Source organism: Oratosquilla oratoria, chromosome 40 (assembly GCF_046742065.1).
Source record: "Oratosquilla oratoria isolate Oo_2021 chromosome 40, ASM4674206v1, whole genome shotgun sequence".
In the NCBI taxonomy this organism is placed as follows: Eukaryota; Metazoa; Arthropoda; class Malacostraca; order Stomatopoda; family Squillidae; genus Oratosquilla; species Oratosquilla oratoria.
Genome location: NC_134816.1, coordinates 26688712 through 26749659, shown reverse-complemented (window position 1 = coordinate 26749659; position 60948 = coordinate 26688712). Strand labels below are relative to the sequence as shown.

The following is a 60948-nucleotide window of genomic DNA, read 5'->3' as shown; positions in this document are numbered from 1 at the left end:
GTTGGATTGATTTCTGGGGGGTCTTGTGAAATATAGAATTTGGTAGTCTATTAAAATGTTAAGTTTTGAGATCTGTGTTTATGTATTCGCTTAACTGTAATGTACAAGAAAGGAGCTATAACTGTCCATGTTTCTTTTTCTCCGCTGATCAAACTTAGTCTTCGATTTATTTGCAGATTTAGATTATTCCCCTCTTCAAGGTTAATCTATAAATTGACACACCAGTACGGTAAAACGAGTTTCTATACACATCCTTCAGGCGTGCAGTCACTTTTCTTTTTTTCTCCGACTTAATGATGCTCCCTCATCCCAAGCTAAGAGATTTCCAGTCAATTTGATCCATTCCTATAACTGAATATGACCACCACAATCGTGTCATCATTTCCTTTTCTTTCTTTTTATGAGGTAGACCCAATCTTGCCTTACACAGTTTGTGTCCTAACACACACTGGAAATCAATTTGACTGCTGTCCTTTGTATTCTCTCAATCTCGTTTATATTTTCATTTTGTATAGGGACATCGCTGCTGCACTTTACATTTTCAATACTATTTTTCAATAGTTTTCCATCCAAGTTATGAAAACAAACCCTTATGTTCATCAACAGCCTGTATGTTTTGCCCACATTCATTATGTGCTAGTTAAGTAACCAATTATTCATGATCCTTAATATCAGATCTTTCTCTTCTTCCATTTTCGTAAATGTTCTACTTCCCATTGAACAAGTCATTGACAATCTCTTCGTATTTTTGCCTACCTCTGGTCTTTTGTAGTTCGGTGTTAAAAGTTCACTTTCCACAACTGCCTTTAGACATACTTTCTATCTAGGCTTTTTTTTTTTTTGTAGAGTAATGAGGTATTTGAAGCTTTCCAAGAAATCAACATTTCTCTCCAAATGTATATATGATCTGAACTATTTCATAAATTCAGTAAATAAGAGCCTGGATGTCGGTCCTGGTCCACAATATTGAGTCCATGCAATCTCACTTCCTTATGCAGTGATGCAAGGGAGAAAACCATGACCTCAACCGACTCCACAAGAAGTAAGGCATCATCAGCCACGACAAGGTCAGAGACTGTAGTGTTCCTAATGGATGCTACACAATGACTATGATTGAGAACTCTTCAAGTACACATTGAAAAGTGTCAAGAATGAGGATGCAACCTTGTTCCACTCCTGAATTATCAGAAAAGAAGTACTCTGTCCCAGAGTAAAATCCAGATCAGTAATCCTTGCAAGATGCCCAAGGATCTGCAAAAGATCCCAGAGCACCCAATCATGTGCAGTCAAAAGTCTTCTTGAAATCAACATAGGATGCAAGCAACCCCTGATGAAACTCATGTCCATGCTCCACAAGAACACGAGCTAAGGTCCAATCACTTGTTGGCTTGCCGGTTGTAAACCATAGATCAGGCTTCTGAAACTTTAGCAGATATGATGAGAGTATCTTTAGGGCTTGATAAGCAAGTCTAAGGTCATTTGAGTAAAAGCAGCAACAACTGCAACAGCACTATAGGTGAGAGGCCAAACTCTGTGTTTGGCCTCTCTACTAAGGTCATTTGGATTGAAATGGCCCTGGACATCTTCAGTGACTCCTCTGACATACCTCTCCCTGTCCATCCTCATGATATCACTAGTCTTCTGTTTTACTCCTGTATATATCCAGATCCCAAGCCAATCTGGCAGCAAAGTTCATTTCTATATTCTTCAGTGTCTCGCAAGACACCACACCACTCCTCCACTTTAAATGCACTCCTTGCTGGCTTTCAGAAGATTTTCATGTTTGCAGGCATCCTATAGTTTCTCAGTCTTCAATGGTCCCAATCATTTCAAATTTATTAGAGATGGCTACAATATACTCCTGGTTACACGCATCATCACCTAAACTTCTCCTGATGAAATCCATGTGAATTTCATCTCAGGATTCTCCTGAACTTTATATGCAGTCTGAGTGCAGTAACCACAAGTCTAGGATCAGTCCCTAAGTAATCAGCCCTCTGGTAAATCCTGCAGTTCTGTATGATCCTCCAATTAGTGCAAACAAGTGTGTCATTGATCTCCTTTAACACTTCCAGAATTGCTGTACAAAGTCCATTTGGGTGTTTTTTGTTATCTCAACCAAGGAACCAACAATCCTCAACCTCATGGCCTTTGCAAAATTCAAGAGAGAACTGTTTTTGTTCCTGGTTTTTAAGCCATGGAAACCAATACATATTTCACAGCTAACTTTGTTCTGCATATATCTACAGATGTTAACTAATTGTTGCCTTAAGCTTCATCAACCAGAAACCTGCAGCCTTAGAGTGGCTGGCATTGGTCCTCAGTCTGTATTGTATCAATGTGGGATTGTTGCTACGTCACTGGCTGGAAGTAGTGGGAGGGTCATTGGTTGTCAGCTCTCTGGATATGAAATGGTAGAAGATATATGAATGAAGTTGACATATCTTCCTGTCTGGAGACTAAATGTCAGACCCTGTACGTACAGGTACCCATCATTGGTCCCCTGCAGTGATGTCAGCCTCTATGGGTTGTACTTCTAAATGATGGTAAGAATTCGACAACTCCCTGATGTCCATCTTGTAGATCCCTGTAGTGACCCCCAAGAGCTAAGCATGATCAACGAAAAAAAAGAAACATGACCTTACATAAACATCTTCTATCTTGTACATCACATATAAGTTTAATTAAATACAAACCTTTACAAAGAATAAGCTCCAAACTTTGTATCATAATGAGTGACTGATTAAGCTTGGGGGAAAAAATGAGTAAAACTAACTTGTCTTCAAAGAAACAATGAAACACTAGCACTACTGAAGCAACTAGTCTGTCATTAATCAATATACAAGAAAAGGTCTACAGTAACTATATATCAATTAATATCAAGGAAACTTTCTGTACAATAACTCGTTCCAGTATTAGTTTAGTTGCTCCCTTTCTACCGAGAAAACAAAATAACCATTTAAACTTTTCCCTTGAGTACCAAATGCACAAAATATATGAATAAGCAACATTGATTGTGAAGAGCTTGTACCAGCCAAGCAGGTAAAACTACTTCAACTCCATCTACTGGCACCTACAACTTCACATGATAAAATAAATAAAACTCTAGACTCTAGAGGAACTAAGTTCCACACAGAACAAACAGTAAAACAGCCAAGAGCAAAAAAAGGCACAGATTACGTGGATGTGTAACCTTACATCCTCACACCGTACATCTCTGACTCAGCAAAGATGACTTGCATGTGAGAGCAAAACACTACACAGTATATCATAAGAACTCTATGTGTATTTTCTACAGAAGCCTCACCTCACCATAACTATACAATACTGAAGACAGCATCTATACTGTACATGAATAACCATATTTCCACTTCTTTGTGGCTTTGCTAATAGCTATACAGTAAATATTGACTACAAAAATGAAAGCAGAGTATGCTAAAACAGATCTTCCACCTGGAGAGTAACATCATTTATAGACAAATATTATCAATATATTCTAGCATCCCTGTCCATACTTAAATATATCTTTCCACTATAAAGAGATATAAAGTATAAAGGAGAATCTAGCATATAAAAATTACAAAAAAAGTTTCATGAGCATTATGGGTATCTAATAATTCAAATTTATATGTGATAAAGTATGATAATCTTAAAAATGACTTACCATTGTAGTTGATACTTCATATCATAGTATTACAGCAACATTTTTCGTCCACAACAAACAATACTGTCAAGCTCACTCAGTATTACAAGATATATCCAAACCAGTCCCACCCCCTACCCTTTTGAGTCACGTGGAAGCTCTTACAGATCGATGTCCAGTAACATACGAGGAACAGTCAGGAATCACCTGTTGTGTTTTGATTGGAGGTGATACAGCCTCAATTTGACATACGGGGTCACGATTCATCTTTGGTCTAAATCAGAAGGCAGCTTTTACAAAGAATATCACTTGATAGCACATGGAAATGCTTCTTTGTGCAATGTAGTCAAAGTTCTCCTTTTCTACAAACCCCATCTGCATCTACCAAACCCATGGGCAACTTTAAACCAAAATAAATGAGCATATAAATGCTTGTGTAATCATAAAATGGTTTACTGCTGCATTAGCATCAGATCAGGGTTTGGTGTCATATGTACACTCCATATATTGCAGGTAAATTAAGAATTTTGTCCGCTTTTTCCAAGACCTAACAGGAAACCCTGATTTCAGTGGAAAGTTCTGAACGAGCTCGCCCTTCTTCCGCTGAACAATCTTTCAGCACATTAGCACAAAAATAGCAATTGACATTTCCTTGTTGCTTCCATTGCCTCCAAATAATCCCAAGTTAACCTATCCCTTGTAAAAATAATTTCAATACAATGAAGTGCAACTTAAGTGTTGCACACGACACAGATGTATTTCCCTAGATGTATTTACTTAATTGCAGCGAATGTGCAGCATAAGATCGGTTGGGTATGATAAAGGCACTACACAAACTATATGAAAGACAGCAAATTTTTATATTGGGAAAAGACTAGCCTAAGACTTTTATACTGATCAGATTTCTTCACGAAACAATAGATCATCCGTCAGCAAATAAATTAAAAAATAAAGTCTAAAAGTATACATGCTCTTCTCAGTAGGAATTACCTAATGTTCAGAATCATAAACCTTCATTAGGACCAACTCAAAATAATCCCTGATCAGGGATCTGACTGCAGATCTGTTCTCCAGACTCCACCATCACCCATAGAATAATGGGATTACACTCTATAAAATGCATATTCTCATACAAATGAGATACCATACATTTCAATGGGCAAGTACTTCAGCGATGACTACATAAAGTAGAAGTAGCCATCAAAGTAGCTGTCAGCAAGCTTGTACAACATAAATTTAAGTACATAACCTCTGAATACTTTTTTCTAACGTGTGCATGTAATAATAACCATATACACTATTTTCCGACCATTTCTTCCCCTGTAAAGAGGATGCCTTAAAAATATTTACTGTCAAACCTCCCAAAAGTCTATAAATGCAATACATTTGACAGGATATAACATTCTCCTAGATACTAAGAAATTGAGAGGATGGGGGTTACTGGGTATCTGGTGCAGCCAAACTATCCTGCCTATATGGTCAACTACCCTTACAAACATTAAAACTCGAGTTTGGAATCTGTATGTGATTTAGTAACCATGCTTCCTTTTAAGCACAAGTTACTATGCATGGAGTAACGAAATATGTCAAAGTAAGGAAAGAGAGGACTCACAAACAGAGAGGTACACATGAGACTGGGAGAAAGAGAAGAACAGGTCAACCTGAGTGGATGGGGCAATCAATCAATCCAGTGTCCCTGGTCTCTCTTGTTGAAGACCTGCATGAAATATTATGACAATGGATTAAAGTAGCTATCCTTGAAGAGTGCCTGAATAAATGCTAGGAGTGGGATCATCAAGGGATAGAAAAAATTAAAGACAAGTGGATGGCATGAATAAAATTGTAATTAAAAGTTTGTGGTCAGGACATTAAACATGCAAAAAATGTATGCAGGTGACAGATCAAGTCTGAATACTGACCGACTATGGTGGTGACCTATGAGGGGTGCAGCTGAATGATATGGCAGAACTGGTGGAGAAACGAGGTGACTGGAGCGAAAGTGGTAATAATGCTTTTTCTAACGAGGTTATCCACTTTATTTTGCAGGTGCCAGCAAACTACACAAGGTGAGAGAGTCATAATCCATGTATCCGATTTTTACTCGCTTCTTCACATAGCTTCCTCCTGACCCCAGGGAGTGGATGGAAGACCAATTCTTGCTATGGCCAAGTTAGCTAAATGATACAAGCTGTTGCTCCCTTGGTCAATGCTCGAGTATGAACCTCCATTGAACCTTAGCACCACAATCATATTATGCCTAAATTAAGTCTATGTATATGAAATACACAAGGTGCAGGAAATCAAATTAGTCAAGGGGGAGGCAAACGTTTGGATCATCTGGAAATGAAAGGAAAACATTGATTACAATAGGACCGAGTCTTAGGAAGAGGAAGCTGAGAGAGGGAGACGAAAGGCAAAAGAAAATGATGAACTACCTTGAGAGATTGACAAAAAGTCAACAGGTACAAAGGTGCAAGAACAACTGCACATTGGTGAAAGATGACAATGTGTGTGGTGGTGGTGAGGATGCTCTATGTCCTTGGGCTATTGTTTACGAACCTTTTCAGAAAGGCACTTTCGTTGGATGCATGACATGCACCACATCTGAGAAAGGCTGGAATAGAAATAGTGCAGAGGGAAAGTGAGATTGTTCAATGTGTACCTATAGGAAACAAGTATCCCATGTATAGTCCCGCTATACAAGGGAAAGGAAGACAAGTATGAATGTAGTAGTTTTAGAGGGATCGATCTATTAAGTGCAGCTTTGCAGTGTGCACTTGATGAAATTCTTAGTAAAGAAAAAGTGAATGGTACATTCGCTTACGTGGACAACATAACTGTGTGCAGTGAAACAGAAGAGGAGCGTGACCAGAATTTATCGACGTTCTTGAAGGTGGCTGAGAAGACTCTAAACCGCAGCATGTTCGACTTCAAAGTCAGAGCCATAAACTTCCTCGGGTATTCAGTAAAAGATGGAGAGATTAAACCTGACCCAGAACACTTACAGTCCCTGTGGAATCTCCCACCTCCTAAGGATATGGCTTCCTTACGCAAAGCAATGGGATTGGTTGCACATTACTCATGATGGATGCCTAACTTTTCAAGAAAAATACTCCTTCACATGCTGAGGGTTTTCCATAACCCTCCCTCCTTGTCCCCTCATGCAGAAAATAAAGAAGATGGGGGCCACATCAAAATATCATCCATACAAAACCACTCTCCACTCAACCACAGAAATAGAAACAGTCCTACATGTATGTATGACAACAAAACAATGTTTCTTCCTAGATAGATCTATGGGAGGACCCAAGTACTTTTCTTTAGATATTTTGTTGAGACCCACAGGAACCAGAGTCATGGAACATTTTTTTATGATCGAGGATTAATCTTCACTTAACGAGGATTCCTTAGTCACTTTAAATTCCTACTATCCCACTCTTCTGTTATCCTTGTTCCTTCATGACCCCATGATTCTACTTCATTATTCCTTGGCACCCTGTCATGTCGGAAAAGAATACTGCTAATGTGCTCTATGTGTTACTAAAGATGATGAAACTTGGCAGATCACAGAGACGAGGGACCTATCATTTCGTATCTTTCTCTATCAAAACGTCGACAGAAGTACACATTGACTAGGTCACCCTCGAATAAGGATGACTGAGGCCCCAGTATGTGTTGTATATAAATTACTATGCAATTTTTTTGCAATTGAAATGTATGGTTCTCGAGTACACATTCAGAAATTTGCCCCTTGATCAGATCTTCTAATGTATCTCATTTGCACTGATAATATGTAAGATTTTATGCATCTTTGTTGCGTTTATGGTTACAGCTATGAACAAACTTAGCTTCCATGTCCCTGATGACTGCATTTAGCATACTCTCCTCTCCACTGTCTGGGATGTGTTCGCTCAAGCTGGCCACACGGAGTCTGGGAAAAAAAATCTCTATTAAAGCATATGCTTATTAATGAACATATACATACATACATAAACATACATAAATACAACTAGATAAATACATATACCAAAGGCTCTTTTCCCCCTTACACGAGAGGTAGCCAAAAGACAAAGGCATAGAAACCACTCCCACCCATTCCATCCCCTACATACTCCACTCCACTCCCCTCTACCCCCTTCCCTCCCTCTTATCTTGGCACCTCCTGGATGACAGGTCATCCCTGCATCCTGTCCACTGCCCTGGGTCAGAAGCAGTGTTGAAAGGCTGTTTCATTAATTTGGCAACCCCCACTCTCCATCCCCTCATGCAGAAATTTTTCTTCCAACTCTAGATAATTCGTTTTGCACCAAAATGGTTAAATAAATATAAACAAACAGGAAGAAAATAATGGATAATTAGTCAATCCATCATCCTTGGTCTCTCTTGCAGAAGACCTACAGCCTACAGGAAACTGGCAACAGCCCTCGGGTGGGACTACAAGTCACTTTGGGAAGATATTTCGTGAACTGGGGGCAACGGACAATGCAACAAGATATTTTAAGGTACGACTGGTTAATGCAAACATAAATCTAAACTTTTCTTCAGGTTTTTCAATGGTAAATTGAGCCTCTTGGCTGACAGTGGATGAAAGATTTTATGCATGGGCAACCAACACAGGTTGAAGTAATGAAGAGAAGTTTCCAATAGTTTTCACTACATAAAATCGTTTAGTACAGGGAAGCTAAGTACTACAGTCAGTAATGTCAAACTGTATGCAACATAACACGAAACACTATATAGAATAGCCCTGGCCACAGATTCAAACTGCCCATGCTGAAACTACACCACACAGAGGTCACAGAATACTTCATACATTAATGCCCCACATGAACAATCACCAGACAACAACACAGTACATCTTTCCTCAGTGAATTATGCACTGGTCTTCAGCAAGAGAGACTAGGAGCATAGGACAGATGGACTGACTGACAGGTTTTCTTAACCATGGGTGCTGAAATAAATCTGAGAGGGTGCTCGAAAACTCTGCTCCTTGTAGTAATGTGACAAATATAGCCCTTGTAATCAGGTATTAGTGGGTGCCAGACTGCTTCAACCTTACTACAGGAGGTGCAGATGTTGGAAAAGGTCAAGTTACACTCCCCGATAAAATGACACAATGCTATTCTTCTTTTTATTGTATATTAAAACAGGGCAATGGACAGACTATTAAAACATTTCTAATACTTAACATAAACATTAACTGCTCCCCTTACCTGTAGATGCAGTAACTAAATGTTAACAAGACAAAATACATATATACACAAAAGGCTTTTTCCCCCTTACAAGGGAGGTAGCCCAAAAACAAAGGCATAAAAACCACTCCCATCCCCACATACTCCACTCCCATCCATCCCTTTCCCTCCCTCTTATCTTGGCTCCTCCTGGATGATGCATCATCCCTGCATCTCGTCCACTGCCCTGGATCAGAAGCAGTGTCACAAGACACATGACATCTACATTCACAAATAACTAATAATTAACACTATCTAAACAAAGAACTAATTTCTAAACTCACATTGTAACAACATCAGGTTCATTACTCTCGACTGCAAGGTCCACTGCCTTCCGCCCGTGTCGGTCTTCCAGATTGGAGTCAACACGATGTTTCAGCAATAGACACACCTAATAATAATGAAAATGCAAACAATACACTATAAAACAGAGCATTATTGTTTCTATCATATCACTTATGTACATTTACGCTAATAAGAACACGGGTACGTGTGTTCACCTATGCAAAGTAGACCACTTGGAAAAAGAAACTAATGAAGCAGAGCGCTTTCGTATATTACATCTTCAGTACAAAGATGCATGTACATATATACATGTACATATATACTTACATGTATACATACACATGTACATATACACTTGCACAGTTTGGTTTCAGATCTGGAAGGTCGTGTTTGTCAAACCTTTTAAGCTTTTACTCGAGAGTGATGCTAGAGAGAGGGGTTGGGTGGACTGCCTGTACCTGGACCTAGAGAAGTCATTTGATAAAGTACCTCACAATCGACTTACGTGGAAATTGGAGCATGTTGGAGGACTGAGAGGCAAACTATTAGAATGGGTTAAAGACTTTTCGAAGGAGAGATACATGCAGACAGTAGTAAAGGAAAAGATGTCAAACTGGAGAGCAGAAAAGAGTGGAGTTCCACAAGGTTCAGTGCTTGCACCAAAAATGTTTCTTGTCTATGTTAATGACATGATAAAAGGAACAACAAGCTATGCCAACATGTTTGCAGATGATGCAAAAATTATGGGAAAACTGAAAAATGAGGACAGTAGAATACTGCAAAAATATCTAGATACTATTTTTTGCATGGAGCCAAGAATGGGAAATGAAGTTCAATACCAAAAAATACAAAGTACTGGAAATGGGCAATAGCAGCAGAAGGCCATCCTAAAACTATTTCTCAGGAAATGAACATATTACGAAAGCAAACAAGAAGAAAGACTTGGGAGTCTTGATAAAAGACAACCTGTCACCTGACAGACATATCAGCAGGATTGTAGGAGAGACATATGGACTACGACAGAAGATTAAAGTGGCTTTCCATTACACAGATGAGGAAATGATGAAAAAACTCATCGAAACCCTGATACATCCAAGACTGGAATATGCATCAGTAGTATGGTCTTCACACAGAGTGAAGGATATAAGCAAGATTGAGAGAATACAATGGGCAGCAACCAAACTGGTCCCCAGCCTGGCAAATAAACCATACGAGTCTAGACTAAAGGTGCTGGGTCTACCAATTGAAAGGTTGAAAAGAAAGAGGCAACATGATTACAGTTTCCAGGTCACTAAAGGGGATAGATTGCACTGATAGATCTCCTGATGGGAGGGCTTTAAGAGGCCATGGGAGTAAATTAAGACACACATGTCAAAAGTATGTGAAAAAATACATTTTCCACACAGATGTATAAATATGTGCAATTGCTTAGGGGGTGATATAGCCCAAGCTCAAACAATACACGAGTTCAAATCTAAATATGATTATTGGAAATCAAAGATATGGATTAAGTTGAAAATTGTACACAAATTTGAGTCTAGTTATGTTAAAAAAAATTAGGAGAATTGGAGACAGGACCCAAAGAGCATTGCTTCTTTCCTGTATACTACAATTAGGTAAATACATACATATACCAACAGCTTTTTCCCCCTTACAAGGGAGGTAGCCAAATACAAAGGCATAAAATCCACCTCCACCCATTCCATCCCCACATATTCCACTCCCATTCACCCCTCTCCCTCCCTCTTATCTTGGCTCCTCCCGGATGAGATACCCCTGCAATTAGGTAAATACACACACATACATATATACTTACACATACCAATATTTTGATCCATCTTATTTGCATCTCTTTCCATACCGACCCTCCATCTATCCAACCTCACAACCTCCACCATAATTCTTAAATTCGTCATCTCAAACAAGTTTAGGTTCTTCCTTTCTGCCTCCTTTCAATTTCAAGTCTGCTCCACACAGTGCCACAGACATAATCACTTTCATTCAGTCTTCTCTATGTTCACACAATAGATAACTATGCTGATAAAAATGAAGCATCTTCATCTTCAAGAGTATCTAGAAACCAGTGTCTTCACGTGTCATCTGCTCTCCATACCTGTGCAACGTGAGCTCGTTTAGTTGCTAAGTGAAGTGGGGTCTGTCCTGCCGTATCCTGCACATTAGGTCGACAACCATTGATGAGTAAGTATTCCACGGCCATCTGAGAACCCTGTATAATGAAAAATCAGGTCACTGTAAAATAAATCAAAATAATAATGATTGAGGATTCAGTTGAGCACCACAAATTCCCTCTATTGGCTAGGACGGTGCCCCTTACAGAAGACTTGGTAGTATGGAATTTAATATTACGATTATAATTTAAAAAAAAAATTAATTACAAATTGAAAATAATAATTATAATTCTTTGTAAATTTTCCAATAATACTAGAGAAACTTCATATCATGACATTGATCAATCTTACTTAACCTGTATGCTAATTCAATTGCACCTACTCATGCTTAGCTAATTGTAGACAATTCTGGACATCCCCTGAACTTTTTCAACAGCAAAAGCTGGAGAAGGCCGATATTTTCCCAAGAAGGACAAGATTAGGAGCACAATGTGGGGAAAAGAAACACAAGGAACACGGTGTAAAAACTTACACTGATGACTGCCTGGTGTATGGCAGTACGTCCACCCCCGTTAGGATTCTGCCAGTTCTTGTCTGCGCCGAGAGCCAAGGCATGTGCCATGACAGGTATGTTGTGTTGCTCAGCTGCTCGGAACAGAAGCAACTCGGGGCTTAAGACTTCAAGAGGTTCTTTGACTGTAAGATGCAATTGAAGCTTACAATTACATGTTATTTGGAAATTCATTAACAAAAGTGGATGGTGAAAAGGATCTCTGTGTAATTATTAGTAATGATCTCAAATCATTTACATTTCTGCCTAAGAGAAAACAAACAAGATTCTAGGACCAATTGCATGATCTTTTGATTTTAAAAGTCCATCTGTCATTAATAAGCTAAATCACTAGTTTGTCCATATTTGGAATATGATGTTTCCATATGGTCATTGAATCTCATTAAAGACATTGACAGATTGGAAAAAGTACAACGGCAAGCCACAAAAGAGGTTCTAAATATCTGAAATAAATCATATGAAAATTGACTAAAACATATGAATCTATTTTCCCTAAAAAAAAAAAAAGAAAAAAAAAAACTCAGGGGTGATTCGATACAGGTCTTTAAGATTTTAGAGGGAACTGATAACATCAAAAGTGACTAGACTTTTACAATTAATGCGAATCAGACAAGAAATAATGGTCTCAAACTGTCAGGAAGTTTATCTAATTTGGAAGTGGGTAGAAACAACTTCACCAACCATGTAGTAAATGAATGGAATAAACTTCCTGCAGAAGCAATGCAATGTAGTAGAGTTTGAAGTTTTAAAATTCATTTAGATAAACACCTAAGCAAAATGCAGTAATGCCTGCCATCTATTTAATTTTATTCATCTCATTGCTAGGGTAGGAGACAAACCAATAGAAGCAGTTGGGAAGTGTGGAGTTTCAGGAAAAAATTGTAGTGGAGAAATGATGGAGATGTATCTAGAGAGTTGATGATAACAAATAGTGTTTAGGAAGAAAGTCAAGCATAAGTACACATGGGAGAGGATGGTGGATGGAAGGGTGGTAGATAGGGCTTTAATGGACTATATAGTGGTAACCAGGAGAAGAGTAGGAAGAGTTTTGGATGTACATGTTCTAAGGAGAAAGAGTGGGGGAATATCAGATCATTTTTTGGTAAAAGGTAAGTTTAGAGTGGAGGAGAGGTGGAGAAAGAAGGTAGGGAGGTACTTAGAGTAAACTGCTTAAATGAGAAAAAAAAGGTGGAGTGCAAGGAGAAGCTGAGAGAAGAGTGGAAGGGAGTGAAGGATAGAGTAGAACTAGAAGTGGAGGTGGAATGAGGATGTTTCAAGGAGGGAGTCACAAGGTGCGCAAAGATGGTGTGTGGAACAAGGAGGACGTGACAAAATAGAAGGAAGGGTAGTGAGTGGTGGAGCAAAGAAAGTTACAGAAGAGAAGAAACAAGCATTCACAGATTGGTTGCAAAATAGGACAAGAGAATCATATAAGAGGTACAAAGAAAAGAGTAGTGCAAGATACAGGAGTCAAAAAGGAGAGTAGATGTGAAATGGGGGGAAAATATGACAAAAAATTTAAAGTAATAAAAAGATGTTTTGGAATGAAATTAAGAGAGGAAGAGGCAAATCAAGAAGAGAAGAAAAGGTAAACGGTGCAGACAGTGAGATGATAATGAACGAGATGGCAGTAAGAGGAAGGTAGGCAGAATATTTTAGGGAGTTGCTAAATGTGAAGGAGAATAGGGAGGGAAAGATAGTTGCAGTGGGAAGCCTAAGAAAATGACCGTGATGAGTGAGGAAAATGAAGGAGAAATAAGGAAAGATGAGGTGAAAGCAGTTATTAAAATGATGACAGCAGGTAAGGTACCTGGGTTAGATGGGTGTCATTAGGAGTTTCTAAAAAGGGGAGGTACAGTGATGGTGAACTGGCTGGTGAGGTTGTTTAATGTCTGTTAAAAGAAAGTAGAGTGCCAGAGGACTGGAGGAGTGCCTGTATAGTTCCACTTTACAAGGGAAAAGGGGACAAGAGTGAGTGTACTATTTTCACAGGGATCAGTTTGTTGAGTGTAGTTGGGAAGGCTTATGGGAGAGTTTTGACTGAGAGAATTAGGAGAGCAGAGGGAGTAATTGGTGAGGAACAGTGTGGATTTAGGACAGGTAGGGGTTTTGTGGATCAGATTTTTGTGGTAAGGCATATATGTGGGAATGCTTTGGGAAAAGGCAAGGATATTTTTGGACCTTTCTGGATTTTGAAAAAGGTTTATGACAGTAGACAAGAAGGCACTGTGGGAGGTAATGCAGGTACATGAGATAGGAGGAAAGATGTTAAGAGCAGTCAAGAGTTTTGACAACAGTAGTAGAGCCTGAGTTTGAATTAGAAATGGAGTGAGTAGTTTGAGGTAAAGACAGGACTTTGCAAGGGATGCATCATGTCACCATAGCTGTTCAACTTGTACATGGATAGGGTGGTGGTAAATGCAAGGGTAATGGGCCCGGGATTGGAGATAGTTAAAGAAAATGGAGAAAAGTTGGAGATAAGCCAATCATTGTTAGCTGGTGACACTGCAGTTGTAGCAGCATCAGAGGAGGGATTAAAGAAGTTGGTAACAGAGTTTGGGAAGGTGTGCAAAAGAAGTTGTTAAAGATGAATGTGGGTAAAAATAAAGTGATGAGATGTACAAGGGGAGGGGAGTTGATGACAGCAAATTGGGAGTATTAAGAGAGAGTAATTGGAGGAAGTGGATAGCTTTAGATAATTAGGGGTGAATGTGGTGAGACGGGGAGGAGTAGAGATGGAGGTAGAATGTAAATTGAGAGAAGTAAATGCCTTGGGGCATTAAAAAGTGTCATGAGAAATAGGCACTTGAGAATGAATGCTAAGAGGAGATTGTATGAAGGGGTGATTGTGCTGACAGCACTGTATAGGGCAGACATGGAACATAAGAGAGAAAGGAAGAGCTTAAATGTGTTTGAGATGAAATGCCTGAGAGGTATGGTAGGGGTTACTAGGCTGGACAGAGTGAGAAATGAGGTGAGGAGGAGAGCAGAGGTGGAAAGGGAGTCGGGAGATAAGGCCGATGAAGGAATATTGGGATGGTTTGGACATATGGAAACAGTGAGTGAAGATTAGTAAAAGAGGTGTGGATGGCAGAGCTGAAGGGAGTCTTAATATGATGACCTTGTCTGCATCACCCTTGTTAAAACCCTTGATCCACTTGAACACCTCTACTATATCACCCCACACTCTACATCTTTCCAGAGTGCTGTTGTTGTTGTCGTTCCCTAGACTGTCTGTCCGAGCAGTCCCGTCTCCCCAAGGAATGCCACAGTCAAAACTGGGTTTTCCCACAAATCCTTTATAGAGTGTATGTTGTGTTGTTTGCATGCATGATTGTGTATAATGCAGTCTTCCATTATGTGTTGTATGGTATGGGGTGAAGTGTTACATCCTGGGCAGCTGTTCACAATGTGGTCATCCAGCCTCTTCTGGTAGCTTAGAAGTGCTGGGTGGTGGCCGCACCGCAGTCTGGCCAGTTGGACTCTGTCCTTTCGTGAGAGAGAGGATTCAGAAGGGTGGATATCAGGGGGTCTGGCATGCAGCAGTGTGGTCTTTCAGTGTGTTCATGGAGCGGTGAGTGATATGTTTATGAATATGTTTCCGGAGGCTGATATTTGGTGCTAAAGCCTGACCTCGTATGGTAAATTCTGAGCCCATGTTTCATTTTGGACATTCTCCTCTGTAATGATTCTAGTGAATTGATATCCATTCAATAAGATGGTGACCAAAAGTGTACTGCATAGTCAAGCATGGGCCTAATGTCAGATAGAGTTTGATACATCCACACTTTTATTCATAATGGTCCTGGCAATAAAACCTAATGCTCTGTTAGCTCTATTTCTGGTGCTAATACACCATTTACTGAATTTAAAGTCAGGACTCACTAGAACTCCCAAATCTCTCTCGCATTCAGTTTTCTTATGACTACAAGACTGTCTGCTCAGCCATTTTATTCATAACAGCCCTAACAATGAAACCTAATATTCTGTTAGCTCTATTTCTGGCACTAATACACTGTTTCCTGAATTTAAGGTCAGGACTCACTAGAACTCCCAAATTTCTCTCACACTTAGTTTTCTTAAGACTACAAGACTGTCTGCTAGGCCAGGTATTATAGGGAATAACAACAACAATAACATCAACTCAAGACATCATCATCATCAGTATTCTACAGCCATATGTAAAAAATTCTCAACCTTATGGTGCTCTATGAACATGTATCAGAAGTGAGAGATGAAGAACTTACCAGGTTCTTCCTCTTCCTCTTCTCCTTCAGTAGAATTATCATCACTTATGAGCTGAATTTCAGATGCAACTTTTTCTGTATCTTTACTGGTTAAGTCTTCTCCCATCAGCAGTACACTATCTTCACCAGAACTATCACAAACTTCCATATTCTCCTGGCTAAACACAGAAAAAGTAAATAGATAAATAAATAAATTAAAATAACAAACAACACAGCAGTACAGTCAGACCTCGCCCAACACAAGTGCCAGGTTCCTTAGCCCACTGTGCAGGACAAAATTAATGTTGGGCAAATAACAGGTCTTATGGGAAAAAATAGGTTCAGTTCCCAAACCCTCTCCAGACACTGGCGCATAACACGACCCAGTAGGCTATTCAAATCGTGCTATCATGAAGCATGGTCATGTTCAGCAAATGCCGAGATATTTTACCTTTTCACTTAAACGTGAATTTCGGGCATGATAAAGTTGTGTTAGGAGAGGTCTGACAGTGTATATACCTTACTTGATCTATCTGTCTATATACCAAGAGCTTTTTCCCCCTTATAAGGAAGGTAGCCAAGTCAAAGTCATGTGCCCATTCCCACCCATTCCACTCCCCTCCACCACCCTTTCCACCCCATCCCCCATCTCAACTCCTCATGGATGATGGGCCCTACATCCACCACATTCTGCCCTGGGTCAAACACAATACAGCAAGACACAGTATATCCACAACAAGGCTGATTCACTTAATAGGCAACCCCCCTCCGTCCCCTCAAGCAGAAAAAAAGATGGGGAGAAATCCATTTGGGCTGCATCAAAATATCATTCACACATAAGCACCCCCTACCCACTTCCTCCCCTTCCTTCCTTTCCTTGCATAACAGTATCATCCATATTCAGCCATTCTCCACTCATCCCTATCTCTTGCCTTCTCCCTTCTTTGCTCAGCAGACATTCCCCTCTTGCTCAATGCCACCTTCACCCCATCCATCCATCTCATTCTCAGTTGTCCCTTAAAGTTCACTCCCGCCACCTCTCCCTTCCACACCTCTTTTACTTATCTTTCATCACTCATTCTTTCCATGTGTCCAAACCATCCCAATAATCTTTCATTAGCTCTATCTGCCACCTTTTCCACTCCAGTTCTCCTCCTCACCTCATTTCTCACTCTATTCAACTTAGTAACCCCTACCATACTTCTCAGGCATTTCACCTCAAACACATTTAAATTTTTCATCTCTGCTTTTTTTAAATTCCAAGTCTCTGTCCCCATACAATGCCGTTGGCACAATCGCCCCTTCAAACAATCTCCTCTTTGCATCCATTCCCAATTGCCTATTCATCATAACATTTTTCAATCCCCTAAGCCTTTTACTTGCTTCTCTCAATCTACAATTTACCTCCACCTCCATTCCTCCCTTTCCAGCCACATGCGACCCCAAATACCTAAAGCTATCCACTTCCTCCAGCCTCTCTCCTTTTAGACTTACTTCCACCTCACTACCATCCTCCACCTTTGTAAATCTCATCACTTTGCTTTTATCCACACTTCAACTTTCTCCTATTGCTTTCAACCCATCAACTTTCTCCTACCTTATTAGAGAACATGTATATAGTACTTGCAATATTATTAGGAACAATTAAAAATCTGTGGGAAATAATAAAAAATAATTACAGAGCTTCTTTTTCTTTTTCTTTATTTTTTTTTTACCTCTGACTTGAAGATGGTGTTGAGGATTTCCTTGCATTGCGAATTCTTTCATGGCTCTGTGGCCGTCTGCGTCTCCGTGGTACACTCCAAGTACGATGAAAGACATGTCGAGTCTGTGAAAACCAAAACCTTCACTGCATCTTCTAGAACGCAATACTTCAATACAGAATGTCAACATGGTTTAGAATTCTATTTTATCTAAAGACAGAAGTCTATCTTGCTGAGATAGTTTTCTCCCTGTCACCCATTGTCAAAGCCCATCAACACCCTCACCTCCACCTGGATATACAGCACATTTGAGGAAGCTCAAAAGGGAACGCTTAGGAAAAGACCTGAAAAAAGAACAGCTTTCCGCACAGAGTGGTGGATGTATGGAAGAAACTAGACGAAAGTATGCAAAAACCATACACAAATTTAACCCCTTCCATACGGTGCCGCACACGTAGGCGTCATGGGGAGCGAGTGTATTCGCGAGGCTGCCATATCGGCGTCTTGATTATATTTATTGTAGTCGCCCCTACATAATGACATTCTTTCTAATTCTTTTGTAATCGCATTTTCTATGGTTATCAAAATTCACGGGTGAAGAGAGAACGATCGATATAAGCGGTGACTATATTTTATGATGCGAGTATTATTACGACACGTCGTACGGCTGGCATTGGTTGCTGCCACCGAGATCTAAGTCCATGACGCCTACGTGTGCGGCACCGTATGGAAGGGGTTAAGATCAATTTAGACACTGCGAGATACAGAGATGGGACACAATGAGCATAGCTCCCCTTCCTGTAAGATACTAGGTAAACAAACACACACACACACATCGAACACGTGATTCAATACCACGGTGAATCACACACACACACACACACACACACATGCAAACACATTTTGATAAACAAAATTTATTACACGTACATCAGATTCTTCACTTGGTTCTTTGGCAGAAATGCAATTCAAATCACTAGAACCCTTTGGTAGTTTCTTCACAAAAAGTCTTTTGACATATTTGCTCTTGATCCATTCCTCTCGTACTGACCTAATCAGAGAAAAGTAAATTCAAATTACACAACAGCAGTTAAAGGCATTTTGTTTACCATTACTGATACTGACATCTTATATGCCAGAATCCTAAAGTTATTCTACCTATAATCACAAAAAGAAAAAGAGCAACAATTTTAAAAGTCAACTATTGCTTTTCTTTCAAAATACTCTTAAACACAAATACATCATAAAATCTAGGACCCAAAATATAATGTCTAGATAGTCAAAAATGTGTAAAGTACCTTTCACAATCAGGTGTTGCTTTCTTAATAGTGAGCTGCTTTTCTGTGTTCTGATCAAGGCTGGCCAAGTACACTTTGTTGATGGTGCTGTTCCCCAGCTCAATCATGACCTTAATCACCTCCTTCTCCCAGGCATCAAGGGTGAGTGACCGTACTTTGGAGTAGTGCACGCCCAAGCTTCTATGAATTCCAGAACATTCTGAAAAATACGAAAAAATGTACATATATATCCAGGATAGTGACCATAATGAGATCCCCCCCACACAGGCAAAAGAAAAGATACATACATAAACCAAAGTCAGAAGGCAAAATTCCATTCCCATCCATTCCACCCCAATTCACCGCCCATCCCTCACTCCCTCCTATCTTGGCTCCTCCTGGATGACGGGTCATCCCTGCATCTTGCTCATTGCTCTGGGTCAGAAGCAATGCAGCAAGACACAACACATCCACAGCAAGGCCCCTTCATTTAACCGGAAACCCCCCATCTCCCTCCCCTCATGTAGTAACATTAAAGATGGGGAGAAATCCCTTTTGGCCGTGTCAAAATATCATTCACACATACCAGTCCCTGACCTCCCCTATCCCCTACCCACTCCCTTCCTTGCATCACAGCATTATCCATACACAATCACTCTATTCAACCTAGTAACCCCTACCATAATTTTCAGGCATCTTCCTACCTTATGTTCCACGTCTCTGCCCTAACAGTACTGTCGGCACAATCACTCCTTTATACGAATTCCTCTTAGCATTAATTCCCAAATATCTATTTCTCATTACACTTTAATCCCCCTAGGCACTTTCTTGGTTTGGATACATGGAAAGAACAAGTGAAGAAAGATTAATAAAAGAGGTGTGGAAGGCAGAGGTGGAGGGAGTAAACTTGAAGGGATGTCCAAGGATGAGATGGATGGATGCAGGAGGGGAATGTCTGTTGAACAAGGAAGGGAGAAGGCAGGGATAGGGGCAAGTGGAGGATAGCTGTGTATGGATGATACTACGATGCAAGGAAGGAAGTGGGTGCAGGATGGGGGGCTGAGTAGAATGTGATTATGTATGATATTTTGATACAGCCCGAAGGGATTTCTCCCTGTCTTCTCTTTTTCTGCATAAGGAGACTGAGAGAAGGGGTCACGGACTAAGTGAAGCTGCCTTGCTGTGGATGTGCTGTGTTTTGATGTATTGCTTCTGACCTAGGGCAGTGGGTAGGACACAGGGATGACCTATTATCCATGAGGAGCTAAGATGAGAGGGAGGAAAGGATGGTGGATGGGAATGGAATGGGTGGGAGTGGGTACTTGGCTTTTGACTTTGCTACCTCACTTATGAGTAGGAAAAAAGCCCTTGGTATACAGACAGAAAATTACAGATAAATTTCTATCCTGTAAAAGTAACTATAATTAGGGTTATAACATTGCAAACCACATGATCTAACAATTCCTCTGACAAGAGACAAAGTTAAATACAACGTATATTTACCAATGCAGAGAGTTATTCCTAAGTTGATGGAAGCCCAGCGGGGATCAGGAGAACTACAATCACAACATTTCTCGTTGCCAGGGATCTTCAGGATCTCCTGCCATAATCTGTCAACAAACAATACACAAATAAACAAATAAATACATACATATACCAATGGTTTTTTTCCCCTTTGCATGGGAGGTAGCCAAAAACAAAGGCATAAAATCCATTCCCATCCACCCCCACCCTCTCTCTTTTCTTGGCTCCTCCTGGATGATGGGTCATCCCTGGGTCACAAGATATGCAGCAAGATACAGTACATTCACAGCAAGTCAGCTTCATTTAACCAGCAACCCCCTTCTCCGTCCCCTTGTAAATAAAAAGAGAAGATGTGGAGAAATCACTTTGGGCTGCATCAAAATACCATTCACACACCCCATCCCCCACCCACTCCCTTCCATGCATCACACCATTATCCATACACAATCATTCTCCACTCACCCATGTCTTCTGTCTTCTCCCTTCCTTCCTTCCTTCCTCTTTCCCAATACCCATTTTACCCCATCCATCCATCTCATCCTTGGTTGCCCCATCATGCTTACTCCTCTCACCTCTGCCTTCCACACCTCTTTTACTAGTCTTTATTCACTCATTCTTTCCATGTGTCCAAACCATCCCAAGACTCTTTCATCAACCCTATCTCCCAGCTCCCTTTCCACCCCTGCTCTCCTCCTCACCTCCTCATTTCTCACTCTATCCAGCCTAGTAACCTCTACCATACTACTCAGGCATTTCATCTTAAAATACATTTAAACTCTTCTCTTATGTTCCATGTTTCTGCCCCATACGGTGTTGTCGGAAGTTAGTGATGGAGTTTGAGGTGTGCAAAATAAGGAAGCTGAAGATAAATACGAGTAAAAGGTGATGATATATATACAAGGGGTGAGGATGGCAGCAAATTGGAAGTATCAAGGGAGAGAGACTGGAGCAAGTGGATAACTTAAGATACTTGGGAGGTAAATGTGGGGGGAAAGAGTTGAATGAAGGTTGAGGTAGAATGTAAATTGAGAGGAGCAAGTAAATGCCTTGGTGGATTAAAAAGTGTAATGAGAAATAGACATTTGGGAATGAATGTTAAGAGGAGATTGTATGAAGGGGTGATTGTGCCTACAGTACAGTATGGGGCAGAAACAAACAAGTAAACAAATAAATACCCTGTTTAATTCTTTTAGAATCTTTGTTCTATTAGACTACAACACTACACTTACTGCATTCTGCAATTGCTCTTGTTGGCCTCTGGTGTAGAGATGGGAGTGAGAGATGGCGATTGGCTGCTGGGAGAGCCTTTGATAACTGTGAGCATGTTGTTGTCTGAGTCGTGCTGGTTGAGGTCCGGAGGGTCATGGAAGGAACTCTGCAGTGCTGCTCCAATGCCCCGCTGGAGGGCATCAATCCAAGCATGATACATCTCCTCACTGTCCGCCTGTAACATGTGGCATCTGGACGACACCAAAACAAGGACTTTAATTAGAAGAAAAAAAAGTCCTACAAAATAATAATCATAAAATAAAATAAAACACATAAAGAGAGAGAGAGAGAGAGAGAGAGAGAGAGAGAGAGAGAGAGAGAGAGAGAGAGAGAATGTGTGTGTGTAGGGGAGGAGGAAGAGGAGGAAGAGGAAGAAGAAGAGGAGGCAGAGGAGGAGGAGGAAGAGGAGAAGGAAGAGGAGGAGGAAGAGGAGGAGGAGGAGAAATAGAAGAGGGAGGAGGAGGAGGAGGAGGAGGAGGAGGAGGAGAAAAATAAGAAAAAGAGGAAGAAGAATAGCAACAACAATAACAAATTACTTTAATTCAGAATGACCACTCACTTCATCGGTGAAACGACCTCAAAGCAGAAACGTCGGTCAATCTCAAAGGCCTCCTTGACGGTGCAGAGCCTCAAGTCCTCTTCCATGATCGTCACCTCTTTGCCTGCGAGCAGAAACAAAGTCATAACCCTAAATTCCTGCCGTCAACACTACCGTCTCCTTAACCCTTTTACCCTGAAACAATGGGGGTTTCCCTAGTCTGAATAAAAATGTTTGACAAAAGCCGAAATGAATACACAAGAATAATCTCCGTCATCCTGTGGATTTCCGAGGCATTATCCACTTTCATACCATTCCCCTCGTCATTTTCTTTACCTCTGACGGCACCTCCTCCCTATGGATGGACTGATCCGTCATAAAATATAATAACCGTTTGGACCAATGATGAGGACCTGAGTGTGGTGATCCTGCACTACCATCACTTGTTGGTCCCCATTTTTGGTCCCTCGGAGAGTGATAGTAGCAGGTTGAGTGAAGAGTGAGAGGCTACAGGATTAGTATTTTATTGGCAATAACCAACACTTTTATCCTTAAACACAACATCACACTTGAGGTGGAGTCATAGAGGTGGTCAAGGAGTGATTCAAAGAGAGTGGCAGAACGGATGGATATTAAAAGTTGAAAGCCGTCAGCAATATCTTTTATTATTATTATCATTATTATTATTATTATTATTATTATTATTATTATTATAATTTTTTTTTTTTTTTTGAGTCAGGGAGGATCAGTCAGTCGAGTGTGGTCGGCAAGGCATATAGTGTGGACGTTAGAGGAGATGGAGAGGGGACAAACAGAATTAATGGAAAAGAGCATTAGGAGAGGAGACCATGCATAGATCAAGTGTTCATATCAAGACAGGTATGGGGGAAATATTTGGCAAAAGCTGTATTTTAGAATTCCATGGATTTGAAGAAGGCATATGATCATAAGGCTGATGGAGAGGGTATGTGGACTGTGTAGGAGATGTATGGAAGAGAGGGAAGTCTGCTGACTGTGGTCAACAGTTTTAACTTTAGTGGAACATATACGAGGGTCAGGAACGGAAGGAATGAATAGCCTAAGGTGACCGTGTGGCTACATCTACTTCATGTGATGTCGCCTTGGTTGTCCAATGTGTAGGTGGATGGGATGGCAAAGGAAATTAACGCTAAAGTGTTTTGCAGAACTCTGGAGATGTGGGAAGTGAACAAGTTGCTGTCTCAGGACAATACTATGATTGTTGCCAATCCTGAGGTGAGTCAAGCAGTTTGTGACTGAGTCTGGAGGGGCAGGTGGGAGGAGAAACTGGAGAATGAATGTGGGCAAAGTCAAAATAATGAAATGTACAAAATTTTATGCAGCCCGAAGGGATTTCTCCCAGTCTTCTCCTTTTATGCATGAGGGGGACGAAGAGGGGGGTTACCGAATTTATGAAGCGGCCTTGTGCTGTGTCTTGCAACACTGCTTCTGACCCAGGGCAGTGGACAGGATGCAGGGATGACCCGTCATCCAGGAGGTGCCAAGATAGGAGGGAGGGAGGAGGGTGGAGGGGAGTGGAATATATGGGAAATGAAATGGGTGGGAGTGGTTTCTATGCCTTTTTCTTTTTGGCTACCCCCCATGTAAGGGGGAAAAAGCCTTTGGTATATATATGTATATACAACAACAAGAAGACATGATGACAGTGGCATCTTGAATGTGAAGGGTTAAAGACTGGAGGAAGTCAAGAGTTAGTTTCTGTGACCATATGTGGCACTGAATGGAGAATTGGTTGTGGAATTAATTATTGAGTAAAGGAAGCAAGTAAGTGTCTGGATGGAATGAAGTGTTATGAGAAACAGGTATTCAGAAATGAATGGAGAAAAAAAAATTGTATGGAGTGATTGTATATATGGCACTATACACAGCAGAGACTTGGAATGTAAGGGAGGTAGAAAGGATTTTTTTTTATGTTTTTAAATTGATAAGCAATTTGGAAGTGAGTGTAGGAGAGAGACTGGAGGAAGTGGATAGCTTTAGATACTTCGAGGCACATGTGGCAGGAAAGGGAGGAGTGGAGGTAGAGGTAGATTGTAGATTGAGAGAAGCAAGTAAATGCCTTGAGGGATTAAAAAGTGTCATGCAAAATAGACATTTGGGAATGGATGCTAAGAGGAGATTGCATGAAGAGGTGATTGTGCCAACAGTACTGTATAGGGCAGAAACATGGAACATAAGAGAGGAAGAGAGGAAGAGAGGAAAAGTTTCAATGTGTCTGCAATGAAATGTCTGAGAAGTATAGTAGGGGTTATTAGGCTGGATAGAGTGAGAAACAAGGTGAGGAGGAGAGCAGGAATGGAAAAGGAATTGGGAGATAGGGTTCATGAAAGAGTATTGGGGTGGTTTGGACATGTGGAAAGAATGAAGAAATATTAGTAAAAGAAGTGTGGAAGGCAGAGATGGATGGAGTGAACAGGAGGGGGCATTGAGAAAGAGGGGGTGTCTGTTGAGGAAGTAAGGGAGAAGACAGGGGTGAGTGGAGAATGGTTGTGTATGGATGATGCTGTGATGCATGGAAGGGAGTGGGTGGGGGATGGGGAATTTAGGGAGTGGTTACATGCGAATAATATTTGACGCAGCCTGGAGGGATTTTTCACCATTTCTTTTTCTCCATGAGGGGACGAAGAGGGGGGTGCCAATTAAATGAAGTGGCCTTGCTGTGGATGTGCTGTGTCTCACTGCATTGCTTCTGACCCAAGGCAATGGGCAAGATACAAGGATAACTTGTCATCCAGGAGGAGCCAAGAAAAGAGAAAGGGAGGATGGGTGATGAATGGGAGTGGAATGGGTGGGGATGAAATGGGTGGGAGTGGAATTATGCCTTTTGACTTTGGCTACCTCACTTGCAAGGGGGAAAAAACCCTTGGTATATGTATGTATGAGATGATTTGTTTGAGAAGAATGTGGGGCCATCACCCCACCCCCACCCTCACTGCCCAGGACAGAAGCATTGCACCAAGACAGTACATTCACAAAGACCTAAGATAAATGGGAAACAAATTGGTGATGGATGGGTATTAGTAAGAAGCTGGTAAAGGTAGAAAAGGTAGATGGAGGGGTAGATGATGAGAATTTCATTTTACGAATTGGATGTTTGGTAAATAATAGCCGCAAAGGAGTTGCACAATCTTGCTCCTTGTCTAAAGTTTATAAACAACTGATAGGGACTAGATTTTATTGCTGTATAATGCTGATGTAACAATATGTAAACTAAGCCAGTCATGCATCGATATTGTGATTGCTTGAGTAAGCAGTATTGCTTAACCTCTTCAGTACGGGCCTTAAATCTCGCGGGCAGCAGCCGATGCCAGCCGTACGACGTTAAGACATTTGTAACAGTCTTTCTGATCGGAGAAAGGGTGGAGGAGAAAATTTTATTGGTTCACAGGAGAAAAGTCACATCCATAGGGGAGGCACTTAGATGTAAGAATAAAGATCATTGGACTGAGGAAGCTGTGATGTTGGTGCAAAGTGGCTTAGTGAGTAAATTGAGGATTCCTGTGGGGAGTCCCATGGTGTAAATTGACATTTTAAGTGTAATATTATTTGGGAAGAAAAGGAAACTTTTACCTCTGTTTAATCAACCCTCATAAAGAAACATTACCTACTTCCTAAAGAAAGATATGGTGAATGACATTCTTACATAAGACAGTGATGAAAAGAAAGTTGAAAGCGAAAAAAGAAATACAAAACCATAGAAGAGAACAGTAACAATGGAATTAAACTGTAGTTACTACAGTGGTAACAGAGGTGATGGTAGTAACAGTATTAGATAGATGCATGCCTTAGCTGGCTACTCCGTTATAACAATTAAGCCTTGGTGTGTAGACAGCTGGTGTTTGAGAAATGCATCACAAGAATGTGCATGAAGAGAAATATGGTGGCAAGGCAGACAATTTGGGTGCAAAGAGAGCCACTGGATAAGGTAAATCAACAGGTGAAGTGATTTGAGAGAATAAGTGTGGAAAGCTCAGGTGGATGGAGTGAGCTCAAGAGGAAGACCAAGAATGAGGTGGAAGGACACAGTGAACAAGACTTTAGAATGTCTTTTGAGCAAGGAAGAGAGGGTGCAAATGACAGGATTGAAAGGAGGAGATTGTGAATGAATGAAAAGATGATGCAGTAAGAATGGATATTCCTCTCATCTGCTTCATGAATTATCTTGAATGGATGAGGATGAGGGAATGGGTTATTGTGTGATGAAGCAGTGGGGGTAAACCAGCTCCAGCTATCAAGCCCTACTGTGCCTTCCTGCACTGCCCTTGACCCCCAAGTATGTAGCAGGGGACAGAGTAACCCTTCATCCACAAGATGCTGAGATGAGAGGGTCATTATACAGGTTTCATTTGTGTATGAAATGAGTGTTTTGACTTGGCCATACCCCATATATGAGAGAAAAGGGCCTCTGGTATTGATCTCTATATACCAAAATGGCTTTTTCCCCTTAATAAGGGAGGTAGCCAGACAAGGCATGCAACCACTCCAATCCATCACCCATTTGCTTCTTCTCATCTCAGCTCCTTGTGGATGAAAGTCCATCCCTGCCCTCCACCAACCGCCCAGGTCAGTAGCAATGCAGTTCTGTGTGCGCTCATTCATCTGGTACTGACACATAAGCAAATACAAAATCCAAGAAAGACTTCGCATATATAAGCCAAACGGAGACGGTTCCATCATCTCACCTAGTCTAAAGAAACCAGCAATTGAAAAAAAAAAGTAAAATTGATTATTCACATGCATCATGATACACTGATACTGCTTTACAATTACCCAATTTGGCAGTGTTAATTTTATGCACATACAGTGTCGTGAAATATTCACAATTTATTCATCAATGACTGCTCTCAATAAAAAAAAAATGTGATCCAACAATAATTACTGAAATAAAAAGACCAAAGAGTTAGAAATAAAAATCTAACAATTTATTTCTAAATTATAAATTCGGGTGTGAATCAGTGAAGGGAGTTGAACCCTAATAAATATGCATTACATCAAGCAAAGCAATTAATAAAAACTTGCCAATGCAAATGAGCTCAGACTACCATTGAAGTGATGAAAAGAAAACAATTTAGGTGGTAATGAGCTGTGACCATCATCTGGGTGCTGACTGAGCACGAGACTTCCGCTCAGGTTGTGTTTTGACAGGCACAGGAAAGAAGGTAGCTCGCACAAGTGGGAAAAAATTCGACCAATGAGCATAAACATGACCAAAAGACCTATTAGCCCTCATGTGGGCTCTATTGCCAAGCAAAGGTGATGAGCAAAAGCTTCTACTTCTAGAAATGCTTGACATAGTTCATCGATACCTCTTGGATTATTTCTGTTAGTCTTTCCATTTCCTTTGTAAGCAGCAAAGGAAATAAGAAACTGCAAGTGAAAATAGTTTTCAAGGCAATCATAATTTTTTTTTCAATATTTCAAAAGAAATGCAATCATACAAGCCAAAAAAAAAAAAAAATTCAGTACTGAACAAATCATAATTACAATCATACTGTTTCCATATGCTTAAAAACTAATTACATGAACGTATCTAAATACAAAGGAACCAACAACGAATACCTGCACATGGTGGTCCTGCAAGATGGATGTCAAATCATTTCCTTGCCACCTATCTTTAACCCCTTCTTTACCGACCCGTCAACCTTACGTAAACAAACGTTTCAAACCGTCCCACGAATGGCTGGAGCCTTATGTTTGTAAACACAGACCCAGAAACCGAGGCCTTGAGAGCCCTCAATACACACAGCTTATACCTGTGACATGTGCGTGTCACGGGGAGCACGCTCGGTTCCTGGCGGGTGCACTCAGCCGTGAAACGCAGGTGTCACAAAACACACATCTGGTACTCAAGGGGTTAATACCTACCAACATTCTCATATCTGGAGGTGCAGCCCTGAGGAACTAATATTCAGTCTCCAAACTAAGCCCAAGACCTCTAACAAATATTTTTCCTCCATCTTTTCACATCCCGAAACCTAGCAATGACTAGCTGCTCCCTTTCTACCACTACTGTAACCCAGTGATACTGAAATAGTTCCACATTAATACATATATATATATATACATATATACATATACAAACAGCTTTCCCCCCTCTTACAAGGGAGGTAGCCAAAGTCAAAGGCATAAATCCACCCCCACCCATTTCATCCCCACATACTCCATTCCCATCCACTACCCTTCCCTCCCTCTTTTCTTGGCTCCTCCTGGATGATGGGTCATCCCTGCATCTTGCCCACTGCCCTGGGTCAGAAGCAATGCAGCAAGACACGGCACATTCACAACAAGGCCACTTCATTTAATTGGCAGACCCCCTCCCTTCCATACAAGAATTCTTGCCTCAAGTTTCAATGACTGGAAAGCCATAGTGGCTGGCAATGGCCCCCTAGCCCTTCCATAGATTTGTCTGTAAAGAAACTTTGGACTGTTGTTTGTGTGGAATTAGTATCACACTATTTCTAGGTCACCAGATAAAAGAAGGAGGGGGGCAAATGCTGGCTGTCAGCTCTATGTGAAAAGGTGCAAGAAATACATCTAAGAGTTGACACTTGGTCCAAATACAAAGCATCAGCCCCTTCGAGCTGCACCTCCACTGAGGTGAGGAGGTTCAAGGTTTTCGCAAATGGGCAGCAGGAAGACAACTGTTGTCCCCCTTGCAAGACAACCACTAGCACTGGTCCCTCCCATGCTAGTACAATACAAACAACAGCCCAGGTTTTTTTTTCCCCAAAGTGATCTATAGTAGGACCCAAAGAGCACGGTCAGTCACCAAGAAGCTATAGGCTTCTAGTCAGTCAAATGCAAGGCAATAATTATTATGTGAGGGTTGGGAATAAGGCTACATCATGGTTGTTCAATGTACATGTTGCAAGAGACCTACAGTTCCCCAGTAACTGGCACCACCTACATCTTTTTAATACAAATAGATCTCTCCAGGATGAAATGTCAACCTACTGTTTATGTTATACAAGTCTGTACATTTCCTAATTCACCAGCTGGGAGGAGGAGGAGGAGGAGGAGGAGGAGGAGGAGGAGGAGGAGGAGGAGGAGGAGGAGGAGGAGGAGGAGGAGGAGGAAGAGGAAGAGGAGGAGGAAGAGGAGGAGGATGGGAGCAAGTGGAGGCAAGACTGCTCTGGTATAGACACCAAATGTCCCCACAATGGAGCAGCCTCAAGACAGAAGCAAGGTTATTGATGGAATCCGAAGACAAGTGAGAGAGAGCTGACCCTCTCCAACGTCCCTCTCGTAGAACTGCCACAAGCAGGCTCCTAATGTTGTTCCCGATGAAAGATAACATAATGCCGTTCTAGTCTTTTATCTAATATGTATCCTGAATATTTGCATGATCACTATGTCAACAAGCAAGAACAAAGGTATCAATTCCACGAGTAAATATGTAACACGTAAACACTAAGCACACACATACATAAGAAATAAAACAAAATTTTTAAAAATATATATATAGTATTGGGATGAAAATAGGTAATCTTACCTGATCTCTTTCTGTAGACAAGCTGATTATTCTGTAGTGTGAAGTAACGTCTGTTCCATGTCTTAAACGCATTTGCAGACCGCTTGAAGAGATAGCCGTGCATGGTGACCTGGGTGTGCGGAAAGCCATCTTGGGACACGAGAGAATCATGGGTGGAGTCCTGGTTACTCACGGGAATGATATCTTTGTCTGTTACTCCAGCATGACGATTTTCAAGACTTTTTTCTAATTCTGACGTTGCTGTTCGCATTTGTTCAACCTGTGAAGTACGAACATTTGAACATAATAATTGGGGAGACTGCAAGACACCATAAGGCCTACACTAGGCAGTTCCGTGTACCTTACCACCTTTCATCCCAATCCATAAATTTATCTAATCTTCTTTTAAAACAACCAATTGTTTCAGTGCTCACATTGTTACCAAGTCGTTTTTGTCTTTTGTAATAGTCTTTTGTAATATCCACTTATCAATAAAGATTACGAAACATAAAAACAAATATAGAAGTATAGGGATGACCCTTCCTCCACCGAGAGCTCAGATAGATGGAATCTCTTAAGGAGGGATAAGGAAACATTACAGTACTCATTGAAGATGCCCTTCAAGAAAAAACGTCAAACTCAATACACAAACAACCCGCAGAGAAAAGATCCACAAAAAAAAATAAAATAAAATAAAATAAAATCACACCCAACAAGAAATACACTGGTTGACCTACGCTGAGGACACCATCCAGCATCAAGACAGTACGATGACAGAATAGGTCTGGCCACAGATTCAAGCCACCCCAGACGCAACCACACACAGATCACCTTGTACTACGTTCCCACATACTAACAATCACCGTACAAAAATAGAATATCCCTCTTTTCAAATACGAATCAACTTTTACGACATACCTCCTGACTAATTGATTTGAGTGATGGGTCCAGTTCTGTGCACAAGTCTGTTCCTTGGTGGTAAAAGGTGCTGTAAGCATTCATGTAGGACAGAAGCTGCAAAGATAAAAAGAGACGTTTTTATAAAAATAATTGCATACTAAAGACTGAATGATAGAAAAGATGGAAAAGGTGGAGCTGGAGGAAGAGGAAGAGGAGGAAGAGGAGAAGGAGGAGGAGGAGGAGGCAGAGGAGGAGGAGGCAGAGGAGGAGGAGGCAGAGGAGGAGGAGGCAGAGGAGGAGGAGGCAGAGGAGGAGGCAGAGGAGGAGGCAGAGGAGGAGGAGGCAGAGGAGGAGGCAAAGGAGGAGGAGGAGGCAAAGGAGGAGGAGGCAAAGGAGGAGGAGGCAAAGGAGGAGGCAGAGGAGGAGGAGGAGGAGGCAAAGGAGGAGGAGGAGGAGGAGGAGGCAAAGGAGGAGGAGGAGGCAAAGGAGGAGGAGGAGGCAAAGGAGGAGGAGGCGAAGGAGGAGGAGGAGGCAAAGGAGGAGGAGGCAAAGGAGGAGGAGGAGGCAGAGGAGGCAAAGGAGGAGGAGGAGGAGGAGGCAGAGGAGGCAAAGGAGGAGGAGGAGGAGGAGGAGGCAGAGGAGGAGGAGGAGGAGGAGGAGGAGGAGGAGGAGGAGGAGGCAGAGGAGGAGGAGGCAGAGGAGGAGGAGGAGGAGGCAGAGGAGGAGGCAGAGACGGAGGCAAAGGAGGAGGCAGAGGAGGAGGAGGAAAGGGAGGAGAAAAAAAAGAAGACGATGAAGAAAAAGAAAATGAAAAAGAAAACAAAGAAAAAAAAGAAGAAGGCTCAAATCCCCATACATAGGTGGAACAACAAGAACAATGCTCCTATCCTGTATATTACAATTAGATAAATACATATTTCTGACAAAAACACATACAGACCACACTAATGTTAATATAAAGCAATATATCACTTACATATATTCTGACGTTAATAAAAAAGAATCCACATAAACTAGTTAAAACGGCAAAACAATGCCAAGGGAACGACCATCCTAACACAAAAAGTATAACAAATTATGCCCCACTTTGACTGAACTAGCTAAAAGCTGCACAAAACCAAATCTTATCTTTGATAAAGATAAGAAAATAAGTTTGGAGTGGGAGTTCTCAATCAATACTCAAGGCATTTTTTTTTTTTATGTCATGGTTATGGTCCTTATCAGTTTTATTTATGACAGAGAAAAAAGAAGACAGAAAATGATGAAGAAAAAATAACAGAGAGAGAAAGAGAGAGGAGGGAAGGGGAGAGGAGGGAGAGGGGAGAGGGGAGAGGAGGGAGAGGAGAGTGAGGAGATGAGGGGGAGGGGAGAGGAGGGAGTGGGAGAGGGGGAGGGAGAGAGGCAGTGGGAGGAAAAGGATGGGGAAAGGATGGGGAGAGGAGGGGAAAGGATGGGGAGAGGAGAGGGGGATGGGAGAGGAGAGGGGGATGGGGAGAGGAGAGGGGGATGGGAGAGGAGAGGGGGATGGGAGAGGAGAGGGGGATGGGAGAGGAGAGGGGGATGGGAGAGGAGAGGGGGATGGGAGAGGAGAGGGGGATGGGAGAGGAGAGGGGGATGGGAGAGGAGAGGGGGATGGGAGAGGAGAGGGGGATGGGAGAGGAGAGGGGGATGGGAGAGGAGAGGGGGATGGGAGAGGAGAGGGGGAGGGGAGAGGAGAGGGGGAGGGGAGAGGAGAGGGAGAGGGGAGAGGAGGGAGAGAAGGGGAGGGGAGAGGGGGAGGGGAGAGGAGGAGAGAGGGGGAGGGGAGAGGAGGAAGAGAGGAGAGAGGGGGAGGGGAGGGGAGATGGGAGGGGAGAGGGGGATGGGAGGGGAGATGGGAGGGGAGAGGGGGATGGGAGAGGGTGAGGGGGATGGGAGGGGGAGAGGGGGATGGGAGGGGGAGAGGGGGATGGGAGGGGGAGAGGGGGATGGGAGGGGAGAGGGGGATGGGAGGAGAGAGGGGGAGGGGAGAGGGGGATGGGAGGGGAGAGGCGGGGGATGGGAGAGGCGGGGGATGGGAGAGGCGGGGGATGGGAGAGGCGGGGGATGGGAGAGGCGGGGGAGTGAGAGGAGAAGGGGAGTGAGAATGGAGGGGGAGTGAGAGGAGAAGGGGAGTGAGAATGGAGGGGGAGTGAGAATGGAGGGGGAGTGAGAGGGGAGGGGGAGTGAGAGGGGAGGGGGAGTGAGAGGGGAGGGGGAGTGAGAGGGGAGGGGGAGTGAGAGGGGAGGGGGAGTGAGAGGGGAGGGGGAGTGAGAGGGGAGGGGGAGTGAGAGGGGAGGGGGAGGGGGAGGGGGGAGGGGGAGGATGAGGAGAGGGGGAGGATGAGGAGAGGGACAGGAGAGGAGGGGTGAAAGAGGAGGGGTGGAAGAGGAGGGGTGGAAGAGGAGGGGAGGGAGGGAAGGAGAGGGTGAGGAGGGGAGGGGGAAGGGGAGGTGAGGGGGAAGGGGAGGTGAGGGGGAAGGGGAGGGGAGGGAGAGAAGGAGAGGGAGAGGAGGGGAGGGAGAGAAGGAGAGGGAGAGGAGGGGAGGGGAGGTGGGAGGAGGGGGAGGGGAGGTGGGAGGAGGGGGGGAGGAGGGGAAGGGGAGGGGAGGTGAGGGGAAGGGGAGGGGAGGTGAGAGGAGGGGGAGGGGAGGTGAGAGGAGGGGGAGAGGAGAGGATGGGAGGGGAGGGGAGAGGAGAGGATGGGAGGGGAGGTGAGAGGAGGGGGAGAGGGGAGGTGAGAGGAGGGGGAGAGGGGAGGTGAGAGGAGGGGGAGAGGAGAGGAGGGGGAGGAGAGGAGAGGAGGGGGAGAGGAGAGGAGGGGGAGAGGAGAGGAGGGGGAGAGGAGAGGAGGGGGAGAGGGGAGGGAGAGGAGAGGAGGGGAGAGGATGGGGGAGGGAGGGGGAGGGGAGGGAGGGGAGGGGGAGAGGGGAGGGGAAAGTAGGGAGGGGGAGGGGGAGGGGAGGGGAGGGAGGGGGAGGGGAGAGGAGGGGAGATGGAGGGGAGAGGAGGGGAGGGGGAGGGGAGGGGAGGGGAGAGGAGGGGAGGTGGGGAGAGAGGGGTGGGAGAGGGAGTGAGGAAGTGGGGGGGAGAGAGGGAGGGGAGGGGAGAGGAGGGGTGGGAGAGGGAGTGAGGAAGTGGGGGGAGAGAGATGGTGAGAGAGGGAGAGAGAGGGAGGGAGAGAGAGGGAGAGAGAGAGAGAGAGAGAGAGAGAGAGAGAGAGAGAGAGAGAGAGAGAGAGAGAGAGAGAGAGAGAGAGAGCAGTAGAGAGAGAGCAGTAGAGAGAGAGCAGTAGAGAGAGAGCAGTAGAGAGAGAGCAGTAGAGAGAGAGCAGTAGAGAGAGAGAGAGAGAGAGAGAGAGAGAGAGAGAGAGAGAGAGAGAGAGAGAGAGAGAGAGAGAGAGAGAGAGAGAGAGAGAGAGAGAGCAGTAGAGAGAGAGAGAGCAGTAGAGAGAGAGAGAGCAGTAGAGAGAGAGAGAGCAGTAGAGAGAGAGAGAGCAGTAGAGAGAGAGAGAGCAGTAGAGAGAGAGAGAGAGGAGTAGAGAGAGAGAGAGAGAGGAGTAGAGAGAGAGAGAGAGAGAGATTTAGAGAGAGAGAGAGAGAGAAGTAGAGAGAGAGAGAGAGAGAAGTAGAGAGAGAAGTAGACAGAGAGAGATAGAGAAGTAGAGAGAGAGAGAGAGAGAAGTAGAGAGAGAGAGAGAGCAGTAGAGAGAGAGAGAGAGCAGTAGAGAGAGAGAGAGAGCAGTAGAGAGAGAGAGAGAGCAGTAGAGAGAGAGAGAGAGCAGTAGAGAGAGAGAGAGAGCAGTAGAGAGAGAGAGAGAGCAGTAGAGAGAGAGAGAGAGAGCAGTAGAGAGAGAGAGAGAGAGCAGTAGAGAGAGAGAGAGAGAGAGCAGTAGAGAGAGAGAGAGAGCAGTAGAGAGAGAGAGAGAGCAGTAGAGAGAGAGAGAGAGCAGTAGAGAGAGAGAGAGAGAGAGAGAGAGAGAGAGAGAGAGAGAGAGAGAGAGAGAGAGAGAGAGAGAGAGAGAGAGAGAGAGAGAGAGAGAGAGAGAGAGAGAGAGAGAGAGAGAGAGAGAGAGAGAGAGAGAGAGAGAGAGAGAGAGCAGTAGAGAGAGAGAGAGAGAGAGGGTGTGTATTTACCTAGCTGTATTATATGGGAAGGGAGCTATGCTTGTGGTGACCCATCTTTGTATGTCTCAGGATCAAGTTTTTTCTTAAAATCTTGAATAGTGTTTGCACACGCTGTTTCTTTGTCTAATTTGTTCCCAGTATCTATCACTCAGTGTGGGAAGCTATTTTTCTTTTCCCAGATCTCTTCTGTAATTATCTTTTTTTACTTTCTTTTCGTGTCCTCTTGTTTTTTCCCATTGTCCCATTTCAATAAATCATTCTTATCTAAGATTTCCATTCCCTTCATAATTCTATAGAGAGTTAGTAGGTCCCCTCTTTCCCTTCTTTGTTCCAGAGTTGGTAATTCTAATTTGGACAGTCTTTGTTCATATGTCATTTTGGAAAGAGTTGGTGCCAGTTTTGTTGTTGCTCTTTGTATTCTTTCTAAAAAAAATTATATTCTTTTCGGTACTGGGTGTCAATAGTGTTGCTGTGTACTCAAGTTTTGGTCTTATTAGTGTAGTTTTTTTTTTCTATCATTTCCTCATCCAAATAGGCAAATGCCACTTTTATTGACCTCAATAAATTGTAAGTCTGTGCATGTGTATGTGCAAGAGAGTGGATTTGGAGAGGACATGTGAGAGGATAGTTGATAGAAAAGCACTGTGGGATGTGTCACAGATGTACGAGATGGTGGGGGGGGGAGGTTAAGGAGCAGTCAGGAAGGTCTGGCATGAAGGTAGGGACTGAAGGGAATGAGTGGCATGAGGACGAGGAGAAGGGACTGTACCAGAGTGGTATGACATGTCTATGATTCTTCGGCATGTGTGTATTTACCCAACTTGAAATACACAGGAGAGGAGCAATGCTTGTTGTTTCCCATCTCCTAATCTCCACTTTATCATACCTAGCCTCAAATTCCTGATAGGAGGTGAGCGAGTCATTGTTTGTGAATGACACGGTGCTTGTGGTACTGGGGTGGACCAGGGCAATTGGTGGTGGAGCAGTTTTTTTTTTTTTTCAGAGGTAAATTGGGGGAGTGGGAGGCAAGAGGAAATTGAGAGCTTTAAATATTTGAGGTCACATGCAGCAGGGAATGGAGAGGTACAGTGGCGTGTGTGTGCTTGAGGGGGGGTTAGCTTGTAAAATCTCCAAGGGAAATGGAAAATGTCATAAGAAATAGATATATAGGTATGACGGCAGAGAGAAAACTATACAATGGAGTGATTGTGCCCACAGTACAGCATAAAACAGGGCATGCCAACAACAGAACACTTACCGCCTCAATAATTTCGTGACGTTTCTTCCCTTGTGCCATTGAAATGCCGTGAACGTAATCAATGGCAGTGTGTCGAAAGGCTCTCCGTGTAGCAATGAGTAAATTGTTCATCTCCTCAGTCTCTGGCACTCTCGATTTTGAGACGTTCGAGGCCCGCTGCAGCGAATTGTCCAGCTCTCCACTAACACGTTCAAAATATTGCCGCAGGTCCTTTGTGTTCCTGATTTCACTGTAGGAAAAATAGGCCGTATTCAAACATAAGTTCATATTGCTAGGAATAATAATAAAAAACACTCACTTCTTCACCCTTATAAGGGAGGTAGCTAGCCAAGACATGCACCCACTCCCATAGTTAGTTGAGCAGTGGGATTTTGTAGAAGATAACTCCTACAAAATCCCACTGCTCAACTAACTCAAATTGTACACTTTCATCCACAACTAATTCTATTCATCCTTTACAGCCAGCCAAGGCACACACCTACATCCATCCATCCATCCCACTTCTACAACATCATCCTTTGTTTCCCTTTTGTCTCAGCCTCTTGTGGATGAAGGGCATTCCTGTCCCCTGCCCAATGCCCAAATCAGCGGCAATGCAATGAGACGCAGCAGAACCACAACAGGACCAGTTGTTTCATTCAAACAGCAACCTTTCTTCCTCCTCCCTTTGTGCAAAAATAGACGAGGAGAGATTCCTTCAGGCCAGATCAATTTATATTCCATTCACAACTCTATATTCCACCCACAACCATTCTCCACTCACACCTATCACTTGCCTTTTCCCTGTCTCCAAAATCTCTAAATAAAATTTCTCTAAAAAATCTATAACTAACAATTCATACTGTATATTCAAGGGCTGAATAGAAAAATAAAAAACACTACACATCAAAACAACCTTTATAACTTACTTGTTGATAAAATTGGAGAGATTCTTGGTTATGCATCTAGCGGCTTGGTCAACAATAATGGCCTGGTACTTTATGCATTCTGCCAGAGCATGCAGCAGCTTATTCATGGACGACTGCACAGCTGTGTCCTCCCGGAAATAACCCGAGATGTCCCAAAGCACATTCAGAAACTGTCTGAAGAAAATAAGAAAACCTTAGCACACATTTTTCAAAAAATTGAGTTCCCCTCTTCAGCATGGAAATCTTCATGTTTTCTTGTTGCAACCAAAATTCAGTGCTGTGCTTTGCTGTGCTGTGGATGTACTGTATCTTGATACATTGTTTCTGATCCAGGATGGTGGACAGGATACAGGGATGACTCACCATCCATGAGGAGCTAAGATGAGAGGAAGGAAAGGGTGACGGAGGGAACTAGAATGAGTGGGAGTAGGTATGTGCCTCTGACTTCGCTACCTCCCTTATCAGGGGGAAAAGGCTCTTGATATAAAGACAGATAAATAGACCAAAATTCACACCCTATGCTGTGTGGTCTTCCCATTCATTAAGACCCCTTTCTACGTATATAGTTAAAAGCCAGGTAAAAACAAATTTGCTCAGATTTAACCAATACTATAGCATAAAAATAAACTGTCGAGACATTACAAAATGGAAGATGAAATAACCACACAAGCAAAAGAGGAACGGGATTTAAGAACATCAGAGACGATCAGCTGTCACAAAATCATATAAAAGGAGTCACAAGGAAGACTTTTACATTGCCTGTAAAAAAAAATCCACTTCATACTAACAGAAACAATGCAACTCATTAGCACCACCACCATCTATTATTACACACCAAAAAGCTCCTGGTCATACTGTAACCATTACTAACCTCCACCTACCATGCACGTGATCCACACGCATGCGACATGGCACATGTGTTGAGCAACTCCCCTCTTGCTGATTTCGCTTTCCCAGAACAAAGCGCCTAACCCCCGCACTACCTAAAGACAACAGGATGTCGCCACAAGAAGATGCCTAATGTCACCAGAGAAACCCATTAAACCCCCATTATCATACCTGCCCCAATTACATTACCCGTAAGCTAACATATATATATATATACCATGCCTAACCACACCCACCAACCATACGACTAACCCCTATCTATAGAACTAACACCAATAACTAACAATAGAGCGACTAACACTTTCACTTACCACAACCCACTAATCCCCTTTACTAGTGACACCTATGACACCAAGACAGCGGAGCTGGTTAAGTCAAGAGCCTGCCAGAGGCCAGAGCTGGTTTGGTCAAGAACCTACCAGACGGCCAGAGGTGGCCAGGTTAAGTGCCTGCCAGACGCAGATGTGCCGGAGGTTAAGGCCCAGCACTTACTGTATTTTGCCCAAACGGCCCATATATAGTCTGTTATATTTTGCCCCAGAATGTTTTTATTAAATAGAAGAAACTCCAGTTTGGAGTTTATTTCGCCTGCATTAAGTCCATCTTATGTCACCACAACCATTAACGGTTACAATGCTCACTACCCATAGTTATCTTGTGTATTTGGTATCTTTCATATTAAAGTATAATGTACATAATCACAAAAAAATATTCCATGCAGTAAGAGTGGGGGGAGGGGGGTTTATATGTATTAAATATGGTACATACATATACCAAGGCTTTTTCCCCCTTACAAGGGAGGTAGCCAAAAAGAAAAAAGCATAAAATCATTCCCACCCATTCCATCCCTAAATACACTCCACTCCCCTCTTTCACAACTTAATGAAAGATTAAATATGGTCATACAAAAAAATTATTAAAAATATATATATATATATATACTATTATCATTACATATAAACCAAAACTATTAAATTGACCAATTTGTGCAACTGTACAAATTTACATCAAAATGTTTTCAAAATGAGAGGCACAACAGACTAGGAGAATCACATTACAGAGGGCTCATGATGGTGGTCTAACCTTTTAAGTTACAAAGAGTAACACATACGAAGGTAAAGATAACTGTAATAGTGACTCACTCTTGTTCATGGTTGAACTGTTTGCCAGCTGTGACCATCTGCTTACACTGCCTCACCACCTGCAAATAAGCATCCACACTTCAAGTCTGTATTCACCAATGAAATTTATCTAAAATTGACATGCCATACAAGGAAGAACAAGTGAGGGTACATCATTTTACACCTACCAATTGATAACCATGCAAACTATCAATACAAATCCAATAATCCCTTTACAATAATATTTTCAAATATTAACAAATGCTAATGACACATCACCATACATAAACAAATAGGCCCTTTCCACCCAATTACTGAATTACACAAATGTCAAAGTACATTTAAACTATTCTGACTAAATATCCACTGATACTTCAAAGACACTTATTACCATTGATAGTCTTACCTTATCCAGCTTCCCTTCCAGAGTATCTAGATCTTTCTCGTTCAACTCTAGCAACTGCCTGTGAATACACAAAAAAAAGGTTAATGATGCTTTCAGGTTTCTTATACATACATATACCAAAGGCTTTTTCCCCCTTATAAGGGAGGTAGCCAGAAAACAATGACATAAAAACCACTCCCACCCATTCTGTCCCTATCACACTCCACTCCCCTCCACCTTCTTCCCTCCCTCATATCTTGGCACCTCTTGGATGACAGGTCATCCCTGCATCTTGTCCACTGCCCTGGGTCAGAAGCAGTGTCACAAGACACAGCACATCCACAGCAAGACCGTTTCATATAAATAAAGCAAAAAATATATCTGGCCTGTGGCATGTACAAGTTGAAACAAGTTTTGATACCATACAAGAGATCAGAATCTGTGGTTAAGCACTCTTGACTTGTATGATCCATATGCACACAAGAAATTTTCATACCTCCTTGCAACTATTTTTTGGTACAAGCTGAGCTTTGATTTTACACGAGGGATCAATGACAGGTACCTGCAAGTAGTAATCCTACAAGACTAACCCCACCTGTTTTCAAAATCTGTCAATAGTATCACCTCTGTGTAGTGGTGCAGTCTCCGAATTTAACCCAAAATCTCCTTCTATCAACTCTGACTGTACTTCTTCCAACTTTTCACATCATTAGAGACAACCTCCCTTGTACTATAAGCTGGTGACAGTTCCAAAATAAATCAACACACACAGCAGTCCAACATCCCTTGCTTGAGAGATCTATGGGAGAGCTTGAGGACCACTGCCATCCACTGTGGGTCTTCCACTTGGTAGAACTTGAAACAACAGCGAATTAATCAATATTATTTATGACAAGCTATCAGCACCACCTCATAGTACATGTACCTATTACTACCCTTTTTTCTATATTCTAATTTAATGAAAATACAGATTTATTGAGATGTCTTTGGTCCTCAGGACAGAGGATGAGATGGATGGATGGAATACAAGGGGCTTTCTGCAAGAGAAGAATGTCTATTGAGCAAGGAAGGGAGAAGATAGGGTTGAGTGGAGAATAGTTGTGTATGGATGATATTTTGATGCATCCCAAGGGAATTTCTCCCCGTTTTCTCATTTTCCGCATGAGCCATGCAAGTGAAGCAGCCCTGCTGCATATGTGCTGTGTCTTGCTGCATATGTGCTGTGTCTTGCTGCATATGTGCTGTGTCTTGCTGCACTGCTTCCAACCTGAGCAGTGAACAGGTGACATGGATGACCTTTCATCCATGAGGAGCTACGATAAGCGGGGAGCAAGGGTGGTGGACAGGAGTAAAATGGGTGGGAGTGGGTGCATGCCTTTGATTTGGCTACCTCCCTAAAGGGGGGAAGAAGCCTTAGTGTATATATATATATACATACATACACCAAAGGCTTTTTCCCTATTACATGGGAGGTAGCCAAAAAAAAATTAAGGCATAGAAACTACTCTATGCCTTTATATATATATATATATATATATATATATATACATATATATATATATATATATATATATATATATATATATATATGTACATATATATATATATATATATATATGTACATATATATGTACATTTATATATATATATATATATACATATATATATACACACACACATATATATATATACACACATATATATATATATACACATATATATATATATATACATACAGATTCTTATCTCATGGAAATACAGATTTAATGAGATGACTTTGGTCTCAGGTTGTCATCTAATAAAATTTCATTGTTACATGTGAGCAGAAAGTTGTTCATTACAGTTATATATTATGGAGTGAATAAGGTAACTTTTAGACCATGTTATTATACTTGAACCTTAGTCTTTGGAAACTAAACCCACCTGAAATATGGCGTGTCCCTCTGACACTCATCCATGTCTACAAACGGCTGCATTTCTCTCCAGCTTCCTAGAAACATACGATAACATTATGCAAAAGAAATTAAAATATATATATATATATGTGTGTGTGTGTGTGTGTGTTCTTGTCTGAGTATGGCTTAAGTGGTAAGTGGTGTAGAATAGGATGTTAAGTGTTAGAGTTTTTTTTTCTTTTTTTCTTTTTTTCTTTTTACAGTACTGACAGTGGAAAATTTTCCCTCCTTAGACAGGAAATATTAACAGGATTTGACTTTGACAAGGCTCCTTGAATGACAGTGTAGACTTCCTCTATTCACAGCTGGAGGAAAATTAGATCCATTATACATTCAAAACCCTCAATCTATTTATCAAAGTTATCAAAGGGTAACTGTGCTTTCTTGGGAGGGAATGTACTGTGTTTTGCTACACTGCTTCTGACCCAGGCAGTAGGGAAGACAAAAATGACCCTTCATCCATAATGAGCTAAGATGATAGGGAAACATGGGCATGGATTAGGTGGGAGTGGGTGCCTGTCTTTGACTTGACTACCTCCCTTACTGTAAGAGGCATAGAAAGAGGGGCAGAAGACAGGTTGTTGCATTTTATAGGTAGGCTGTTTGTAAATAACAGCCGAGCAAGCTGCCAAAGTCCACTTTGTGTAGGTAATAAAACAGCTAGGCTCAGGAGCTCAAAATACATTTACTTATTGCTGAAATGACATTCCTTTGTAACCTAAGTAAGAATTCTGCAGAGACTCGATATTATTCTAAGTAAACAATATTGCCGTAAAGGCTTGAAACAAAGAATCTGATTGGTGAAAGGGTGGAGGAGAAAATTTTCGCTGTTTAATGAATGCAAGATCATGCCCTTTGGGTAGGATCTTAAATATAAAGTTAAAGATCATTGAACTAAGAAAATCACTACGTCACTGCAAAGCTCACATAGGATCCTGTATATGTGCTCTTGGGGGATTCCTTAGAAGAACTTCGGAGAGTGCGCTGTATTCTAAATCCGAAGAGAAGATATTGAACAATCTGGAGTTTGATTCCCCCAAACAGAAGATAACAACTGGAGGGAGGGACTTACCACATCAGTGAGTGAGAGCCGACAGTGGCGACTACATTACAAGGGGAAGGAGACCCTTGGTACATTTAGATAGGTCAAAAGATAAGAAACATCCCTGAAAGCAGTAGAAAAGGCAAGCAATTGTACCTTTGCCCATATGGGTTATTCTAAGCAAAGCCCCTCCCTTTTCCAGCAAACTGGAAGATGCATAAAAAAAAAAATAAATAAATAAAATAAAAATCTATGCAAAAGGTGATAAAAAAAACAAATTTCCATCTGAAAACACCTGAGCTCAAAAGTAAACATTGTGTGTAAATTTCACAGTTTTTGTGGAAACTAATAATACAAGATGACAATGTTATACAGAAGCCCTTATTTCATCCAAACAAGTTCATGTAAATCATAACAACACGTGTACATGATATTGAGCCAAAGGTAAATATTTTCACAAAATAATGATGGTCTTCTCTGTAAAGTTTTCTTCAAATGCTTAGTTTCTAATCAACATTAATGAGAAATTAAGACACAGATATCAATGTCGCTCTGACACCAAACAAAATCAGAAACAGTTATTGTAGTTTTATTTTTCCCCACCTGAATTTGAATTTTCCATTTCCAAGACAATATATAAAATAAAAAATTTCTAAAATGCCTACCAACTTATGGCAACACCATTTTTTTTTTTTTTTTTTTTTTTAAGTGGGAAGGGTTGAAGGGATGTTGGCCCTGGACATCCCAACAGGGTAGGGCAGATCATTTAAAAGGAAAAGAACTTAATCAATTTAGTTGATTTATATCTAAATCAAATAAAGATTGACCGATTGATTTATGGAATTTTTTACTTTAAGGCCAAGCACCAGAGCCGGTAGGCCATTCAGCACAAATCAAATAAAGTGTTCATTAAATGTTTCATCTGTGTTTACATATTTCTTGGTACTAGGCTTTACTTGAATCTTTGGGGAATCCAACTAGGCTTTATACTTGAATCTTTAGGGAATCCAACCAAGGAGTTGGCCCCAGGGATCCCCAAACCTCTGCATGCCACTGGCAACACCTATCCTATCCTGGGTCTGGTTAGGATACATTACAATACTGATCAGACATGGCAGCAGCAACATCATAAATCTATATATTCATGTATGCATAGATTACAGCAAAGATGTAAATTTGTGAAACTACATGTTTAGGGTTGCTATAATATTGGCAATAAATTTTTTGAAGTGCACACCCACGCAATATAGCAATAGAAAATCAAATAATTTTGTAAACTATAATACATCAAGCTGGGAAGGGAGATGTGGGTTTATGGAAGTGCATATGGGCCTGGTAGTGAAGAGTGTAGAGGAAAGAGAGGCTTTTTGGATGAGTGCATAGAGGGATTAGGGAGAAATGTCAATGTAGTTGTATTGGGAGACCTTAACCCCTTCACTATGGGCCAAAATCTTGCAGGCAGCGTTAGCTGCCAGACGTGCGATGTTGCGTCATAATACTCGCATTATAAAAAATAAAGTTACCGCTTATATAGCTCGTTCTCTTTCACCCGTGAATTTTGATAACCATAGAAAATATGATGAAGCTAGTTTACAGAGTATGGGGGTCACGCAGGTACGACTACAAAAAATATAATCAAGACACCGACATTGGCATCCTCGCGTACCCACTTGCTCCGCATGATGCCTATGTAGGCGTCATCGTATCGAAGGGGTTAATGCTAGGGTAGGAAACGAACCAATAGACAGAGTGATTGAGAAGTATGGAGTTCCAGGTAAAAATCATAGTGGAGAATTGATGGTGGAGATGTGTCTCAAAAGAGAGTTGATAATAGCAAATACAGTGTTTAGGAAGAAAGTCAAGCATAAGTACACTTGGGAGAGGGTGGTGGATGGAAGAGTGGCAGATAGAGCGTTAATGGACTATATTGGTGACCAGGAGTATGGTAGGAAGAGTTAAGGATGTACATGTTCTAAGGGGAGAGAGTGGGGGAGTATCAGATCATTTTCTGGAAAGTAAGTTGAGTGGAGAACAGATGGAGAAAGAGGAAAAGGGCAGAAGGTAGAGAGGTACTTACAGTGAACTGCTTAAATGAGAAAAAAAAGGAGGAGTATAAGAAGCTGAGAGAGAAGTGGGAGGGAGTGAAGGATAGAGTAGAACTTGGAGTCAGAGGGAGTGAAGGATAGAGTAGAACTAGGAGTGGAGGAGGAATGGGGATGGTTCAAGGAGGGAGTCATAAGGTGTGCAAAGATGGTATGTTAAACAAGGAGGGCGGGAGGAAATAGAAGGAAGGGTAGTGAATGGTGGGATGAGGAAGCAAAGAAGGGTGTAGAAGAGAAAAAACAGGCTTTCATTGATTGGCTACAAATTAGAACGAGGGAATCGTATGAGAGGTACAAAGTAAAGAGAAGGGAAGTTAAGCATAAGATAAAGGAGGCAAAGAGGAGAGCAGATGTGAAATGGGGTAAGAGTATGACAAATTTTTGAAAGTAATAAAAAGATGTTTTGGAAAGAAATTAAAAGAGGAAGAGGAGGCAAATCAAGTAGAGAAGAAAAAAAAATGTGCAGATGGAGAGATGATAATGGAAGAGAAGACAGTGAGAGGAAGGTAGGCAGAGTATTTTAGGGAGTTGCTAGATGTGAAAGAGGATAAGGAGGGAAAGGTAGTTGCAGTGGGAACCACTAAGAAAATGACAGTGATGAGTGAGGAAAATGGAGAAGAAATAGGGAAAGATGATAGTGAAAGCAGCTGTTAGGATGATGAAACCAGGTAAGGCACCTGGGTTGGATGGATGCCATGCAGAATGTCTGAAAAAAGGAGGTACAGTTATGGTGGACTGGCTGGTGAGGTTATTTAACGTTTGTTTAAGAGAGGGAAGAGTGACAGAGGACTGGAGGAGTGCCTGTATCATTCCACTTTACAAGGGAAAGGGGGACAAGTGTGAGTGTAGTAATTGCAGAGGGATCAGCTTGTTGAGTGTAGTTGGGAAGGCTTATGGGAGGGTCTTGATTGAGAGGATTAGGAAAGGAACAGAGGGATTAATTGGTGAGGAACAGTGTGGTTTTAGGACAGGTAGGGGTTGTGTAGATCAGATTTTTGTGGCAAGACATATGTAAGAACGCTATAGGAAAAGGTAAGGATGTTTTTTGGGTTTTTATGGATTTGGAAAAGGCTTACAACAGGGTAGACAGGAAGGCACTGTGGGAGGTATTGCAGATATATGGGATAGGAGGAAAGCTGTTAAGAGCCGTCAAGAGTTTTTATGAGAGTAGTACAGCTTGTGTTAGGATTAGAAATGGAAAGAGTGAATGGTTTGAGGTAAAGGTGGGACTTCGTCAGGGATGTGTTATGTCACCCTGGCTGTTTAATCTATACATGGATGGGGTGGTGCGAGAGGTAAATGCAAGGGTAGTGGGTCAGGGGTTGGAGATGGTTAAAGAAAATAGAGATATGTAGGAAATAAGCCAGTTGTTGTTTGCTGACAACACTGCACCTGTAGCAGCATCAGAGGAGGGATTGAGGAAGTTAGTGACAGTTTGAGAAGATGTGTGAAAGAAGGAAGCTGGGCAAAAGTTAGGTGATGCGATATACAAGGAGAGAGAGTGGCAGCAGGCTGGAAGTGAGTATTAAGTGAGAGAGACTAGAGGAAGTGGATAGTTTTAGATACTTGGGTGCGAATGTGGCAGAAAAGGGAGGAGTAGGGGTGGAGGTAGAATGTAGATTGAGAGAAGCGAGTAAATGTCTTGGTGGATTAAAAAGTGTAATGAGAAAAAGACATTTGGGAATGGATGCTTAGAGGTTGTATGAAGGAGTGATTGAGCTGACAGCACTGTACGGGGCAGAAACATAGAACATAAGAGAGGAAGAGAGAAGGAGTTTGAATGTGTTTGAGATGAAATGTCTGAGAAGTATGATAGGAGTTACTAGGCTAGATAGAGTGAGAAATGAGGAGGTGAGGAGGAGAGCTGGGGTGGAAAGGGAGTTGGGAGATAGGACTGATGAAAGAGTATTAATATGGTTTGGACACATGGAAAGAATGAGTGAAGAAAGATTAGTAAAAGAGGTGTGGAAGGCAGAGGTGGGAGGAGTGAATATGAGGGGGCATCCTAGGATGAGATGGATGGATGGGGTAAAAGGGGCATTATGAAAGAGAGGAAAGTCTGTTGTGGAAGGACAGGAGAGGACAGGCGATAGGGGTGAATGGATAAGGGTTGTGTATGGATGATGCTGTGATGCATGAGGGGGTGGGGGAGGAGAGGGGGAGGGAGTATGTATGAGAAATAAATTGACGCAGCCCGAAGCGATTTCTCACAGTCTTCTCCTTTTCTGCATGAGGGGAAGGAGAGGGGGGGTCGCCGAATTAATGAAGCGGCCTTACTGTGGATGTGCTGTGTCTTGCGACACTGTTTCTGACCCTGGGCAGTGGACAGGATGCAGGGATGACCCATCATCCAGGAGGTGCCAAGATGTGAGGGAGGGAAGAGAGTGGAGGGGAGTGTATTATGTAGGGGATGGAATGGATGGGAGTGGTTTCTATGCCTTTTTCTTTTTGGCTACCTCCCATGTAAGGGGGGAAAATAGCCTTTGGTATATGTATGTATAATGTATCAGTGTAATATATGCTATTCTTGGCGGAAATAACAGAAAAAGCCGCTAAAAGATATAAGCACACAAATGTAGCCACTTCAGTTGCTTGAGACGCCATCTTTATTTTGGTAGAGGCAGAGGTCAAAGAAATTAAAGTATGAAGAATTTGTCTATTCTAACCTAACCTACCTAACTTATCTACCTACCTACCTACCCACCTACTTAACCTAACCTATCCTGCCTAATCTATCCTACCTAACATAACCTATCCTACCTAACATAACCTATCTACCTAACCTAACCTATCTTACCTAACCTAACCTGCACTTAGTAATGTGGTATCTGTAATTCTAAAGGTCATCAGGGTTGTCATTATCTCCAACCTCCGAATCTATCAAAACAAAGATGGCATCTGAAGGAGTCAATGCGACTTCATTCGTTTCTGCATAGGTTTTAGCAACGTTCACTGGTATTGATTTCCACCAAGAAAAATATTTATTACATTGATGTATTATTATTTTCAAAATTAATATTTAATTTTCTATTGCTATAGCCCGTAAGCGTTCCTTCTAAAAAAAATTCCCTATTCTATTGGTATTGGCAAGCATGACCTCACCCTTCCCTCCTACATCCTTTAAAACCCCTCACTCCCCCCTTTACGTCCAAATATGTCATATCTAGTCATAAAAAAATTATTTATTTGTGATGTTAAAGTGTTGCAAACAAATCTTCAACAATACAGAGAAATCTCAAAGCAATAATAAATCAAGGAAAAGTCCTTGCATGCATGCTAAGAAAAAAGTACCTAACAATCTTTTCAGAACTTAAGAAATTGCAATGGAAACTACACACAGAGAGTGACTGCTCCAATATGACAGAATCTACCACAACGTGATATAATGGCTGAGCAAAGTATGTTATAATGTTGTTAATATTGCAATGGCAATAATCTGATCATTTACCCTTCTTTGACTGTCACTCTGAGTGACTTCTGCTCCTATCCAGAAAATATTGCAAATAACCACCTATGGGTCTGCTGCAAGAGCGCCCAAAGCCAATAGATTACTTTGTTAACAATTAAAACAATACCACTTTGTGTTACAAAGTAACACCATTTGCATTACTACAAAATGAAATGCAAGTGCAATAAAACCTGGTACCAGCCAATACTATTCTGCTACACTGTTTTAATGCTTTTTTCCTCATATTATCCTAAGTATGTTGACTGTCTACTAATTACACACGTGCATCTATTTTCACCAGCGTCTAATTTGTATTTCAACGAGCATACATTTGTTTAAGTTTAGTTCAACTTTCACAACTCCAGATTTCCGGGACCCGAAAATAGGAATAAAAACCTACAAATCAATATCCTTCTTTGCAAACTACAAACAGGATTTAAGTGTGTTCAATGACGACATAAATTAAAGATGACAACTGAGTAAGAGAAAATATACCAGCTGACATTTAATAATGACTATAAACTTACCTATTTCGATGTCTGTCACTTGGTAGAAATTTCCGTTTAAGACTCTTAATTTATAGTTGCTTTGTCGCTATCTACGTCATTTTAGTAAAGTATAGGGGAGTACACAACAAAGGTGAATGCGTTTTTACTCAAATTATTCCATAAACTCTTTCGATAACGTGTAAAACCAAAGTAATCTGCTAGTAACACTACATGAAAAGAGTCTAGAGATAACCGAGTATAAACACTGGATGAAAAACATTTCAGCTCGGGCTAGACGGACCTTTCTTTCGCTTATACAAAATCCGATACTTTATTGAAGCTCCTTTAAGACCTCTAAACTAATTGAATACTACTATGCAATCATTTTACAAACTTTATTTGAAGATTCGTCATACATTCAATGGAAATGTCTCATGTTCAACAGAAATTATGTTAAAACATAGAAATTAAATAAATATATCGTATCTAATCTTGTAAAACACCCTTAATTTTTTACAGAAATCATAAGCTCTTGCATGATAAAATACCATTAGTGGGCGTCATTATGATAGCATTCGGATTGATAACGTTAACGGACTGTCAGAATGTCAGGATATTCCATCAAGGTTGTTGCATTTATTGAACTGAAGCCACCATCCACAGAACTAGAATATGACAGGACATTCTAGTCGACTCTTAATTGTCGTTCCGATGCACTAGCCAACAGTACTAACCAAGATGGCGGCGTGCCCACAATGTGATATTTGTTTAATCCGAAGGTGCACGATACAGACACACCCTGATCCGCCCAAGATTAGAATATGCAGCAGTCAAATGGCTCAGCATAGAGTGAAGGGAATAAAGAAGACTGAGAAAATATCGAGTGATATTATTTTGTCGCAAATTTATATTCATAATTCTTTTACAGGTAACCTCTCACCCTCGTCGCCTATGACTAATATCGTAATATCGTTGTAGATATTTCTCAGCTAGCAGTCATATTTTTTTCCTTCTTCCCAAGAAGGATTTTTTTTTGTATTTTCTTTAATAGACATACGAAGACAACCAGGCAAAATGAATAAATGGTAAATAAATACATGAATAAGTAAGCAAACAGGTAAATAAAAAATAAGTAATCGAATCAATAGATAAATGAATGAATAAATAAATAACCAAATCAATAGATAAATATATGAATATACCAATAAATAAGATATATAAATGAACAACTATATATATATATATATATAAAAAACGCTTAAATATCCATCTTGGAACCTGCAAATCAAAACAAATGACCTCAAGATTCTAAGGGTTCGGCTGAGAAATTTTACTATATTTTTTTCCCAAGAGAAGAAATTTAATTGAAATGTCCTGATACAGTTTACATGTTCATAATATGTATTTTGTTAGAATAATTTGTTAAGGACTCTTTAATCGAATATAGTAGAAAAACTACCAACCGACAGGTCAATCCAATATCCATAGAAGTAATATGTTAGGATATTTTTATGTAAATAACGCGCCATTAAATGTTGTGACATCACGAGGCGAATTTGTTTTGGGTTTCTTAAATTTTTGTTAGTTCATGTATGAAAATATAACTTAGAAGAAGTTAAAGCACTAAAATGCACGTTTCTGGCATTTAATAGTCTTGATTTTATCCAAAGAGCATGATCTTAAAAGTTCCTGGTAGCAGACGAACTTTTCAATGTCGTAGTTACATTTTCCACCGCTAGGGTAACTGATGACGTCAGTATTGCCAGCGAGCAACACGATGGGTATTTCACATCGAGTGAAGAATATCTATCGGATTTGAATGCCCTCTCGTGTTCCAATGTGGCTACGTTACGAGGATACGTGTACGAACCAATTCGGATATCCAAACAAGACTCAACTGACGAAGAACATGTCGCGAGCGAGGAATCTTCAGAGGATGAACGCCCAGAACGAGCAGGGAATAAGAACATGTGAGTTCGTTGGAATGCATGCACGATTTACATGCGTAAATGCACACCATCAATCACACACCACACCAAACCAGACACATAATTTTGTTGGTTTGTCATCAGACGTGCGAATGAAGGTTTGAAGGCATGAAATAGTATGCCTAAGACCCAGCAGACGTTGATGGGTCTAGCCCTATCTACCAGGCCCCAGCATGCCCAACAGGTTTGGTTTTTATTTTGTTGGAAAAACGTCCACACAACCACCAAAATGACCACGTCCACAGTGCATGAATAGTTCATCTGTTCATGCAAAGAGGTTAGCATCTTTAGGCCTATGACATTCATGTCATTGGACTATGAACAAACAGAAGGATTTTTTTTTATTAAAGTTTCTAACATGCTAAACTCCTTGCATGAACAGATGAACTATTCATGCACTGTGGACGTGGTCATATTGGTGGCCACGTGGATGTTTTTCCAACAAAATGAAATTAAAACCAACCCTGCTGGGCAAGCTGGGGCCTGGTAGATAGGGCCAGGTCCATCAACGTCTGCTAGGTATTAGTCCTACTATTCCATGCCTTCAAACCTTCATCTGCACGTCTGATGACAAACCAACGAAACCATGTGTCTGGTGTAGTGTGTGATTGGTGATGTGCATTTACGCGTGTAAAGCGGGCATACATTCCGACGAACTCACCAGTCCTTATTCCTTGCTCGTTCTGGGCGTTCATCCTCTGAAGATTCCTCGTTCTCAACATGTTCTTCGTCAGTTGAGTCTTGTTTGGATATCCGAATTGGTTCGTACACGTATCCTCGTACCGTATCCACATTGGAACACGAGAGGGCATTCAAATCCGATAAATCTTCTTCACTCGATGTGAAATCCCCATCGTGTTGCTCGCTGGCAATACTGACGTCATCAGTTGCCCTAGCGGTGGAAAATGTAACTACGACATTGAAAAGTTCGTCTGCTACCAGGCACTTTTAAGATCATGCTATTTGGATAAAATCAAGACTATAGAATGCTAGAAACGTGCATTTTAGTGCTTTAACTTCTTCTAAGTTATATTTTCATACATAAGATAAAAAAATATATAGAAATCTAAAACTTTCTTAGTTGACCTTTAAATTGCAAACAAACGAAGGCGATCACTTTTAATGCAGCTGATGAAACTTATTTCTGTAGTTACACATTGATTTTTTGTGTGTTTTTTTCGTGTTTATCCTTTACCTTCCTTGTGGATTTAAACAAAAATTAATATTTTTTTAAACTTTGTCAATGTGTGAAGAGAAACTAGTAAAAGAGGTGCGGAAGGCAAATGTGGAAGGAGTGAACATGCGGGGGGCGACCTAGGATGAGGTGGATGGATGGGGTGAAAGGGGCTTTGGGGAAGAGGGGAATGTCTGTTGAGGAAGGACGGGAGAGGACAGAAGACAGGGGTGAATGGAGAATGGTTGTATATGGATGATGTTGTGATGCAGGAGGTGGAATGGGTGGGGGATGGGGGGTGAGGGAGTATGAGAAATAAATTGACGCAGCCCGAAGGGATTTCTCCCCGTCTTCTCCTTTTCTGCATGAAGGGACGGAGAGGGGGGTCGCCGATTTAATGAAGCTGTCTTGCTGTGGATGTGCTGTGTCTTGTGACACTGCTTCTGAGCCAGGGCAGTGGACAAGATGCATATATACATATATATATATATATATATATATATATATATATATATATATATATGCAAAGTAGACCACTTGGAAAAAGAAACTAACGAAGCAGAGCGCTTTCGTATATTACATCTTCAGTTGCCCTGAAGATGTAATATACGAAAGCGCTCTGCTTCGTTAGTTTCTTTTTCCAAGTAGTCTACTTTGCATAAGTGAACACACGTACTCGTGTTCTTATTAGCATATATATATATATATATATATATATATATATATATATATATATATATATATATATGCAAAACAAATCACTAAGCACATGTGACAACAATACTTGCAGAAACCACTTGGAAAATAAAAGAAATTAATACCGAACGTTTTCGTCTATTCAAGACATCATCAGGGTACAAAGGATACAAAAAATGACCAAAGGTCACAATATGTACATGGTGGTAGAGGAACTGGGAAAGGTCCAATGTTACCCGATTCAAGAAGAATTATTTACAATCTTTTTAATAATAAAATCATCTAACTTATACAAACCTAAGCTTAAATTCATATTATTTTCAAAACTATTTTTTAATGTGACATGACTCAATTATTTTCCTTTCTACAATATTATGACATGATGTAATAACTTTTGTGTTCCCCCAGTCAATACTATGGGAGAGCTCTTTTTGGTGGACGAAAAGTCCGCTTGACAATTGACCCGTTCTTAATGTTGTATTTATGTTGACTAATCCTTTTGTTTAAATATTTTCCTGTTTGGCCTATGTACTTAAAATCACACACTTTACAAGGTATACTATAGATACATCCTTCTTTTTCATTTGGAGAATTCCTAATAAGATGGTTCTTAACAATATTGCTGTTATTAAATATCACATGAATACCAAAGCTTTTAAATATTTGAGGAAGGGTGATAAAATTTTCATGATATGGAATTGCTCAAATGTTCTTCAATTTAAATTCGTTTACTTGAGAGGTGTTAAAATATGTTCTGGCTTTTTCTTGTGCTCTATCCATCAGATGTTTTTGATATTTTAATTTTTGACCAATCTCATAAACAAATTTTACTTCATCTTCAAGATACCTAGGAGAACATACGCTAAACGCTCTCTAGAACATAGAGGAAAAAACATAACTTCGTATTTTGATGATGGTATGAATAGAAATGAATATATGCGAGAACATTAGTTGGTTTTCTGTAGACATTAAATTTAAAATATCTACCACAACGATGAATACTTACATCTAAGAAAGGCAATGTGTTGTTCTCTTCTGTCTCAAATGTGAATTTTATAGAAGGAACCAAACTATTTAACTTTAACACAAACTCATCCACAGGTTTATCACAAGGCCAAATACACAATATGTCGTCAACATATCTGTACCATATTACATTAGATGGCAAAATATTATGCAATAAATCCTTTTCGAAAAACTCCATATATAGATTACTTAAAACCGGAGACAGACAATTCCCCATAGCCATACAAAATGTTTGTTTGTAAAATTTCCCATTAAACTCAAATTTCGAGTCAACAACACATAACTTGATTAAACTAATAATTGTATGGGGAGGAAGTATAAGATCATATTTCTTTCATTCTTTTTCAAGAAAACTTAACAAGTCAGAAACCGGAACTCGAGTAAAAAGACTTGTTATATCAAAGCTAACCAATTTGAAGTCAAAGGAGATATTGTGTCCGAGTAGTTTGTCTTTCAAGTCAACATTATCCTTAATATGTGAGTTTGAAATTGTCCTAACTTAGAAGAGACACTAGCCATTTTGATAACTTATAACTACAAGATCCAATAGAACAAGTAATGGGCCTAACTGGATTGTTGATTTTTATTAATCCATACATGTATGGAAGTGACGGGGACACTGTAGACAATTTTTTTATCAGTTCATTGTTACCTTTTAAAATGTTCTTAAGATTTTTGTTGAAATCACTATTTACACTATCTAAGGGGTTTTTGTTAATCTTAACATAAGTTTCTTCATCACTTAACAATAGGTTGGTAGAGCGCTGAACTGCTAGCATGGTGGTGCCCGTTGTACTTGGTTCGAATCCTGCCCAGGGCCGAAATTATTTCGGTACCGCTGCGCTTCGGGTCGTTACTCTGACTCTCGTGGGCGGGGAGTTGTGTGTGTGTGTGTGTGTGTGTGTGTGTGTGTGTGTGTGTGTGTGTGTAAGGTCATAGCATTACCCATATATCGGACCTACGAGCTCTGAGCTCTCTTCCGGGAGGGAAATAGCTGTCGATCACGAGTCCAACACGTGATCCAAAGACCAAGTTAATACACACACACACACATATATATATATATATATATATATATATATATATATATGTATGTATATTGGTGAAGCGTGGCAGGAGATTCTCTCTGATGCATATTCTGTTAAAAACGACAGCAAAAGAATTATTAATTAACTTTTTCCGTGAGCTCTCAAGCTTGCGAAAAGTAGATTTCTGATAGGGGGAAAGGGAGTAAATCAAATTTCCAAAACTCATAGGAAACAAAAGTTATAATGAACACAAAAAATACAGCACACAGTAAACTAAATATAAGAAAAGACAAACAATGCAGCAAAAAATAAAATACAAGCAGAACAAATTTCAAAACGTTTCGCAGATCTTTCTGCATCCTCAGTTGATGTGAATAAGAATGAAAAAGGAGGCATATTTAAATGAAGAGAAAAGCACGGGGAGAAGACATCGTGTAGAAACTGGGGGAGGTCACCCGTATGAGCACCAACACTCGGAGAGATAACAGGATGCCGGAAACAGTACTCGGAGAGGTCACTCCCGGGTTCGGCGCCAATCTGCTTCTCAGTCTTTGGGAACGACGAATGGCAGGATGTTCTTCACTTTGGCGGGGAATGGGAAGTCTCTGTGGAGAAGACCCCGAATTCTTGGAATTGCTCATCTGGCTCCTCCGAACAGGTTTCATGCTAGGGAGGAGGGCGAAGTCATTTACTTGCCTATTAATGGCAGGTTGCAGCTCCTTTATCCAGATGGCTTCCAAGATAGCCAAGCGCTGAGGATCTTCTTCTTTTGCCACAACTTCAGTGTTTTCTACCATAGTCTCCCTATCAAGGTGGCGTCGATGCTGGGTCCAGTGGTGTTGCTTGGGCCCTCCGTGTTGCAAGTGCATGGTGATTCTTCGGGATAATGTGGTGGTCGTCCTTCCCACGTAGACTGAAAGGGGCGTGCAGTCCTCCTCTGGGCATGTGTATTTATATACTACGTGGGATTGACGGACCTCCTGGGGTTCTGGTGCGGGGTTGTTCCTTAAAAGTAGGGAAGAGGTTTTTCTATTTTTGTAAAAGATTGTGAAGGACAATTTGTCACTTTCGTTTTTGGGGACCACATTTCTATAGATTATGTTTTTTTATAATCTTCTCATCCTCCTTGTATTTAGTAGACATAAAAGCTTTGTAGAACACCTTAATGGCGGTCCCTTCGTGTTCTACTGTAGTGGGGCGTGTTTGTTTATACCAATTGTCGATCACTCTGCGAAGATTGGCTTGGACCTCGTGGTTCGTGTATCCATTGTTGATAAGGAGTTGGTGGACCCGATCAAACTCTTTTTGAGTGTCACTCCAAGAAGAACAGTGGCTGAGGGCTCTCCTGAAAAAGGCGCTAATCGTGGCGTCTTTATACCTCTGGGGACACTCGCTCTCTCCATTCATGCACAGTCCGGGATTGGTATCTTTGACGTGGACACTATAAGAAAAAGAAGGACAATTAGTCTGCTTGAGTAGGACGTCCAGGAAAGGGAGGGAACCTCTTTCACTGTGCTCTACGGTGAAGTTAAGTCCAGACACCTCCATGAAACTCCTCCTCAAGATATCAATTTCTGAAAGGGAGTCAGTTTTTACAAATATATCATCTATATATCTACAATAAAGGCTAGGTTTTTTTAATTTGACTAAAAATCAATTCCTCTACAGTCCCCATGGGGACTGTAGAGGAATTGATTTTTAGATGCAATATATATATATATATATATATATATATATATATATATATATATATATATTGCATCTGACTTAGCTATGGACCAAAAGGTCTCCTGTCGGCATGCTTCTCCTTTGTAATCCTTTGGATACCCGTCATCCAGGAGGTGCCAAGATGAGAGGGAGGGATGAGGGTGGAGGGGAGTGGAGTGTGATGGGGATGTAATGGGTGGGAGTGTTTTTTTTCTGGCTACCTCCCTTGTAAGGGGAAAAAGCCTTTGGTATATGTATGTACGTATGTGTCAATTATATTATATATATGCATAAACTGAAAATTATATGTTAAATTTTCATGTCTTCAGGGAAATATACTGCGCAGTCTTGTACATTTTTTTTACCTACCCATAGTTTTTCGTTATACAAAGTTGGTCAAATTCCTTTACCAAACACTTTTTTATCATACATTTAAAAGTAATCTAACTGCAAACTAAATACTACATAGACATCACAGTGTTGTTTGCCCTTCGAAATCGAAGATGGCCAAAATAAACACAGAAGAAGACTGCAGATCGCTACAAGAAGATCTAGACAAAATATGGAATTGGAGTCAGAAGTGTGAAGTGAACTTTAATATTAAGAAATGCAGTATAATGGAATTTGGAAAAAGCAAAAATAGAATATCGGGTCAATATAAAATTGGTACAAAGGAAGTCAAAAAAGTCGATTCAGAAAGGGACCTAGGAGTGATTATCTCAAATGACTTGACACCTGATAAACATGTCAATAAGCTAGTTGGAGAGACTTTTAACTTATCAAGATCAATGAAAGTAGCCTTCGACTACATGGATGAAGAAATGGTGAAGAAGATATTAATTACACTGATAAGACCTAAATTGGAGTATGCTGTGACACTATAGGCACCTAGTACAAAGAAAAATCATAAAGAAATTAGAAAGAATTCAAAGAGCAGCGACAAAAATGGCACCTACACTCTCAAAATTGACATACGAACAAAGATTGGAGAAATTACATCTATCAACACTGGAACAGAGAGGAGAAAGAGGTCATTTGCTAACTATTTACAGAATTATGAAAGGGATGGAAGTTCTTGATAGAGATGACTTATTAAAATTGCACAGAAGAGAAACAAGAGGACACGAGAAACTAAAGAAGGACAGTTACAGAAGAGATTTGAAAAAAGAATAGCTTCCCACACAGAGTGATTGGTGTCTGGAACAAACTAAATGGGGAAACAATGAGTGCTCCCCCCCCCAAAAAAAAGGATGCGTAAGGATACAGAAACGGGTCACTACGAGCATAGCTCTCGTCCCGTAAAATATAACTAGGTAAATAAATACTTACGAAAAATAAGGTTAACGTGAGAACTATAGCGTAGGTGAAACCTTTTGTTCGACTATACAACTGATTAATATACACATATACATATATATATATATATATATATATATATATATATATATATATATATATATATATATATATATATATATATGGTTAAGAATTATCATCCTCCTGACCCCGCTTCCAGCCCTCTTCCCTCCTGACCTCACACCTCCACCCACACATCCCCTCACCTCTGACTCCGCCCTGCGTGACGGATTGTCCTGTTTTAGCTCTGCGTGTTCCCCCATCTACTCACATCTCAATTGTACTTATGTCTCTGCAAATTCTTGTGATCTGTACTTTCCTGAAGAGTGCTATAGCTATTAGCCGAAATATAGAAGTTATGGTACACTTTCTTCTACAGTTTCCTTTTATTCCGACTGTGGGTTCTTCGTGATTATCATTTACAAATGTGCTACAACATTTACAGTCTAAGTGATATATATATATATATATATATATATATATATATATATATATACACATATATATATATATATATATATATAGTTTGTTAGTTAAGGTTTATTCAACAATATAAAATACAAGTTAGACATACATATATACAAAATGTTTACAAAATTAGTTGTTGAAAAGGGAGAGCGTGAAGCAAAGCTTATGGGGAGTTGCTCTCCCTTTAAAAAAAATTATTTTCATTTATTTATTTTTGTTACATGTTAGTATGATACATACATACACATATATACTGTACATATATACACACATACATACATATACACACACACACATTATTATTATTATTATTATTATTTACACACACACACACACACACACACGCACACACACACACACACACACACACACTTTCAACGAACGGACGGCTTGACGAACGCTCTGAAGAAAAGTGCAGATTGTGGATACCAACGCAAAGAGAAGTGCCTTTTTGTATTTGCAGGGGGGGGGAAATTGCTCGTGAGGCAGTAGGTAAGTAGGAAAAGAGGAGAAGGGGAGGGATTGCTGGGGAAATGGAAGGAAATGAGGATGTGGAGGACTTGGCCCAGGCAGACGGGCGTAAGGTCAACATGAAACGACCACCGGATGACGAAATGGCAAATAAAAATGTAAAGATTAGAAGTATAGAGAGGAGAAATACAGTAGAAAGTGACGAGAATATGTTCCAGGGATTTAAAGAGGGTGGGGGGGACACAACCCCCCCCCGACTGATAAGACTAGAGGAGAGAGTTGATAAGGTGATCGAGGACTTGGAACGTAAGTTAGGTAAGGTAGACTCCATCTTCCAGAGAATTGAAAGATTGGAACAACTAGAGAAGGCTAACAGAAACTTAACTGAAGAAGTAGAGGACCTAAAAAGACAGTTAGGAAATGTAAAGGAGGAGAATGAGAAATTGAAGAAGAATAGTAATGAAAACAGTGAGAAAATAGCTACAGAAGCTAAAAATTGGAGAATAACTCAAGAAGGGAATAAGGTTTCATTCACTGACATAGTCAAACAGCAATTGAAAGAACATAATGAAGAATCAGTTATTAAAGTGATGAGACAGAAGGAGAATATAGTAAGAGAATTAGCTGACAAAAAGAAATGTATAATTATATTAGGAATGGAAGAGAAACATAACCCAGATAGAACCGCAAGAATCAAGGAGGAAAATGAAAGGGTAAGCAGTTTATTAAAATTAGTCCAGGAAGATGAACCAGAAATTATAAAGGAAATTGAGGAAAAATTCAGACTCGGAAAATATAGTACAGATAAGACCAGACCAATTAAGATTAAATTCAGGTCACAAACAACGGCAGAGAAAATTCTATCCAAGACAGGGAAACTAGCAACAAATGATCAATATAAAAAGGTATGGATAAAAAGAGAAATGAATAAGGAGGAAAGAGAGGCAGAAAAGCAGAAAAGAATTGAAGCTAAGGCAAAAAACGAGGAAAGAACGGAGTCAGAGAAAGAGAGATTCTATTGGAGAGTAGTGAACATGAAAATAAAGCAGTTCGACATACTAAAGAAAAACATAAGGGAAACAGAGAACACAATGGAAGTGGCAGAAAACTAAGAGTGTCTTACACAAATATAGATGGATTGATAACAGGATTGAATGAACTGAATGATTATTTGAAAGAAAAAGAACCGGACATAATGGGAATTGTAGAAACAAAATTAAAAGGCCCACTACCACCCAACAGTGTAGGACATGATACATACAATTATTGGATTAGAAACAGAGAGAAAAAACAAGGGGGTGGAGTTATGTTCCTGACAAAGAAGGATATAAACGTGAAAGGTGTCATATATGGAAAGAATACAGTAGAGATGATTATGATAGAAGTGGAAGACCGAGATAAGAAGAGCAGAAAATTTGTGATCAATTATGTGCCTCCGAAAACAGCCTCATGGGAGGAGAGTGAACATAAAAGTATGTTAGAGGACACAAAGATAGCATTAACTAAAATAATGGAAGACGGAGGAAGAATAGTTATGATGGGCGACTTTAATTGCAAAGAAATCTGCTGGGAAGAAATGACAGTAAAGAGTGGTGATGACTCATGGGGAAATGCTCTACTTGAGATGATTACTGACCATTCAATGACACAATGGATACAAGAGAACACTAGGTATAGAAATGAAGAAGAACCATCGAGGCTAGACTTAATAATTACATCTGAACCTAGAATAGTGGACAAGATTGAATATAAAACACCAATAGGTAAAAGTGACCACATATTGATTGAACTGGAACTTAATGAAGAAAAATATATGAAAAGAAATGAACAATATAGAAAAGGAAGAATGATGTATGAAAAAACAAACTTTGATAAAATAAGAGAATTCTTCCAACAAGAAAACTGGGAAGAAATATACAAAGAAGAAACATCAGTGGAAGAGAAATGGAATATTTTGACAAAAATTTACAAAGAAGGAGTGGAAAAGTATGTCCCAAGACAAAAACAAGAAAAAGAATATGTAAAATGCTGGTACAACAAAAGTTGTAGGGAGTTAAAAGACAAAAGAGACAAAGCCTGGACCGGATGGAAAAAAGACAGAAGACCTGAAAAATGGAAAATATATACTGGTTATAGAAATGAATATGTACAAAAGTGCAGAGAGGAAAAAAGAAAATATGAAAAAGATGTTATAGAAAAGTGTAAAGATCAACCAAAACTATTCTACAGATTTGTAAACAATAAACTGAAAAACAAACAAGACTTGGAGAAATTAAGACAAGGAGGAGTTGAATACACTGAGGAAATGGAAATGGCAGAAATTATGAACAAACATTTTAAATCAGTGTTTACAAGGGAAAATATACAACCTGAAGAGATTGAGTGGAAGGAAAAAGTCCCCCCTATGGAAGAAATAGAAGTAACGAAGAATGAAATATTGACACACTTGGGTAATTTTGATGTCAGAAAATCGCATGGGCCAGATGA

At 40.8% G+C, this 60948-nt stretch overlaps 1 protein-coding gene across 3 annotated transcripts; it reads right to left on the bottom strand.

Moving 5' to 3' along the window:
- Positions 1–271: 271 nt before the first annotated feature.
- Positions 272–48834, bottom strand: CenB1A (Centaurin beta 1A). Of its 3 annotated transcripts, XM_076177407.1 has the most exons (20): positions 48587–48830; positions 41436–41502; positions 39534–39591; positions 39149–39207; positions 37119–37292; positions 36211–36439; positions 30825–30920; positions 29928–30186; positions 27742–27774; positions 22418–22520; positions 21819–22049; positions 20569–20675; positions 19087–19285; positions 18719–18839; positions 17801–17913; positions 16107–16264; positions 11821–11984; positions 11273–11386; positions 9159–9265; positions 272–7574 (listed from the first exon to the last, which is right to left on the bottom strand). In XM_076177407.1, the coding sequence occupies exons 2-20, from the start codon at positions 41486–41488 to the stop codon at positions 7445–7447; spliced, it is 2508 nt and encodes an 835-aa protein (XP_076033522.1). In that variant the 5' UTR covers positions 41489–41502; positions 48587–48830; the 3' UTR covers positions 272–7444. The 3 variants fall into 3 exon arrangements, with proteins under 3 accessions (XP_076033522.1, XP_076033523.1, XP_076033524.1); XM_076177408.1 differs by lacking the exon at positions 27742–27774; XM_076177409.1 differs by lacking the exons at positions 272–7574; positions 9159–9265; positions 11273–11386; positions 11821–11984 and adding an exon at positions 12019–15348 and having other exon boundaries at positions 48587–48834.
- Positions 48835–60948: the final 12114 nt, after the last annotated feature.

Coding starts and splice junctions, on each gene's coding strand:
- CenB1A (XM_076177407.1), bottom strand. CDS start 41,488: ATGCAGCCGTTTGTAGACATGGATGAGTGTCAGAGGGACACGCCATAT. Junction 27,775..29,927: donor TGTCTACAGAAAGAGATCAG/GTAAGATTACCT, acceptor CTGCTTACAAAG/GAAATGGAAAGACTAACAGA. Junction 16,265..17,800: donor ACACCATCTTCAAGTCAGAG/GTAAAAAAAAAA, acceptor TTCTGTGTTTAG/CCAGGAGAATATGGAAGTTT.